We start from the raw sequence: 72,089 nt of genomic DNA on the forward strand, positions 1-72,089 counted from the left end.
GCGGTGGCTCGGGCACGGGGCAGAGAGAGCGGGAGGGGACAGAGAGGGGTGGGGCGCGGGCGTTGGCTTTTTAGTTAGGGCACGGTTCTTTGTCGTCTGCTAGCAGACGGCAAAGAGCCTAGCTAACGGACGTTGGTTTGGCCACTTTCTTTGCCGTCTACTAGCTGACAGCAAAGAAGCTTTGCCGTCCGCTAGCGGACGGCAAAGAAAGTGGTCGTTAGGTGGTTCTCGCTAGTGGGCCACCCTTCCTCTTTGCCGTCTGCTAGCGGACGACAAAGCTTCTATGCTGTCCGCTAGCTGACGGCAAAGAGCTGGCTGACGGCAAACATGATCTTTGCCGTCATCTTTCCTTTAGCTGATAGCAAAGAGCTGGCTGACGGCAAAGATCCTGATTCCAGTAGTGATAGAGAGAAAATGAAAGTCATTCCCTATGCCTCAGCCATAGGTTCTATCATGTATGCTATGTAGTGTACCAGACCTGATGTGTGCCTTGTTATAAGTTTGGCAGGGAGGTACCAAAGTAATCCAGGAGTGGATCACTAGACAGCGGTCAAGAACATCCTAAAGTACCTGAAAAGAACTAAGGATATGCTTCTCGTTTATGGAGGTGACAAAGAGCTCATCGTAAATGGTTACGACAATGCTAGCTTTGACACTGATTCGGATGACTCTAAGTCACAAACAGGATACATATTTATAGTGAATGGTGGAGTTGTCAGTTGATGCAGTTCCAAGCAGAGCGTCGTGGCGAAATCTACGTGTGAAGCGGGGTACATAACTGCTTCGGAATCAGCAAATGAAGGAGTCTGGATGAAGGAGTTCATATCCGATCTAGGTGTAATACTTAGTGCACCGAGTCCAATGAAAATCTTTTGTGACAACACTGGAGCAATTGCCTTGGCGAAGGAATCCAGGTTTCACAAGAGAACCAAACACATCGAGAGACGCTTCAACTCCATTCGTGAATAAGTCAAGGATGGAGACATGGAAATTTTCAAGATACATACGGATCTGAATGTAGCAGACCCGTTGACTAAGCCTCTTCCACGAGCAAAACATGATCAACACCAAGACTCCATGGGTGTAAGAATCATTACAATGTAATCTAGATTATTGACTCTAGTGCAAGTGGGAGACTGAATAAAATATGCCCTAGAGGCAATAATAAAGTTGTTATTTTATATTTCCTTATTCATGATAAATGTTTATTATTCATGCTAGAACTGTATTGATCAGAAACCTAAATACATGTGTGAATACATAGACAAACAATGTATGCCTAGTGAGCCTCTACTTGACTAGCTCGTTGATCAAAGATGGTTAAGGTTTCCTAGCCATGGACATGAGTTGTCATTTGATAATGGGATCACATCATTAGGAGAATGATGTGATGGAAAAGACCCATCCGTTAGCTCAACATTATGATCGTTCAGTTTTATTGCTATTGCTTTCTTCATGTCAAATACATATTCCGTCGACTATGAGACTATGCAACTCCCGGATACCGGAGGAATGCCCTGTGTGCTATCAAACGTCACAACGTAACTGAGTGATTATAAAGATGCTATACAGGTATATTCGAAGGTGTTTTTTGAGTTGGCATAGATCGAGATTATGATTTGTCACTCCGAGTATGTCATAATGTGTGTGGGGGGGAGGGTGTCGCCTAGAACACACAACATCAACTGTTAGCCGTGTGCGGCGCCCCCCTCCACAGTTTACATCCCCGGTCATATTCTCGCGGTGTTTTGGCGAAGCCCTGCGAGGATCACTTCATCATCACCGTCAGCACGCCGTCGTGCTGACGGAACTCTGTACTACCTCGACACCTTGCTGGATCAAGAAGACGAGGGACGTCACCGAGCTGAAGATGTGCAGAATTCGGAGGTGCCGTACGTTTGGTACTTAATTGGCGGAGCTAGAAGAAGTTCGACAACATCAACCGTGTTGTCAAACGTTTCCGCTTACTGTCTACAAGGGTACGTAGACACACTCTCCCCTCGTTGCTATGCATCTCCATGGATAGATCATTGCGTGTGCTTAAATTTTTTTTTGTTTTCCATGCAACAATTCCCAACACTTGAGTCCTTGTAGTCGTCGCTAGATGTCTATGAATCTAGATATAATTTTTATTATTTCTGGTGTTCGTTATACTACCACGATTGAAGACGAATAGACTCGAAGATTTATTGTAAAAAAAAATATACTCCATAACTTTCTTTTTTGACTTGCATTTCCATCATATAACCTTTTGGTATGTGAATGATATTTTGAGTCCCCCGTGGTGATGAGTGTGAAAAAGCGAAGCGCCGAACCGCAGCCCTCCTCGTTTGCTGGGAACCGTTCGCTGGTCGATCCTGTTAGGATTTAATCAATTACTTGATTAAAGATTAATCCCTGCATTAATCCCCACGTACGGTTGCTAGTTTGACAACCGACATGGCGGTTCCTCGCGTCTCTCCGAACAGACGCCTCCCACAACTCGTGTCTTTTCCCATTGTATAAATATGTACTCCATCATGACTAAAGAGTATACTTGAATCACTTTGCCTTGTCTCTCGTTCTACTCGAAACACGTTATCAGCACGCTCCCGGCCGAGCGACTCCGGCGGCGCGACAGTTCCATCGCTCGCCCGCGAGTTCGATGGCTACAACCAGGCGTGGTGGCGCCCGCTACCGCGGCGGCCCTTAGCCCGGCAGAAGCGCTTCCAAGCAGCAGCATCGCGCCGTGGATGGCCACGACCACAAATCTCTCGATCTCTAACTGCCTCTTCGATTCCTACTGGAATACAGGGGATAAACGAGAGAACCGGGCGAGTCTCCCGATCCCCTCTTCCAGTGGAATTCTTCACAGGTAATAGAAGAGACGATAAGGGAAGAACGAGCAAAGATAGAGAAGGAAATCTCCATCGATTTACAAAAGGACAAAGGTACCGTGAATTCTTCAATTCGCTACCCTTTGTCAACATCGCCAACGGCGCCAGCGTCCAAGCGCCGCGGATGCTCTTCCTAACGAGGTCCCGGCCGTCGGCTTGGTTCCCGAAAACGACGCCCCGGTTGCGCGACCCCGCGCGAACCCGCCGCGGCAAAAAAAAGCCACGCGCACGTCCGAGCCTGCCGCAGCCCCCGATGGCCCGATCCTGCATCAGCGGAAAGCGGCGGCACCGCAGCGCTCGTGACCATGCGGCGCGAGCACGACCTCCCTCTGGAGAGCGGCGCAGGCCACCTGCTGGCGCGTGGTCACGTAGCCACGACCTCCCTGCACGGAGGCGGCCTCCCGCTACAGTCCTGGCGTGGACGGTGGCGGCTACATGCGGGGCAGCGCCCTCCGGCGCAGCGCCGGTGATGCTCCTCGGCCCTCCAACGCGAGGCTGGTGGCGCTCCTTCCATGTAAGCGAAGACGGTGTCCTCGGCAAGATCTCGGCGGTTGCCAGCGTGGCTCTCAGCCCCGGCGGACAGGGGCGGCCAACAACTGGCGAGCCGCAAAGTCTTCCGGTGTGGCAGCACCAAAGACGACGGCTCTCGGCCGTTCATCAGCGGCGACGCTCTCCAGCGCGCGTGGGGCGCGCTTCTCTCCGCCCGACCTTCGCGTGGTGGCAGCCGTCGGAGACGGCAAGCAGAGCCCGCAGCCACGGTCCTAAAGCCGGGCTCGCCCGACGCGGCGTTCCCAGGCGTTCAAAGCGGCTGCCGGGGATGCGGCGCTACCAACTGCGGTGTCCGGCCTTGGCGCTCGGCCCGGAGGTGGCGCCCTCTGGCACTTGGAGCGGCGGTTCGCCCCGCACGACGACGTCGGCGTCCGGCCGCGGTCTCTCTCTCCCAAACGGCGGCGTGGCGGAGAATGACCCGTAGCCAAGCGACGAACCGCGACGCATCGGCCGGCTCGCGTGCACAGCGGTGGCGTCCTCCAGTGGCTTGTGGCTAGTTAGTGGCTACAACACACGAAATGGAGAAGATGAGACTGGGAAACCTTATCTCTTTTGGCATTTTGCATTAAGATGCTTGCCTTTGCAAGAATCCGCAAAACAGTCCGAAACAGTGGTCACGTCCGATTTTTGACAATCCAATTCCATTTCTGGAATTTTTGAGAATCGGTACGGATAACAGTACTATTTACTAGTATTTACCTGTTTTGGCCATGTTGTTTATAAATTATTATTTTTTCTGTTGAGTATTGTTCTCCAGAATAAAATTATGATATAAATAATTTTCATGCTCACATATGTTGAGATTATTTATATCTATTATTTGCAATTGATATTTTCAATCTCTTGCAAAGATAAATTCAGTACTTCTATAGTACTGTTTCTCTGTTGAGTACGAGGTATTCTGGAATATTTATATGATGTATCTATTTTCATGTTAACCACATGTCGAAATTAGTACGTCTATTTGCAATTGAGATTTCCAATTTCTTGCAAATACGGATGCAAAATTCAAGGTGATTTCTTCAAATTGATGATTGAGATCACAAGGTAGTCATATGGATCTACTGCCTACTCAGATTATCAATGACTGTTGATACAGCCTATATTTTGTCATTTTGACATTATAATTGCTTTACAAAGTGCTCATCCACACATTTTACTAAGTCATGACATAAGGCATTAGAAGTGAGTATCTACTGATTTCATTAGATTATACTCCCTAGTGCTGCGAGATCTACTCCCTATCTTCAAGATGTCATACTTAGCAATTTGAGATTCATACTAATGGTTTCAAGATAACTTCTTGAAATACCCATTGATTTTGCTAAGTTCATTACAACATCAACCATGATGGTTTTTAATTTACTAGATGTAAATTAATTATCTTTGGTTTACCCATAGAGGTAACATATGACTATAAAGTTTGAGGCATTCGTCCTCAATGGTTACCACTGTCCTATCTGGGCCATCGACATCATGATCGCTCTTGTGTCTCGTGGAATAATGTGTGCAATCCAAGACCGTAGGATTCACCTCTGGTCGGGATCACACCGCTAACAGAAAAATATGTTGCCTTATAAATCTTAAGGCATTATATCGAAGCAGATCTCAACATCTGGTTATTCTGTATCAGCTATTCCTGGGATGTAAAGAATCTCAAGGGCAAAGGTTTGAATCTCACTTCATCCCTCCAACATGACTATCAGCAGTCATGGGACTCTATGTGCACGGAGAACATGAAGGTTGAATATGCACCAACTAACATGTTTGAAGACTTCGTCTAGTCTCTCAATCTCCTGAGTGGTCAACGCAATTTATGTCCATTTACGATGTTCTAATAAGAACATAAGTATTGTTGTCATCATATATTGTATATCACAATATATTGTATCAACACTGTGGTACAAATACATTTGTATGTATTCTATATATCTGAGTGATTTTCATATTGAGAATCTTCATGTCTATATATAGATTTTTACGGGGGTCAATCTGATGAAAGATGATTTGTGCCTTGTGGACATATGCACCACGAACTCTATACTCAGGGAAGTAAAATGTTTCCACTCTCGTTGGGAGAAAAGGAGATATTTTAAAATCGCTAGATGCGATGAGGTATTTGTTGGCTCAACTCGAGTCATATTTACTATCCCTATGGGTACTCGAGTAACTTAAGGATGTTTTATTGCTTCCCGCTTAAACTCGTATCCTACTAAACTATGGAGGTATCCGTCAAAATAGTTTCCATAGCGAAACTTATGATGACAACAAAGAGAAATAACTTCTCTTTACCATATACAGCGGATATGGCAAGCATATTTTCTGTGTATCATCTAGATTGTACTACACATACGACACAACCCCGTAGCAATGTGGTGTACGAAATAGTTTTCCCGAGTGTCTTGTACATGACAACTTGGCATACTCGTCTTGGTCATCGAGACATTGGGTTGAAACAGAAACTATCAGCAATTCCAATAGTTTATGATTATTATGATGCTAAATTCTAACAACATTTGGATTTTATGTGCACTATAAGTGACACAGGGAAGCTAACTTTAAGGCTCGCACACCTTAAAGTCTACGCTGAACCACTCAGACTCCTTGAATGCATCAAGTTGAGTAAGTGGCTCTTCCCATCCATTGACTAGACTATTCAGGCATTCCATGGTTCTAAAAGATATATCTACATGATGGTCTTAATGTGTGTTTTATTCACACGAAACCATTGACTCATTATCCTGACATCGATTTCAAGCAATCGAATGGATAACATTGCCGAATTCTTCTTGAGTGCCTTCCTATGGCCCTCAGATTGAAGTTTAGCAATTTGTCCTAATGTCTACACTCAAAATGGTTTGGTAGAATCCTTTATCCAAAGAGTTAAGCTCATTGTATTATCTTTACTTTGAAATTGCAACTTACCAACTTTACGTTGGAGTCATGCAGTTTTACACGCTCATGACCAAGCTGCATAATATTATTTCCCTCTATCTTTGATACGTGGAAATCTACCAAGTATTTCCTATCTGCGATAATTCGGTTACACACCGATATCATCACGCCGACATACATCATTGACCCCTCAACATATAGTTGGGATCTATGTGAGGAATAACTGTATTATCGTCAATACCTCAAGCCCCTCACATGATGAGTTATTCAAGGCCAGTATGCTGTTTCAATGAGGAATATTTCCAGGCATTAGGGGGAGAATTCAAGTACCATAAAGAATGCCAGAAAATTAGTGGAATGTTCAACACATTTCTTCCTCATATCCACGTACTCAAAGAGCTGAACCATGCGTTCAGAAGATTTGCAACATATTGCAAATAACCTGCCAGATTCATTTACTGACTATAAAGGTGTCACACAATCCTACAATCCTGTAAAAGTACGCCTGAAAGAGTGGAGGTACCAACAAAATCCACTCCACTCCCCGTTCAAAGCAACAGGGGGAGATGTATGGCAGAAGTACATCAGGATTCAGCTTCTCGCAAGTAAGGATATCAAGGCCTGTGAATCAGTAAATGCAAGTCAACTTCACGTTGGCAGACACCTAATGGATAGTATACACCCAGTGGACGGGAAACCTCCACCAACCCAGGTCATAGTGCACATAATGACTGGGACATCGGAATACCGGACTCAATCACATTGGGAAATCGCGAGCAGTCACCATGGGTAACGATATTTCCATCAACTATATATTGATATATAGATTCTGGAGAATCATATAACCGGAAGTCTACAATTGTTAACATATATTTCTCAACTAGATTGCAAAAACCTTTCAAATGATTCAGATCCAAAGACCATGGCCATGGCAAAGTGTGAACAACACTCGGACTGAACTCAAGCAAAGGGTATAATCTAGGTAGAATTGATCTTGCTCAATAATGGGAAGGTATTCATAAGTAATACCTACACCAGTTTTTTTCTTCTGGAAACAGAATTGAGAACAACGAGGTGGTGAAACAAAGAGCAAGTATTGTAGCACAAGGGTTTACGCAGATACCCAACTATTCTCCAGAGGTGGAATCTCTTTCCGATAACTTATATCATTGTCAGTACAAATCATCTATCTCTGCAGTGGATAGATGTAGTGATCACATATCCATGTGGCTCGCTAGATTCAGACATATATGATTGATTTCCAATGGAATCTCAATTCTGAATCGAAATACAAAATGCAACATACATTGTGTAAAAATCAATAAGTCACCATATGACTTATTGTTGTCGGTACATTTGGTACAACCGACTTAGTGAGCTCCTTTCCACAAGGATTACTCCTACAATGATGGTTATCCATGTTTGTCTGTCATGCACAGTGATTACTCTTGCAATGACGATACATGTAATCATCTAAACGACGGAGTTTAAATGAAGGTTTTGGGTAAAACTAAGATACCGCTCGTTACTACTTGAGCACCTTCACTCATACATTATGGTATACTATGATGTCTATATCCATAATATATTGGAGAAATTTATTGTGGACAAATCTTATCCATCCATAACTCTCATGGTAGTTCATTCTCTAGACGTAGAGAATGATCTATTTAGACCAAGAGATGATCGAAATGAGATATTGGGACTCAATGTTCCATAATGCCATTGGATCCACCAAACAAAATTGGTTGGTACTCAAGAATATCTTTCGATATCTCCAAGGCATCAAACATCTTATCCTGATTTTTCAGTTTCACAGAAATGTGAACACCAATATCATTGGATACATCGATCAGATCCCCACTATGTCAGATCGTAGACAAGCTTAGTGTTCCTACTAGGCGTGATAGCCCTCTCGTGAAGAGTCTTCGAGACAGACCTCATGGCTACATCCACCAACCATTATCTCAACGATAATGTTTCTTCTGTTGCCCGGATGCAAACAGGTTACATAATAAGCAATATCACTATATTGCATATCTTGCAAGTCAAATCATGCAACTGATTTGTTCACAAAGTCTCTACCAACTTTTACATTCCAGGAATGTGTACATGGAATTGGTATATGACGACTTCGGAATATGCAAGAAACAGGGGGAGTATCTTCCTGAATTGTTCTTGTTCAAAGCATCATATTATACTCTTTTTTCCTTCATGAGTTTACTATACAGGTCTCATAAAGGTTTTTAATGAGGTAATATCAACATGAGATCATATGTCATACTTTCTGTTTTCCCCACCGGGTTTTTTGGGAAAGTATATATGACATATTTATTGTCCTCTAAACTCTATGAGTTTTCTCATATTGAGTTAAAAGAGACAATGACCATTATATGTTGTACCATTTTCTTCTTATTTTTTCCACTGGGTTTGAAGGAGTTTTAGCAACATATCAAACTCTATACTCCGGCTCTGTTCGGTATACAGGGATTTCGCAGGATTTTTTGGGGATGAGTTTCCTTAGGAATTTCTACCCACAGTGCGTTCGTTTCGGAGGAATACCGGTGGCCTGTTCCGTCGGAATACCAGGCGGACCTGTACTTTTCACAGGAAATAAAAAATCCACTGGAACTTCATGTTGTCGCGGAGGCCCGAGGCTAGCTCTTGCTCTAGTGCGGTCCAGCCGAATAAACAATGGCTGCATGGGGAGGTCATCACTTCTAAAGACAATAAAAAACTCTAATCAGCAGTAAGGACGCCCATCCCTCCATCGCACTCCAAGGATTCCTATTCCTGCAAATCGAACAGGCCAAAAGGCTCCACAGGTTCGCTCTTGACACTCAACTCTATTCCTTTGCAGTTATTTATTCCTTCGTTTTTTTCGCCTCCAAACCGAACGAAGCCTCCTTATATTTTTCCCACAGGATTTTTAGAGGAGACTTTATCAAGATGATGGATATACGGAAGGACAAGCAGTGATTAGAGGGAGTGTTAGGATTTAATCAATTACTTGATTAAAGATTAATCCGTGTATTAATCCCCACGTACGGTTGCTAGTTTGACAACCGACATGGCGGTTCCTCGCGTCTCTCCTAACAGACGCCTCCCACAACTCGTGTCTTTTCCCATTGTATAAATATGTACTCCATCATGACTAAAGAGTATACTTGAATCACTTTGCCTTGTCTCTCGTTCTACTCGAAACAGATCCAACGGTCCAAGCGAGCCCCCTCTTTCCCTTTGACGCCGGTTTCCCTGCTGCTGCATTTTAGATCTACCAGGCAAATCCCCCTTCTCCTTCCTCGCTCGATCCCCAAATCAAATCGCTGCCTGCCTGCTTCCTCCACCCTAACCCTAACCCTAGCCGCGCCGCGCCGCGCCGCCACCATCGATCCCCAAATCCCTTCTCCTCCCTCCACCAAACCCTAACCCCTAGCCGCCATTGCCCCCCCGATGGTTCTGCTCAAGCGCAATGTTGATTTTTCCCACGACGAGGCGGTATCCGCCGCAGTGCCAATCCCCTTCCCCTGCCCGTGGGGAGCAAGCAACAAAGCGAAGAGTGATGCAGTCATCGAGTACCTGCGCGCCCTCAAGGCCCGCGCAGTCGTCGCCTCTCCGCCGCAACTCTCCTCCCTCCGCATACTACCGCCGCCGAATTCCGCCCCGCTCCTAGGCCTGCGCTCGGGCCACATCTCCAGCGCGGACAAGAACCTGGTCGCCCTCTACGCCGGAGGGTACCGCCCTGGCGCCGATACGATTGCGGAGATGGGAGCCTATCTCATCTACGACGCCAGGGATGGCTCCCTCTCCGTCATCCCCCCTATCCCCTCCGACGACGAGTATCTGGCCATGGGGCACCAGTCGGCCGTCGTCATGTGCGACGCCACCGGGACCGGGGGTGGCTACCTTCTTGCCGAGCTCGTCTGGGTCATGCCAGGGTTCTCCCGAGCCGCCGTCTGGCTGTGGGAGTCGTCTGCCAAAGAATGGGTCTTGAAGCCCGGCTGCCTGCCCCTTCCACCCGACATCGCCATGGATTTCTCCATTCACTCGTGCTTCTCTTATCGGGGCTCTACCTTCTGCTGGGTAGATCTCCACCAAGGCATGGTGCTCTGTGATCTGCACCAAGGCTGCAAGTTCAGCTTCATTGAGTTGCCCCAAGGACGTCCAAACTATGATGCCTCCGAACATCCAGACGGCCTCTGCGCTGAGTAGTTCCGTTCCGTGGCCTGTGTTCGTGGCTCCATCAAGTTCCTTGCCTTCAATAAATTTGTTGAACGCAAGCCCGGCGAAGAATATGGACTGACCGTCTGGACTCTCTACCCTGACCACTCAGGGTGGAGCATAAGCTACCAGTGCAGCGTCCGAGACATCTGGGCAAACGCCAACTACCAGTCTGCTGGTTTGGGACAGCTTGGTCCGTCGTTCCCTGTCCTGAGCATCCATCAAGACAGCGTCGTCTACCTAGTCGTAAACGATACCCGTGTGGTGGGGAAGGACCGTCGACTAGTGCACAAGGCCCAGTATTTGCTTCGTGTCGACATGGGGAATAACAACGATGTCCAGATCTATCAACAGAAGACGACACATATTTATTCCCAGCTCTTTGCAAGTGAGTTCAGTGCGCACCAACGACAGGATCACCCGGTACTACTACCACCACCAAGCATGATTTCATTTGCATACTACTGTCATTTTATCTATGTATGTTCACTATCACTGAACATGCTTTCATTTGCAGGCGTGCTACTATAATTTTGCTTAGGTTTTATAAAATGATTAAAATTCCAATTCTTGCTTATCGCGTCCAGTTTGCTTCATACTCGCTAATAGAAATCAAGATATTTGGCCACCTCCTCATGTTGAACAGTAGATGTCTGATATAGATGCTCATCCGCAATCATGATTCTGTAATCAATTGTCACTGCCTGAACATGCTTTCATTTGCAGGCGTGCTATTGTAATTTTGCTAAGATTTTATAAAATGATTAAAATTCCAATGCTTGTTTATTGCATCCAGTTTGCTTCATACTTTTGAATAGAAATCAAGATATTTGGTCACCTCCCCTTGTTCAACAGTAGATGTCTGATATTGATGCTTATCGGCAATCATGATTCTGGAATCAATTTTTACTACCAAATTACTCTGCCCCCTTGTCATATCAGTACCAAACTTCTTGCACATCATGATGACACTCTTTTGCATGTTTTAAGGCTGTTTTTTCTTGTCATATCAGTACCGAACTTCTTGCACATTATCATGACACTCTTTTGCATGTTTTAAGGCTGTTTTTTCTTATCTTTTTTCTTGTCATATCAGTACCGAACTTCTTGCAAACCATAGTGTTGTCATTAGCTTCACCCCTACACTTTTAAGGCATTCAGTGAATATAGCAGCGTATGTGTAGTTCGTTTCTGAACTTGGAATTGGTATGAGCCAAGTCCATTCAAAGATGCACATAGCAGATGAAGCATAATTTCAAACTAGAGCTGAGCACTGACAGTGTCTGAATGAAAGATGTCAAAAGTAAATAAATGTACCCTTGACACAGATGGCTGTTTCAAACATTTTAATTCAGAGCATCCTAGACTGACCTTTAGACATTGTGTTGGGTGTTTCCCAAATAATTAATATCGATGCATGTTTACTATAGCTTGCAGTTTTTTCATTTTTAAAATTGTTTTTAGGTAATTATAACCTGTCATATGGTCACACTAAAGGTATTATGTTTCTTTTTGCCAGAGAGAGATAGAAGCAAGCGAGTTTGGTGCAAGTGGAAAGAAGACGAAGGCCTGAGATGTTGCAACACATCAAGTGGAAATTTGGACCGCATCATTATCACTTGATGTTGTGTGGGTCCACTGGAGGCATTTAATGTGGTCATTATCAACTGTTTTTATTTATTAAACTTGGATTTTGGGTAGAATGCATTATGTATGAGTCATGGCTCTATGTCATTATGTATGAGAACTACTTTGATGCCTCCCTCCGCTGTTTGCTTGCCCAAATTTGTTAACTATTGTATGCTGCTAGACATGAGGCTTTGGATCTTGTTCTGTAGCGTGAACTTGTGGTGTTTGAAAAAAAATATGAAAAAACCCATGTTTATAAAGTTTAAAAAGAATTTGAAAACAAATATGTCTAAAGTTGAATGTGTTTACCACATGAAATTTGGTTTGCACACATTTTTGGTGGCCTGTGGCGTACAATCGCTTGTTTTGACCCTCTGGACTAGTGGTCAAAGACTGGTTGCAGCACAAGGCGTACAATCGCTTGTTTTGAGTGTGCCTATTCTGAATTAATGAAACAAAAAATTCAAGCTGAAAAAAGTGAAAAGGTCCAGTTGGATGACAATCTCGTTGAAACAATATATTTTCAAGCTGAAAGAGCCTGGAATTGTGTACGTACACGAGGACTCAACCAAAGGTGCAACAAAACCAAGGAATGAACAAACACACACAACAAGCCACCACCCGAGTGTCCAGCACAAGAACAAACACCAAAGAGTAGCAGTGCATTTGGAAGCAGATCTCAGCCAAACCAACTCGGAAGCCACAAGCAGAAAAATTAAGTTAACCCCTACCAAGTGGAACAAGGTAATGGGTACGAAGTACAATGCAAACTTCAGTTTGTAATGTTGAACCAGGCTCAAAGGGTTACAACAATTACCACTTGCCACTAGTATTAGACATGCATTCAACTCTCACAAAAAGCGTAGCAGGCCATCTAGCTAAACAGTCAGTCACCCGCAGGCATTGCGCTTGAAATCAGTTATTTTGGACCATCTCACAATCAACTGTGTGATCACCAAGCCTGCAAATAAGCAAAAAACATATCAGATAAGTTGACATATTATGTATGATTACCAACTAGCAAGTGCATAGCTCACATTTGACTTCATCAACAAAAGTCTCAATCGATGCAGGGCATGGCTGCTGGCATTTGCTTTTGAATCTAACTAAAATTCTAAACAGTATAGAAGCTAGAAAATATTTGTCAGCCATCACCAATGAGAACGCTGCTTCAAGCTTATCTAATGGGAACCCCTGCATCAAAATAAGTTTTATCAGCTTGTCATACAAAAATAGCTTGTCAAACTTAAATACAAGAGAGAATATTTGAAAAAATATCTTACTAAGCGGTGTTTGAAGAAATTGTGAGAAAACCCAAGCAAACTGACTTCATTATTCTTGTACGGGTACCATATGCTCCCAAAATCATCTTCCCACCAAATATAAGTGTACGTTTGATTCATTGCTGGAATCTGCCTCAACTTGAGCTCCCAATTAAAATGCACGAGAACTTTTTTCAAGGCGGTTAGATCATCTTCACCAAGCCTTTTAATCAAAAGGTCCAGAAATGCACTGTGATTGATCCTTTCAGAATATGTCAAGAGAGAAATGTGATTTGTGACAAAAGCAATCACTCCCTTACTTTGACAGTCAACATTTGGACCTCTAGCTGACAAGAAATCAATCAGATGATAAAAATCCATTGGATATTTGTCAGCTGCGTCTCCTAAGGCCCGGTCAAAGATTACAGAAACAGCATTGTAGTCCAACAAGGCAGAAGGCCGACTATATTCTTCTGGGGCAGCATCGATACGGACATTTCCATCGCTGTCAAACATAATTTGCTGGGAACTGAAGTTACCTCCGAAGGAATGGCCACTAAAGTGCTTCCGGCACAGGTAGATTAGCACTTTTTTACATCGAACTTGGAGGAGACGTGCCAGATATTTCACTTCCATTTGTGGCTGTATGATGGCCTGTTCCGAGAGAAGTAGGTCCCCTGGCAAAGGCACACGCTGGTATGGATCCAGAGCACTGATTACATAATCCCAGTTGTGACCAGCATTGCAAAACAAACAAAATTAGTGTTTTCCAATGTTCAGGGACCCGAAGTATTGCAGGAAAAAAAGAAAGTATAGATAACCCCCACAAATATCCCGTTGGGCCACTGTACCCCCTCATGTCCAAAACAAGAATCTTAACCCCGCAGACAAGCGTTTATCATGGAAGGTGAATGGATAATTAGATTTTCACGTACCAACCACCTCGCAGACGAGCGTTGAGTTTAATTGTTGAATCTCTTGGGATTTGATAACATGAAAGCAGACGATTTGGCTCCAAAACTTTTCCAGCATATGTCGAATAAAAGTCGCGTGGCTTCATTCCCAATCTAACAAAAGCAATCTCGCTCAACAGATTTATGTCTAATTTACTCAGATTCTCTTGAAGTGAAATGGTTGATCCATAAATATCCATAAATATCTAAAAAGCAAAAGGTAAATCAGATGTTGAACATAATCGAGTTCTTCATAGAATATACAATTTCTCAATGTAAACCAATATATAAAGATCAAATCTAATTTTCAGTCACGTGTACAGAATAAGCTCAGGAGAGATTAGGTAAATTAATTGAGAATTCAGAATATTATGGTGCTATGGCTCCTTGAAATAAAGATAAATAGATCCTGAGGGTTCTTAGGGATTTCTTTTGGTTATGTGAGGGCAAACCAATCTGCCTTTACCTTTAGAGAAATAGAAAAAATCTATATGAGCCATCAGTTCCAGGATAGATGGACCAGATTATGGGGGATGGCTATGAGCGCACAGTTGCTAGCTCCTTTGCACAAAACTCCCTCACTTCTGTTAGAGTTATAATATAACTCATGTACCCCTTTGTATTTATCCCGTTGTATAAGGGGTTTCCTGCATATGTTCCACACCTGTACATGTATATATATATCGGCCTATGGCCTCATGGGAATACAAGTTGCCTATTCCTAACATGGTATTAGAGCTAGGTTAATTTTTTCGCACGCTGCAACTCGTGCGTTCGATCCCTCCTCTCCAGATCGATCTTCTCTCTCGATCTCTCACCTCTCCCGATCGGCGATCGAAGCAGCAGGCCGCAGGGGGCGATCTCTCTCCTCTCCCGATCGGTGATCAAGCTGCCGCTCCCGCTCGATCTCTGAATCACTCGAAGGACTCCATCGATCGCTCGAAGGCCGCCTCAGCATCGCTCGATCTCAGCATCGCAGGACTCATCGATCGCTCGAAGGCCGCCTCAGCATCGCTCGATCTCAGCATCGCTCGAAGGCCGCCTCTGCGTGATCGCTCCGCAGGCCCAGCAGGGGTTCGTCCCGCAGGAAGGATTCCCTCCCGCACTGCCACCTCCGCCTGATCGCTCGATCTCATCTCTCGCTCGCAGGCCCGACTTCCGATTCCTAAAAAAAATGTCTGCTGCATCGGGCTATGTTGTTGTCCCTCGCTGTCCGGTGATCATTGATGGTACTAACTACACCGAGTTTACTGGCTTCATGCGCATTCACATGCATGGCATCCGTCTTTGGGGTGTTCTTTCTGGCGAGGTCTGCTGTCCGCCACGTCCAGTTCCTCCGGTGGCCCCTACTCCGCCAACTCCATCGGTTCTTCCTACGGATGCTAATCAGGTCGCCAAGGATGCGGCTAAGCTTGCTGATGAGGCTGCTGATCGTGCTTATGATGAGAGGGTTTTGGCTTATGAGGAGGCTCTTCAGACGTATCATGGTGCTCTGTCTGTTTACACCCAGTGGCTTGATGATGATGCTCGTGCTGCAGCTGTTCTCACTGCTAGTGTTCTGCCTCAGTTTGCTTCTGAATTTCTGGGTCTTCCTACTGTCTTTGAGATGTGGACCCGTCTTCGTGAGCGCTATCAGCCCTCTGGTGATGCCTTATACCTCTCTGTGATCCGTCAGGAGCATGCTCTTCAGCAGGGTGACTCTACTGTTGATGACTTCTATGCACAGAGTTCTGCTATCTGGCGCCAGCTTGATTCTCTCCGTAGTGCTGGGTGTCGTACCTGCCCCTATTGCCAGGCTGTCCAGGCCAATTTGGAGTTTCATCGCGTCTATGAGTTCCTGTCTCGGCTCCGTAAGGAGTTTGAGCCCCGGCGTGCTCAGTTGTTTGCTCGTGGCCGTATTTCTCTCATGGAGGCGCTTTCTGAGATTCGTGCTGAGGAGACTCGCTTACATGGTGCTGGTTTGCTGGAGGTTCCCTCTGTGCTCGCTACTCGTGCTCCTATGCCACCTGCTGCACCGACCCCTTCTCGCTCGAGTACTCCGCCGCTCTTGCTCACTCCTTCTGGAGGCTCAGGTCGCCCCCGTCCACATTGCGACTATTGCAGCAATGATGGTCATCTTGAGTCTCAGTGCTACACGAAGAAGAAACACCTGCGCAAGGCTCGATCATCATCTTCAGGGACTTCGTCATCTACCTCGACAGCTTCAGCCATTGCTTTGACTGAGCAGGATATTCTGAGACTTAAGCGTCTGCTCGCGGCTTCAGGTTCTTCCTCGACGGGTACTGCTGGTTCTGTGACTGATGCTTCCCGCACTGAGCAATCACCCTCTACACAGTCAGGTACATCCCCATGGGTTCTGGACTCTGGAGCTTCTTTTCATATGTCTTCTCATTCTTCCACTTTGTCCTCTCTTCGATCACTGGATTCTCCTGTTCATGTCTTCACTGCTGATGGTACTCCACTTTCTGTTGCTAGTAGAGGCAATCTTACTACTCCTTATTCTGTTCCTGATGTTGCTCATGTTCCTCAACTTACGGATTCTGGTTGTCACGTCATCCTTGACGTTGACTCTTGTTTTGTCCAGGACCGTCGCACGCACACTCTGGTTGGGGCTGGCCCTCGCCGCCGTGATTCTCGGGGTCTTTGGGAGCTGGACTGGCTTCATGTTCCTTCCGCTGCCACCACCATCGCCAGTTCTTCCGCTTCTGTCACCTCCGTTACTGGTTCCTTCCAGCAGTGGCATCATCGACTTGGTCATCTGTGTGGTTCTCGGTTGTCTTCTTTAGTTCGTCGAGGTCTTCTGGGGTCTGTCTCAGGAGATGTCTCTTTAGAGTGTCAGGGTTGTCGTCTTGGCAAGCAGATTCAGTTACCATATTCACATAGTGAGTCAGTGTCCAAGCGTCCTTTCGATTTAGTCCATTTTGATGTATGGGGTCCGGCCCCTTTCGCTTCGAAAGGTGGTCATAAATACTATATTATTTTCATAGATGATTTCTCTCGTTACACATGGCTTTATTTCATGACTTCTCGTTCTGAGGTGTTGTCTATCTATAAGCGTTTTGCTGCCATGGTTCATACTCAGTTCTCTTCACCCATTCGTGTTTTTCGTGCTGACTCCGCTGGCGAGTATATCTCTAAGATGTTGCGTGGTGTTCTTGCTGAGCACGGGACTCTCTCTCAATTCTCTTGTCCTGGTGCTCATGCTCAGAATGGTGTGGCTGAGCGAAAGCATCAACATCTTCTTGAGACGGCTCGTGCATTGATGATTGCTGCCTCTCTCCTGCCTCATTTTTGGGCTGAGGCCGTCTCCACATCCACCTATCTTATCAATATACAGCCTTCCGCTGCTCTACAGGGTGGTTCCTTTCGAGCGACTTTTTGATCGTTTTCCCGATTATTCGATGCTTCGCTCGTTTGGTTGTGTTTGCTATGTTCTTCTTGCCCCTCGCGAACGCACCAAACTGACCGCTCAGTCTGTTGAGTGTGTCTTCTTAGGCTACAGTGATGAGCATAAGGGCTATCGTTGTTGGGATCCTATTGGTCGTCGGATGCGTATCTCTCGAGATGTGACTTTTGATGAGTCTCGTCCCTTCTACCCACGCCCATCTTCCTCGACTTTTTCAGTGCAGGATATCTCTTTCCTCACTTTTCCTGACTCACCTATCACCCCCGTCGGGACTGTACCTCTCCGTTCCACTTCCTCTCCTTCTCCACATCTAGTTGATTTGCAGCCTAGCATGTCACCGGGTTCTCCACCTTCATCTCCGGTGACTTCCTCCCCTGTCTCCTCTCCCAGCCTGTCAGCGGATTCTACACCTTCATCTCCAGTGACTTCTTCGTCGCCACCCCCCGATTCTACCTTGACGATTCCTCCTTCTATTATTCCATCTTTTCCTCAGCATTACACTCGTCGTCCACGACCAGTCGATGCCTCTGTGGATGAGTCATCTTCCTCTCAACCTACTTATGGCTTGCGTTCTCGTCCTCGTCCGCCTGTTGATCGCTTTGGATTTCCCACCGCTGGTGCTGCTGTTCTTGAGCCGACTTCTTACCGTCAGGCTGTTGTTCATCCTGAATGGCAGTTTGCGATGGCAGAGGAGATTGCTGCTCTTGAACGCACTGGTACCTGGGATCTTGTTTCTCTTCCTCCCGGAGTCCGTCCGATCACTTGTAAGTGGGTCTACAAGGTTAAGACTCGCTCCGATGGTTCTCTTGAGTGTCACAAAGCTCGTCTTGTGGCTCGTGGTTTTCAGCAGGAGCATGGTCGTGATTATGACGAGACTTTTGCTCCTGTGGCCCATATGACCACTGTTCGTACACTTCTTGCCGTTGCCTCTGCACGCCACTGGTCTATATCTCAGCTTGATGTTAAGAATGCCTTTCTTAATGGTGAGCTGCGTGAGGAGGTGTACATGCAGCCACCACCTGGGTATTCTGTTCCTGATGGCATGGTATGTCGTCTTCGTCGCTCTCTCTATGGCCTTAAGCAAGCCCCCCGCGCCTGGTTTGAGCGCTTTGCCTCTGTGATCACTGCTGCTGGTTTTTTAGCAAGTGCTCATGATCCAGCATTGTTTATTCACCTTTCTCCTCATGGTCGGACTCTTCTTCTTCTTTATGTTGATGACATGATCATCACGGGGGATGACCCCGAGTATATTGCCTTTGTAAAGGCCCGTCTTAGTGAGCAGTTTCTTATGTCTGATCTTGGACCTCTTCGCTACTTTCTTGGGATTGAAGTCTCTTCTACCTCTGATGGCTTTTTTATATCCCAGGAAAAGTATATCCAGGATCTTCTTGCTCGTGTTGCTCTTACGGACGAGCGCGTTGTTGAGACTCCTATGGAGCTCAATGTTCACCTCCGTGCTACTGATGGTGATCCTCTCCCTGACCCGACGTGTTATCGTCATCTTGTTGGCAGTCTTGTCTATCTAGCTGTCACTCGTCCGGACATCTCTTATCCGGTTCATATTCTGAGTCAGTTTGTCTCTGCTCCCACCTCGGTTCACTATAGTCATCTCCTTCGTGTTCTTCGATATCTTCGAGGCACGATCTCTCACCGTCTATTCTTTCCTCGCTCCAGTTCTTTACAGCTTCAGGCCTATTCAGATGCTACGTGGGCTAGTGATCCTTCCGATCACCGTTCACTTTCTGCTTACTGTGTTTGTCTTGGTGGTTCTCTCATTGCCTGGAAGACGAAGAAACAGCTTGCAGTTTCCCGTTCGAGTGCCGAGGCTGAGTTGCGAGCAATGGCTCTTTTGACGGCAGAGGTGACTTGGTTACGGTGGTTACTTCAGGATTTTGGTGTTTCTGTCACTACACCGACTCTGCTTTTATCTGACAGTACAGGTGCTATCAGCATTGCACGCGATCCTGTGAAGCATGAGCTCACCAAGCATATTGGTGTTGATGCTTTCTATGTGCGCGCCGGTGTGCAGGATCAGGTTATTGCTCTTCAGTATGTGCCTTCCGAGTTACAGTTGGCGGATTTCCTGACGAAGGCTCAGACTAGAGCACAACATGGCTTTTATCTCTCCAAACTCAGTGTTGTTCATCCACCATGAGTTTGAGGGGGGGTGTTAGAGTTATAATATAACTCATGTACCCCTTTGTATTTATCCCATTGTATAAGGGGTTTCATGCATATGCTCCACACCTGTACATGTATATATATATCGGCCTATGGCCTCGTGGGAATACAAGTTGCCTATTCCTAACAACTTCTACTTGTTAGCTTTCAGAACTACCTTCTCGCTCGTACGATAGTAGCAGGCCAACAGCTCACACCCAAATTCCCCAACCCTAGCTTGTGTACCAGCCGCCTCCTGGACCAATCCTCTCGTCCATCTTCCTCCAGCTTGCCGATGGTGGCGACGATCCGGTGCCTACCAGGGCGAGTATGCCTAGCGGAGGTGCCATTCAAGCTCCTATTCGTCTTGTCGCTGGCGGTCTGGCTGCCCAAGCGGACCTCGCCCTGTCCTAAGCGAACAAGAACTGGATGGTACTCTGCTCCGGCTACCAGAGGTCGACCTCGCCCCATCCTTTTTTCTACCCCAAGCCGCCATTCTCCACATGTCGCCACCCACCCCACCGAAGCCGGAGAAGAAAACTCCAATCTGAAGGTATGCTTATCTGTTAGTCTGCTACCAATTTCAGAGTTAATTTTGTAGCCTTTTATTTAGAAAGTATTTTAGTTCAGATTTTACTACAACTGTCCATATCATGTGAATAATATTTTGGTCAAACATAGTTACCTGAGTTCCTCCAATCGAGAGGAGATTTAGAAAAATTTAGAAATTCTGAATGTTTGGAAGTGATATGAATGGCTACATTTTTTAAATTTAAACATATGCACATACATTGTAGATGATATAATTTGTTCGTCACTAGCAATAGCTTGGAAGCTTAGAACGGTTTTTGAGCAAATGCTATATTCACGTAGATATGCACGAGCAGTACAGTAGCTGATCCACTAGCAGGACACTGTGTTATATATACAGAGAGCTAAAGGAAATTGCTTAGGACAGAAAATCCATCAATCCAATGGAATAACCATACTGCCAGCATATATGCTTATTCACATCTTTTCGATCAAGCTAAAAATCACCTGTGATACATGTCAACTATAGTGCAAATCCTAGTTGGTATGTACTCACACTTTTCGGAGCCAAATTCAGTTAATTTGGAGAGACCTTTATTAGTGTTCATTTGCCATAACAAAAACAGAAATTCTGCAAACTTACCGGATACTGTACATGAGAAGCAACTAATCTCATCTACCTGTTAAAGTACCTGAACGTGAAGTTCACGCGGGCACAAGACTGAAATTTATTACACACATGCAAATATGTGGAACTTCACTGATTTATGGGAATCCACTATCTTTTTGGACTTTTTTTGTAGTACACAATTCCTGCTCTAAGTATGATGGATAGATCGGGCTTGTCGACTAGTACTAAGCTCGGCAACTTCCGTTCAGCTACTGCACCTCGATCCGAAATGGAGGGAATAGCGTGACATTACCTTTATAATCTGCATTTGTAGGACTGTGATAAAACTCCCTTTAAATTGCTCGATGTCCTTTTTTTGTCCTTGCCATTTATGTTTTTACCTATTCTTTCAATCTATAATTTATTGATAGGAAGTCTATGCATGGCTGTGCAAGCTTTCACACCCTTTGGATCTGGAGCCTATGTTCATATTTTCTCAAGGTATCCAGATAGATTTTTGCATGCCCGGTTTGTTTGTATCAAATTTTGCAAGGTATTTTACATATGCCATGGCCTACTGGAGTATCCGAACAATAACTATTGAGCTCTTTCTTAGGTCAGTTGCGGCAAATGGCTAAAAGTGCTATCTGGTCCTTCTATATGTTTGAGGAATTTCATCCTAAGTTTGACATCTAGGTTATGTATCCTGGGTTGGAGCGGCGAACGAAGCTGGACATAATGACCGCCTCTCTTCTCAAAATGTGTTGTTTGCAATTCGTACATGTTTCTAACGTACTTGCATTTATCTTCTCTGCTTAACTAGGTGGATTGAGCCGATGAAGGGTATATAGAGTTCATGGAGGTTGCCATATATTCCAACAGATGAAGCTCGAGTAGCAACAATCACTAAAATAGGAGGCAAAATGATAGATCTTGTTTGGCATGTACCATCAGGTCCTACTCGGTCTTCATGCAAATGTACTAAAAATTATCAATGTATGCCTCTTTTGTGTTGTGTTCTCATGGACTCAAATACTCGAATGCTTGTTGAGCACCGATAACTTCGGTCCTTTATTTTCTCATGCACTCAGACGCTTCCAATTTGACATGCAAGATGTACAAAGTTCTGCCTGATCTGGGATGGCTTAATTTCCTCATGTGCTCAAATATTTGTGATATATATTAGGGGTTTTTGTGGTCAACATGTTCAACTCTCTTGAATAATTAGGACTTTATATTATAAACTAAGAGGAGAGGGACGTCAACGCTGTGCATATAGAAATGGTCTTAGTTTATAAAGACTCGAGATTCTACAGCCAGAGAGGAGACATCAACGCTGTCAGGTTTGAAAAATAGTCTTGTTACCAAGGACAAAACGAGATTGGACATGAGAAAGTTGAGGTGGTTACTGCAAAAGTGAAGTTGTATATCTAAGTAGTATCAGGGGGGGTTTCATTAAATGTACCTGGGCTGCGTCCACTAAAATCTGCACCATCTATGCTTTATCTGACAGCCCAGATTCATTTTTCTATTCTTCAACCATATGCCCAGATTCTATACTAGTTGCTCCCTTCTGAATGTCATAGGACAGCATGCTGCTTAGTGTTACCTTAAATCATGTGTTACATTTCTCCTTGCATTCTGAGCAAGTGGTTCGTACCATAATGAAATCTGCTAGCTACAGCAGATTAAAAAAATGTCGTGCGGAAGAAGCAGTCTTACAGCTTATGTTCTAGGGCCGAGTACACGTTCCCGTATCAGAAAAATCAACCGATAAACCTCACGGGACACTGGAAATTGGGTCACAACCAGTAATGTGGGGACTCAATGTCTAAATTTAGAAAGACAAATGCGCACAGCTTTCATTCTTGCTCAATGCAAATCAAGATAAAGGAAACACCAAATTTTGTTAAGATGCCAACTATGAATCTTTGAATGCATCTCCAATCAATTAATATAATCATACAATTACAGTGTTAAATGCCAACTCTGAATCTTTGAATTTGTTTCCAATCAAGTAGTATATGATCATAGAATTACAGAGATAAATTTGAGTAAGATGCCAACTCTGAATCTTGGAACATATCTTCAATCAAGTAATGCAATCATAGAACCACAGTGATAAGATACCTGAGTTACTATATCAACATCAGAACTTTTAATGCTCGCACAAGTTGATAGAAAACTAGGAATTTCTGCTGCAAACATAGAAAAGGAGTTCAGAGAAAGAAACAACAACTTTGGTTGCTAAAGCAACGACCACATACACATCACAAAATATTATCAAGTTGTGAAAAGGAAAATAAGACATGGCACCTAAATCGCAGCATATTTCCTTCAACACTTCGTATCGAGAATGGATGTGTCTTGTTTCTCTATCAGAAATTGGCTTCATGTCACTAACACAATCAGCCCTTAAATAAAAATTCATCTTCGAGATATAGTTCAATTTGCCCTTCTTAGAGCCAAAACAACCTCCTCTATCACTACAAACGGAATCTGATGGTTCAAATGCTTCCTTCTCCCATGATATTTCATTCTCGCCATTGATTTCCATTTTATCTGATAGAACATGCTGTAGAACGTACACGACCAATCAGGTGCTAGGTGAGTACCCATAATAAGAAAAATAAAACAAGACGAACAAGGTAAAGTATTTCTCTCTCTCTCTCTATATATATATATATACATATATATATATATATATAGCCTACCAAAGAATGTCACCTAGGCCTAAAGAATAAGGCATTGATATGAAAAACTAAAATATGATGATATATTACTCACTCTGCCAATAACTCTGAAAAACTAAGTTAGACTCTCAGCTGAACCACAATTTACAACATTAATATGATGATATTTAGTAAGCTCAACAACTACAATATGCCTGTCTTTGAAATAAGAAAAAAAATATACATTCTTTGGACAGTAAATATATACCTCTTCAACTTTAATCTCCTTTGCACCATCACCCTGAACAACCTTAGCAAGATAGCCCTCTTCCATGCCCTCCACCTCTTCTACCATATGCCCAGATTCTACAGTAGTTGCACCAAGTCCCTTCTTGTCTGCATCCTGCAACACAAACAAAGAGTTAGAAAAGAGAGAAAAAATGCACAATAACTCTGAAAAACTACATCACTACAATTCCGTTCTTAATTATTGGACACGCACATGATTAGGATTGTAGCATAAATACTTACTAACAACTACATCACTACTACAAGCAATTCTTTTTGAGTGTTTATGCAACCAGTGTAGGTATTTCACTTGCAAGGATGGAGTGCTGTGGTCAATGTTTCATGCTAGTCACCTAAATCTAGTATTCTAGTTCTTAAAGTACAGAACATATGCTTGTTAGAGCTTCCTATTTTTCTATGCCGTACAACCATTTAGAAGTTATTTTATAATATGGGAGAAATCAAATCTCAGCTTCTCTGGAAGAACAATGGAACCTTTTTGGTCAATATGGTCAACCACGTACTTGCTATACTTGCAATAGCGAAGCCATCATGAGTACAGAAAAGCACTCCCCGTAAAATCTGAGAGGCTTGAAAACATACCCTTAGAGCAAAGTTCGGCATATGGGTACATGTGTGGTTTGGAGCAGTGAGAGTACGCCGTGTGTAATCAACCTGCCAAGAGTAATAGAAGCATCTCAATGTAATTTAGCATATTTAACAGGTTAACTGATGATCTGTATAAAGAAATTAATCAGTAAAGAATGTTACTTTGCATTTCACTTCATCGCCAACAGACAATGCCTTGGAGTCAGGCCCTTCCAGAAATGAACAGATGTGCAGGACATAGCCACCAAACACTTGGACATTGTTCACAGTAAAAGATCCAGATGGTCCCTCTATACTCCCAGTGTCATAGATCTAATCCAGAAAATATGGCATGTCAAAAGAGATTCATACAATGCATGACGCAACTCTCGAACATGCATGAGAGCTCCGTATCGTTCATTAAAAAGAGAAAAATTCATATATACAACCCCAAACCCCACACAAGATAGCGGCTACATACACGCATTTGAAGTAGAACAAGAAACGACCATAGCAGCACGGTGACTTCAACTAAACGAGAAAACATCCATGGTTGTTGAATGCAAATTGTAATGTTTGTTGTGCAATGTAACGGTATGAACTTGTCAAATTTGGACTGAAATTTTGAAGCCAATGTATTTTATGGACAACTTCAAAGCCCTCAACACTACTTTCCTCAGAGTGAGATTGGATACAACCGTAATGTGGTGTTCAAAATGGTGTAATGACAAAAAATATTACTTCAACCGTTTATTTATGAGTGTTGTAGATTATTAGGATGACATACAATAAACAACAAAGAATACCAATCAGGTTTCAACCAACCGGAGGGTAATCACTCCAGGGTGCACTAATCATTTTTTGTTCTGGTTACAATCAAAGAATAATTTTCAAACAGAAATTGTGCATCTATTTTACTAATGAGTCAACCAACATGATTATGTTATAATTAACAAATTTACTGCCATGTGGGGCCATTGCAACAGGAGGACACCCCATCAGACATCAGCTGAGCTACTATAAAAAATATCTACTCCTCCATTCCATAATATAAGATCGTTTTTCAAACTGTGTTAGCTTGAAAAACGGTCTTATATTGTGGGATGGAGGGAGTAACTCGCAAACTGAGGTAACTATCAAGCTGATGTCAGCTGCAGTTTCTTCTTTAGTAATGGCCCCACATGACAATTACATAAAAAAAATAGAATGTCATGCTTATTTAGTAGGTAAGCTGATATTTAATTGCATGGTTGCAACTCCAGAGGTGATTGCACTTGACATTTTCATTCAACTACACCAACATGACACCGTGGAAAGTGAAATTGTACCTGACCACCCTGTTCCGCATAGAAACTTGTGCTTTCCAAAACAAGACCAAAATCTTCATCACCAGATGCAGTGGCTACGAACTCTGAGCCAGTATAGATAGCTTTTACCACAGTGCTATGTACCTGCAAAATGTTTTTAGGTATATCGGCCATAATCAATATATAAGTGTTTAACCACAGTGCGAAATATGAACAGTGCAAGAACAAGCAAAGGCAGGTACCTAGGTAAATTCACTACTTGAATGAAATTCTACAAAATCCCAAACAGGCACTGAATATTGAAGGAACTGTACCTAATAGCCAAACCACAACTAAATAATCTAACCTCGTGTTGGAATTTCAGGCTATCATTTATGCTGGCAAGGCCCTTATTGCGCAGGTGCGATGTAGCATTAGCATCCAGGACAATGGACTTGCCACCAGCCTGCAAGAAAAACATATATAACAAAATCAGAAGAAGTATGATATATAAACTATAATAGACAAAAGTTGCCCAACCAATTGAGCATCAGTGGCCTATAAGAGATGCTAAGTTTAGTTAATTAGAACATTATTAAACCGCAAATAGCAGGAATAATACTTGGATAGCATAAACGGCCACAAGTGAGGAATTAAGTTTTATATTTAATAAGAAAGAAATAAAACCTTGTAGCGAGCATTCCTAGCCTTTTGCCTTGCTTCTTCCATAGAAACATTAAAACCCTCCATGTCAACAGATGGCCACAAGTCAACTGCCATGACCTATGAGATAGGAAACAACAACGATACCAAGAAAAACAGACAATAAAAGCTTTAACAACAGCATAAACATGAAAAATATAGCACTGTCAAATTAATTTGATCAGATTTACTGATGAAAACATGAAGAACAAACCTCAGTCAAATCAATTGGATAGCCATAGGTGTCCGACAGAACAAATGCATCCTACCAAGAGTAATAGAAGAACCGCAGTTTAATTTGGCAAATTTCACAGGTTAACTCATTCAGTACAAAGAATTAGTCAGTAAAGAATGTTACCTTGCATTTCACTTCATCGCCAAGTCAGGCCCTTCCAGAAATGAACCGGTATGCGGGACATCGCCAGCAAACTTCACTTGGACATTGTTCACAGTGAAAGATCCAGATGGCCCCTTGATACTCCCAGTTTCGTACATCTGATCCAGAAATAACATATGGCATGTCAAAAGAATTCATGCAATGCATGGCCCAAATCTCAAACATGCAGAAGAAAGGTGCATTCGAAATAGAACAAGGAAAAGTTTATATATACAACCTGGAACCACACACAAGATCTAGAAGTGTTGTTACAGCAACAAATATGAACAAGGGAATGCACTATCCTGGCAGTGTGGTTACAGCAACAAGATATGAACAAGGGAATGTGCGTCCCTCATATATATAGCGCGCGCTCACATAAACAAACAACCGCGTCCACACCTACGGGCTACAGCGGGCACACACATGACATGAGACAGCAGCGATGAAGATGCATATTGTAACTCCAGCAGAATTTCAAGCGCGGGCGTGCACACGAGAACAAGGGAGAAGGCCATACCTCTGCGCGCAGATCCGCACTGGGGGCGTGGAGCTCCGCAGCCCGTGGCCTCGAGGTGCCGTAGTAGTCGTTGTGGGTGTCCTTGTGGCCGCGACCCCCTCCAACTGCCACCGGAATGCAGGCCCCCATCTGCGCGCACCGCGTCGAGTCCCTCCGTGGCGGCGTGGGGCACCGCCGCACCAGGCTCGGGTTTCGGAAGCCGCACCGCGCGACCGACTCTTCGAAGCCGTCCGAGGGCACTCCGCCGCGGCTCACCTCCACGCGCATCTCGTCGCGCTTGTTCTTCAGGCCCCGCCCTCCGCAGCCGCCCTTGATGCCGAGAGCCGTCGACGCGCTGACCGGTGTAGGGCGTCGGGGCGGGGTGTCGGTGTAGCTCCCGCACGGGCACGTCCGCACGGCCTCCTCGGCGCCGGCCGCGGACGTGCCCTCGCCGTCGCCGTCGCCGACCCGTACAGGGCGTCGTCGTCGCGGAACCGCGTCGTGGTGGCGGTAGCGCTCGATGTGGCACCCGCACGTCGGCAACGCCTCCTGGACGACATCGGCGACCGCGCCCTTGCCGCGCATCTCCCCCGGCACCACGCGCCACTTAAGCGTCCGGCTCCCGCCCTCGCCCGCCGCCCTCGCCGCAGGTGTACGAGCGGCTGACCTGGCCTCGTCGTTCGGGTGGCGCCGGGTCGGGCAGATGCCGCCGGATCTGGCGCGGCGGCTGACGCTGGCCAAATCCTCGTCCTCCCCCTCGGCCGGGTCGCCGCCCCGCCCCTCCCCCTTGGACGGTGCCATGCCGCCGAGACCTCCCTCAGCCACCGCTAAACCCTACCCAGCAGCGGAAAGCGCTAAACCCTACCCAGCAGCGGAAAGGGAGGGGAGAAGGGGAGAGACAGGAAGGCGAGGAGACCGCGGGAAAGCGCTGGAGTGTTTGGGTTTTTCTTCCGTTGGCTGGGTCTCGGGTTTGGGGATGCGGGTGGGGCCGGGGTGTCAGTCTTACCCTGTGGCACTTTCAGTCAACACCCTTGTTCATTCAGAGAAGGGGTGTAGCTGATCCGGCAATACCGATTCAGAGGAACGGACAGCTATTATGGCTCCTTGCTCGGACGACGAGTCGCCACCGTAGGATTTGCTTTACCGTTGTCGCGACGGCATTTCTACCGTTCATTGTCTTATGCTCGCTGTTGTTTTCCAGACTATAACTAACCGGAATGTGGCTGGAGAGGTTCATTGTTGAATCCCCGATTGCTGCCGACCATGGCTAGCACGTGAACCCTACATTCTTCGCCCTATAGAAATAATAGTTCAGACCCAGTCGATAGTTCCCACATGCTTCGTCGATTTACAATTCATCTCCTCAAATACTGTTCGGGTCCTAACAAATTGGTATCATGAGTCATCGATCCTTGGCGGGGGCATTTCCTTTATGAGTCAAGACTTCTTTGGTGACACCCTTTGGGCAGTCTACTGCACCGAGCACATTTCAAGCATTGATGAACAACGTTTTTGGCCCTTATTTGAGACAGTTTGTGTAAGTATTCTTTGATGATATACTCATTTACAATAAAGCTTTGAAAGATGACATGAAACACATAGAGACTATCCTGGGAGTTGTAAAGGAAATTCAGTTATGTGCAAAGTTATCTAAGTGTGTTTTTGCATTAGAAAAAAGTACAATATCTGGGTCATATGATCTATGTGGAATGAGTAACCACTAATCCACGAAAACTCAAAGCTGTTGTAGACTGGCCAACACCTGATAGTGTTACAAAATTAAAATGCTCCCTTGGGTTAGCAGGTTATTGTAGAAAATTCATTAAAGGGTGTGGAGTTATCTGCAGACCCTTACATGATCTGTTAAGAAAGGACAATTTTCCTGGAAGAGTGAACATGGCAAAGCTTTTGCTCACCTCCAAAATGCTCTCATTACAACCCCAGTTCTAGCCCTACCAAATATCTCTCAGCCTTTTATCTTGGAGACTGATGCTTCTGGTAAAGGAATTTGGCGCAATGTTGATGCAGCAAGGGAGACCTCCAACATACTATCTAATTGTGGCTATTCTAGAAGCACTTAAAAGATGGAGACTATCTAATTGGAAATGAACCAATCATCGAAACAAATCAACGGTCTCTTAAATTCATTACTGATCGGAAAATAACAGAGGGTGTTCAACACAAATTGATGGTGAAACTACTGGAGTTCAACTTTAAAATATAGTACAAAAAGGGGTGGACAACAAAGTTGCAGATGCTCTATCAAGATTATTGCCATCCTGTATGACAATTTATGTTGCTACTCCAGTTTGGGCTTCAGAACTAGTAGGCAATTATCATAATGACCCGGTGACCAAACAAGTTTTGGAACAGTTGATGCTGCAACAGGACAACACTATGTTTGATTACAACCTTACAGTTGGCATAATTAGATATAAAGGGAAAATTCTGGTGGATGGTTTATTTGATTTAAAAACAAGAATGATAACTGCACAACTCCCCCATTGGAGGTCATTCTGGCACAAGAGCTACTTATCGGAGAGTGAAAAGGTATTTTCTATTGGTTAGGTCTTAAATCAGATGTGCAGTCTTTCATTGCAGCTTGTCTCATCTGCCAGAGATCTAAGCATGAAAATTGTGCGCAACCTGGCCTGTTAGATCCACTCCCAATAGTTGACATGGCATGACAACATATTTCTATGGATTTCATAGAGGGACTTCCACAATCTCAAGGCAATGAAGCAATATTGGTGGTAGTGGACAGATTTACTAGGCATGCTCATTTTATACCACTAGCACATCTATACACTATCCTTGGTGTAGTACGGGCCTTTGTGGACAACATTATCAGATTGCATGGCCCTCCTAAGCTCGTTATTTCAGACATAGACGGTGTTGGGGAACGTAGTAATTTCAAAAAAAATCCTACGCGCACGCAAGATCATGGTGATGCATAGCAACGAGAGGGGAGAGTATGATCTATGTACCCTTGTAGATCGCAACAGAAGCGTTGACACAACGTAGAGGAAGTAGTCGTACGTCTTCTTCCCGATCCGACCGATCCAAGCACCGTTACTCCGGCACCTCCGAGTTCTTAGCACACGTACAACTCGATGACTCTCCCCGGGCTCCGATCCAGCAAAGCTTCGGGGATGAGTTCCGTCAGCACAACGACGTGGTAACGATGATGATGTTCTACCGACGCAGGGCTTCGCCTAAGCACTACAACGATATGACCGAGGTGGAATATGGTGGCAGGGGGCACCGCACACGGCTAAGGAACGATCACGAGGATCAATTGTCTGTTCTAGGGTGCCCCCCTGCCCCCGTATATAAAGGATCAAGGGGGAGGCCGGCCGGCCCTTGTTTGGCGCGCCAGGAGGAGTCCTCCTCCTAGTAGGAGTAGGACTCCTACTAGGAGGGGGAAAGAGGTGGAGAGGGAGAAGGAAAAGGGGGCGCCGCCCCCCTCCCCTAGTCCAATTCGGACCAGGGAGGAGGAGGCGCGCGGCCCACCTCTGGCAGCCCCTCTCTCTCCCCACTAAGGCCCATATGGCCCATTACTTCTCCCGGGGGGGTTCCGGTAACCCTCCGGCTCTCCGATTTTCTCCGAAATCACCCGGAACACTTCTAGTGTCCGAATATAGCCTTCCAATATATCAATCTTTATGTCTCGACCATTTTGAGACTCCTCGTCATGTCCGTGATCACATCCGGGACTCCGAACTAACTTCGGTACATCAAAATGCATAAACTCATAATAATTGTCATCGTAACGTTAAGCGTGCGGACCCTACGGTTCGAGAACAATGTAGACATGACCGAGACACGTCTCCGGTCAATAACCAATGGCGGGACCTGGATGCCCATATTGGCTCCTACATATTCTACGAAGATCTTTATCGGTCAGACCGCATAACAACATACGTTGTTCCCTTTGTCATCGGTATGTTACTTGCCCGAGATTCGATCGTCGGTATCCAATACCTAGTTCATTCTTGTTACCGGCAAGTCTCTTTACTCGTTCCGTAATACATCATCTCGTAACTAACTCATTAGTTGCAATGCTTGCAAGGCTTATGTGATGTGCATTACCGAGAGGGCCCAGAGATACCTCTCCGACAATCAGAGTGACAAATCCTAATCTCGAAATACGCCAACCCAACATCTACCTTTGGAGACACATGTAATGCTCCTTTATAATCACCCAGTTACGTTGTGACGTTTGGTAGCACCCAATGTGTTCCTCCGGTAAATGGGAGTTGCATAATCTCATAGTCATAGGAACATGTATAAGTCATGAAGAAAGCAATAGCAACATACTAAACGAACGGGTGCTAAGCTAATGGAATGGGTCACGTCAATCAGATCATTCAGCTAATGATGTGATCCCGTTAATCAAATAACAACTCTTTGTTCATGGTTAGGAAACATAACCATCTTTGATTAACGAGCTAGTCAAGTAGAGGCATACTAGTGACACTCTGTTTGTCTATGTATTCACACATGTATTATGTTTCCGGTTAATACAATTCTAGCATGAATAATAAACATTTATCATGATATAAGGAAATAAATAATAACTTTATTATTGCCTCTAGGGCATATTTCCTTCAGTCTCCCACTTGCACTAGAGTCAATAATCTAGATTACACAGTAATGATTCTAACATCCATGGAGCCTTGGTGTTGATCATGTTTTGCTCGTGGAAGAGGCTTAGTCAACGGGTCTGCAACATTCAGATCCGTGTGTATCTTGCAAATCTCTATGTCTCCCACCTGGACTAGATCCCGAATGGAATTGAAGCGTCTCTTGATGTGCTTGGTTCTCTTGTGAAATCTGGATTCCTTTGCCAAGGCAATTGCACCAGTATTGTCACAAAAGATTTTCATTGGACCCGATGCACTAGGTATGACACCTAGATCGGATATGAACTCCTTCATCCAGACTCCTTCATTTGCTGCTTCCGAAGTAGCTATGTACTCCGCTTCACATGTAGATCCCGCTACGACGCTTTGTTTAGAACTGCGCCAACTGACAGCTCCACCGTTTAATGTAAACACGTATCCGGTTTGCGATTTAGAATCGTCCAGATCAGTGTCAAAGCTTGCATCAACGTAACCGTTTACGATGAGCTCTTTGTCACCTTCATATACGAGAAACATATCCTTAGTCCTTTTTAGGTATTTCAGGATGTTCTTGACCGCTGTCCAGTGATCCACTCCTGGATTACTTTGGTACCTCCCTGCTAAGCTTATAGCAAGGCACACATCAGGTCTGGTACACAACATTGCATACATGATAGAGCCTATGGCTGAAGCATAGGGAACATCTTTCATTTTCTCTCTATCTTTTGCAGTGGTCGAGCTTTGAGTCTTACTCAATTTCACACCTTGTAACACAGGCAAGAACTCTTTCTTTGCTTGATCCATTTTGAACTTTTTCAAAACTTTGTCAAGGTATGTGCTTTGTGAAAGTCCAATTAGGCATCTTGATCTATCTCTATAGATCTTAATGCCTAATATGTAAGCAGCTTCACCGAGGTCTTTCATTGAAAAACTCTTATTCAAGTATCCCTTTATGCTATCCAGAAATTCTATATCATTTCCAATCAGTAATATGTCATCTACATATAATATCAGAAATGCTACAGAGCTCCCACTCACTTTCTTGTAAATACATGCTTCTCCAAAAGTCTGTATAAAACCAAATGCTTTGATCACACTATCAAAGCGTTTATTCCAACTCCGAGAGGCTTGCACCAGTCCATAAATGGATCGCTGGAGCTTGCACACTTTGTTAGCTCCCTTTGGATCGACAGAACCTTCCGGTTGCATCATATACAACTCTTCTTCCAGAAATCCATTCAGGAATGCAGTTTTGACATCCATTTGCCAAATTTCATAATCATAAAATGCGGCAATTGCTAACATGATTCGGACAGACTTAAGCATCGCTACGGGTGAGAAGGTCTCATCGTAGTCAACCCCTTGAACTTGTCGAAAACCTTTTGCAACAAGTCGAGCTTTGTAGACAGTAATATTACCATCAACGTGAGTCTTCTTCTTGAAGATCCATTTATTCTCAATTGCTTGCCGATCAGCGGGCAAGTCAACCAAAGTCCATACTTTGTTCTCATACATGGATCCCATCTCAGATTTCATGGCTTCAAGCCATTTTGCGGAATCTGGGCTCACCATCGCTTCTTCATAGTTCGTAGGTTCATCATGATCTAGTAGCATGACTTCCAGAACAGGATTACCGTACCACTCTGGTGCGGATCTCACTCTGGTTGATCTACGAGGTTCAGTAGTATCTTGATCTAAAGTTTCATGATCATCATCATTAGCTTCCTCACTAATTGGTGTAGGTGTCACTGAAACAGTTTTCTGTGATGTACTATTTTCCAATAAGGGAGTAGGTACAGTTACCTCGTCAAGTTCTACTTTCCTCCCACTCACTTCTTTCGAGAGAAACTCCTTCTCTAGAAAGGATCCATTCTTAGCAACGAATGTCTTGCCTTCGGATCTGTGATAGAAGGTGTACCCAACAGTCTCTTTTGGGTATCCTATGAAGACACATTTCTCCGATTTGGGTTCGAGCTTATCAGGTTGAAGTTTTTTCACATAAGCATCGCAGCCCCAAACTTTAAGGAATGACAACTTTGGTTTCTTGCTAAACCATAGTTCATAAGGCGTCGTCTCAACGGACTTTGATGGTGCCCTATTTAACGTGAATGCGGCCGTCTCTAGAGCATAACCCCAAAACGATAGCGGTAAATCTGTAAGAGACATCATAGATCGTACCATATCTAATAAAGTACGATTACGATGTTCGGACACACCATTACGCTGTGGTGTTCCGGGTGACGTGAGTTGCGAAACTATTCCACATTGTTTCAAATGTACACCAAACTCGTAACTCAAATATTCTCCTCCACGATCAGATCGTAGAAACTTTATTTTCTTGTTACGATGATTTTCCACTTCACTATGAAATTCTTTGAACTTTTCAAATGTTTCAGACTTATGTTTCATTAAGTAGATATACACGTATCTGCTTAAATCATCTATGAAGGTGAGAAAATAACGATATATGCCACGAGCCTCAATATTCATCGGACCACATACATCTGTATGTATGATTTCCAACAAATTTGTTGCTCTCTCCATAGTACCGGAGAACGGTGTTTTAGTCATCTTGCCCATGAGGCACGGTTCGCAAGTACCAAGTGATTCATAATCAAGTGGTTCCAAAAGCCCATCAGTATGGAGTTTCTTCATGCGCTTTACACCGATATGACCTAAACGGCAGTGCCACAAATAAGTTGCACTATCATTATCGACTCTGCATCTTTTGGCTTCAACATTATGAATATGTGTATCACTACTATCGAGATTCATTAAAAATAGACCACTCTTCAAAGGTGCATGACCATAAAAGATATTACTCATATAAATAGAACAACCATTATTCTCTGATTTAAATGAATAACCGTCTCACATTAAACAAGATCCAGATATAATGTTCATGCTCAACGCTGGCACCAAATAACAATTATTTAGGTCTAATACTAATCCCGAAGGTAGATGTAGAGGTAGCGTGCCGACCGCAATCACATCGACTTTGGAACCATTTCCCATGCGCATCGTCACCTCGTCCTTTGCCAGTGTTCGCTTAATCCGTAGTCCCTGTTTTGAGTTGCAAATATTAGCAATAGAACCAGTATCAAATACCCAGGTGCTACTGCGAGTTCTAGTAAGGTACACATCAATAACATGTATATCACATATACCTTTGTTCACCTTGCCATCCTTCTTATCCGCCAAATACTTGGGGCAGTTCCGCTTCCAGTGACCAGTCTGCTTGCAGTAGAAGCACTCATTTCAGGCTTAGGTCCAGACTTGGGTTTCTTCTTTTGAGCAGCTACTCGCTTGCTGTTCTTCTTGAAGTTCCCCTGCTTCTTCCCTTTGCCCTTCTTGAAACTAGTGGTCTTGTTGACCATCAACACTTGATGCTCCTTCTTGATTTCTACCTCCGCAGCTTTTAGCATTGCGAAGAGCTCGGGAATAGTCTTGTTCATCCCTTGCATATTATAGTTCATCACAAAGCTCTTGTAGCTTGGTGGCAGTGATTGGAGAATTCTGTCAATGACGCAATCATCTGGAAGATTAACTCCCAATTGAATCAAGTGATTATTATACCCAGACATTTTGAGTATATGCTCACTGACAGAACTGTTCTCCTCCTTCTTGCAGCTATAGAACTTATTGGAGACTTCATATCTCTCAATCCGGGCATTTGCTTGAAATATTAATTTCAACTCCTGGAACATCTCATATGCTCCATGACATTCAAAACGTCGTTGAAGGCCCGATTCTAAGCCGTAAAGCATGGCACACTGAACTATCGAGTAGTCATCAGCTTTGCTCTGCCAGACGTTCATAATATCTGGTGTTGCTCCAGCAGCAGGCCTGGCACCCAGCGGTGCTTCCAGGACGTAATTCTTCTGTGCTGCAATGAGGATAATCCTCAAGTTACGGACCCAGTCCGTGTAATTGCTACCATCATCTTTCAACTTTGCTTTCTCAAGGAACGCATTAAAATTCAACGGAACAACAGCACGAGCCATCTATCTACAATCAACATAAACAAGCAAGAAACTATCAGGGACTAAGTTCATGATAAATTTTAAGTTCAATTAATCATATTACTTAAGAACTCCCACTTAGATAGACATCCCTCTAATCTTCTAAGTGATCACGTGATCCAAATCAACTAAACCATAACCGATCATCACGTGAAATGGATTAGTCTTCAATGGTGAACATCATTATGTTGATCATATCTACTATATGATTCACGCTCGACCTTTCGGTCTCCGTGTTCCGAGGCCATATCTGCATATGCTAGGCTCGTCAAGTATAACCTGAGTATTCTGCGTGTGCAAAACTGGCTTGCACCCGTTGTAGATGGACGTAGAGCTTATCACACCCGATCATCACGTGGTGTCTAGACACGACGAACTTTGGCAACGGTGCATACTCAGGGAGAACACTTCTTGATAATTTAGTGAGAGATCATCTTATAATGCTACCGTCAATCAAAGCAAGATAAGATGCATAAAAGATAAACATCACATGCAATCAATATAAGTGATATGATATGGCCATCATCATCTTGTGCCTGTGATCTCCATCTCCGAAGCACCATCATGATCACCATCGTCACCGGCGCGACACCTTGATCTCCATCGTAGCATCGTTGTCATCTCGCCAATCTTATGCTTCCACGACTATCGCTACCGCTTAGTGGTAAAGTAAAGCATTACATCGCGATTGCATTGCATACAATAAAGCGACAACCATATGGCTCCTGCCAGTTGACGATAACTCGGTTACAAAACATGATCATCTCATACAATAAAATTTAGCATCATGTCTAGACCATATCACATCACAACATGCCCCGCAAAAACAAGTTAGACGTCCTCTACTTTGTTGTTGCAAGTTTTACGTGGCTGCTATGGGCTTTAAGTAAGAACCAATCTCACCTACGCATCAAAACCACAACGATAGTTTGTCAATTTGACTCCGTTTTAACCTTCGCAAGGACCGGGCGTAGCCACACTTGGTTCAACTAAAGTTGGAAAGACTGTCGCCCGCAAGCCACCTATGTGCAAAGCACGTCGAGGGAACCGGTCTCGCGTAAGCGTATGCGTAATGTTGGTCCGGGTCGTCTCGTCCAACAATACCGCTGAACCAAAGTATGACATGCTGGTAGGCAGTATGACTTATATCGCCCACAACTCACTTGTGTTCTACTCATGCAAATAACATCAAACCATAAAACCTAGGCTCTGATACCACTGTTGGGGAACGTAGTAATTTCAAAAAAATTTCTACGCACACGCAAGATCATGGTGATGCATAACGACGAGAGGGGAGAGTATGATCTACGTACCCTTGTAGATCGCAATGGAAGCATTAACACAACGTAGAGGAAGTAGTCGTACGTCTTCTTCCCGATCCGACCGATCCAAGCAACATTACTCCGGCACCTCCGAGTTCTTAGCACACGTACAGCTCGATGACGCTCCCCGGGCTCCGATCCAGCAAAGCTTCGGGGATGAGTTTCGTTAGCACAACGGCGTGGTGACGATGATGATGTTCTACCGACGCAGGGCTTCGCCTAAGCACTACAATGATATGACCGAGGTGGAATATGGTGGCAGGGGGCACCGCACACGGCTAAGGAACGATCACGAGGATCAATTGTCTGTTCTAGGGTGCCCCCTGCCCCCGTATATAAAGGAGCAAGGGGGAGGCCGGCCGACCCTTGTTTGGCGCGCCAGGAGGAGTCCTCCTCCTAGTAGGAGTAGGACTCCTACTAGGAGGGGGAAAGAGGTGGAGAGGGAGAAGGAAAAGGGGGGGCGCCGCCCCCCTCCCCTAGTCCAATTCGGACCAGGGAGGAGGAGGCGCGCGGCCCACCTCTGGCAGCCCCTCTCTCCCCCACTAAGGCCCATATGGCCCATTACTTCTCCGGGGGGGGGGGGGTTCCGGTAACCCTCCGACTCTCCGGTTTTCTCCGAAATCACCCGGAACACTTCCGGTGTCCGAATATAGCCATCCAATATATCAATATTTATGTCTCGACCATTTCGAGACTCCTCGTCATGTCCGTGATCACATCCGGGACTCCGAACTAACTTCGGTACATCAAAATGCATAAACTCATAATAACTGTCATCGTAACGTTAAGCGTGCGGACCCTACGGTTCGAGAACAATGTAGACATGACCGAGACACGTCTCCGGTCAATAACCAATAGAGGGACCTGGATGCCCATATTGGCTCCTACATATTCTATGAAGATCTTTATCGGTCAGACCGCATAACAACATACGTTGTTCCCTTTGTCATCGGTATGTTACTTGCCCGAGATTCGATCGTCGGTATCCAATACCTAGTTCATTCTCGTTACCGGCAAGTCTCTTTACTCATTCCGTAATACATCATCTCGCAACTAACTCATTAGTTGCAATGCTTACAAGGCTTATGTGATGTGCATTACCGAGAGGGCCCAGAGATACCTCTCCGACAATCGGAGTGACAAATTCTAATCTCGAAATACGCCAACCCAACATCTACCTTTGGAGACACCTGTAATGCTCCTTTATAATCACCCAGTTACGTTGTGACGTTTGGTAGCACCCAAAGTGTTCCTCCGGTAAACGGGAGTTGCATAATCTCATAGTCATAGGAACATGTATAAGTCATGAAGAAAGCAATAGCAACATACTAAACGATCGGGTGCTAAGCTAATGGAATGGGTCATGTCAATCAGATCATTCAACTAATCATGTGATCCCGTTAGTCAAATAACAACTCTTTGTTCATGGTTAGGAAACATAACCATCTTTGATTAACGAGCTAGTCAAGTAGAGGCATACTAGTGACACTCTGTTTGTCTATGTATTCACACATGTATTATGTTTCCGGTTAATACAATTCTAGCATGAACAATAAACATTTATCATGATATAAGGAAATAAATAATAACTTTATTATTGCCTCTAGGGCATATTTCCTTCAGACGGAATTTTCACTAGTAAATTGTGGAAGGATATTTTTCCTGCTTTGAAAAGTGAACTGGGGTACATTATTCCTGCCATCCTCAAACTGATGATCAAACTGAGAGGGTAAACCAATGTGTGGATTATCTTAGGCGCATGACAACCAATGAACCCAAGAAATGGTGTTCTCGGATTTCTTTGGTAGAGTTTTGGTATAATACTACATATCATACTACCCTGAAAATGTCTCCCTTTCAAGCTATTTATGGTTTTCCTCCACCCTTGATCTTTAAGCTAGCTATTCCGGAACCTGAGGATGAAGAAGCTCACACCTTCTTGTCTGTTAAACTACACATGTTGGAACAACTAAAAGACAACTTACAACAAGCCTAGAACAGAATGAAAAGATATGTAGATCTCAAGAGAAGTGAAAGAGTGTTTGAGGTTGGAGACATGGTGTATCCTAAAATGGAACCATATAGGCTAGCAGCTTTCGGATTCAGAGGATCTCTGAAATTTACAAAACAAATATTATGGACCATTCTTGATCATCCAAAAGATTGGCAAGATGGCTCATACATTTCAATTTCGTGACCATGTGAAAATCTACCATGTTTTTCATGTGAGTCAACTAAAGAAGCACATTGGCAGCAAATACATACCTAGCCCAAATTTACCCATGGTCACTTCTGATCGAACTATCAAAACAGGTCCTGCTTCCGTCTTACAAGTGAGGCAAGTTCCTAGAAATAATGTAGTGGTACATCCAGTGGGAGGATTTGTCACCTGGAGAGGCAACATGGGAAGACGCAGAATTTATCAAGTACATATTTCCAAAGTTCTTCAAGACAACAGCTCAAATCTGGCATGCAAATCAACAAGCGCCATGAGGACACGTCGTTTCTCAAGGGAGGGGCAATGTCAGGCTTAGACTGTCGCATGTTCAGTTAACACTGTTGTTCATTCAAAGAAGGGGTGTAGCAGATCTGGCAATACCGATTTAGAGGAATGGACGGCTGCGATGGCTCCTTACTCGGACGACTAGTTGCCATCACATGATTTACTCTACCGTTGTCGTTGTAGCATTTCTACCTTTCACTGTTTTACGCTCGCTATTGTTTTCCAGCCTATAACCAGCCGAGATGTGGCTCGAGAGGTTCATTGTTGAATTCCCCAATTGGTACCTGCCATGGCTAACACATGAACCCTGCACTCTTCGCCTTATAGAAATAATATTTCAGATCCAATCAATAGTTGCCAAATTATTCATAAATTTATAATTCATCTCCTCAAATATTGTTTGGGTCCTGAAAAATTGGTATCATGAGCCATCAATCCTTGGCAGAGGCGTTTCTTGGTGAGAAAAATTGTCAAATCGGTGATTCACACCCCTTTTCCCACCCTTCTTCATGAGCGGCGGCGAAGGTGGTATATCGGGCGACGTCGACGGAGGGGTTGAGGTTCGGGGTGGCGTTGTGGAGGCGCTCGAGTCGGTGAGAGTTCGGGCATGGATCAGTAGAGCAGAGGTGGTTGTTCGAGTACTCTGCTCGAGCGGTAAAATCCCACGTTCAGGCATTGATCTGTGTGCCAGGGAGGCGTGGATCTCGGTGGCGGCGGGATCAGAGGTTTAGGGATGGTTGCTAGGTGATTCCTAGTGGTAAAATTCCCAACCTACACCTCAGAGCAAGGAGATGGGACGCGCAAAAGCAATCGACGAGGCGGATCTTCAAGAGGTTCTATCCTTGCGCGATGATTTTGGTGTTCTGCTAAAAGATAGTGCACAAATGCAAACTCAGGTGTCTAAATTACAAGAGGAAGCACAGTGGATAAGTTCCAAGCATGGAGGAATTTCATTACAAGTTGGGTATGTAGAGAAAGTACTTTTGGACTTCAGTAAGCAACTTTCAGCTATCAGTTCTGTTCTTCACACATTGGTGAAACCAATGTAGAACATGCCTCGAAGTGATAACCCTTCCAGTTCGACTCAAGTTCTCAGATCTCCTACCTTGCATCATGAGCAAACACATGAAAAAGTTGAAAGAGTGAATCAGTTGAGGGAGCAATTAGCAGCAGAGAACGAAATGTCCAAGCAATTGGAGAACTTAGAAATGCAGAATTTGCCACCTATTAGAACTAACAGGGCAACAATGCCTCCTGGGTTTCCCATCCAAGTGAGATAGGACACTAATAGTATGGCAGGAAACCCAGTTACTGCAAGAAACAATGTACACACTCCTGCATTCAATCAGTTTTATCAAGAGAACAAAGACATGCAACTATGGCAAGGTTACTGTAGAACATATGTACGGGAGGTGCAAGCACAGTTCATGAAATCCTTAACTAAAAGTCCCAAACTATATTTTCCGGAGAATATCCAGTAGGCTAGATAAGGCAATGTAATAAATATTTTTAGATGTTTGTTGCACCTGAGGAGTTAAAAGTATCTCTTGCTCAAATGTATGTCACCGATGAAGCTGATATATGGTTGAGAAGACACGGGAAATCGAAGAAACAACTCTCCTTGAAATAGTTTGGAGTTGAGATGGTGAGGATATTTTCAGAACAAGGCTCTTATGACTTAACTGAAACCTTTGAAGGGCTAATGGAAAATGTGCTGGAAGAAAATGCTGAGCTGGGAGAATTGTGGTTTGTCAGATGTTATGTGAATGATTTAAGGGAGGGAATTAAATTATAGGTTAGACCATTAAGGCACAATCACTCACTGGTGCTTATTGTCTAGCCAAGGAAGTGGAACCTAACTATCCTATAGTTAGTGCAATCCCTAAGAAGCAAATCAGTCCTTATGTCAATTATTATCATAAGAACAATGGAAGTTTCTAGAACAAAAATAGTAACACAACAACACGTATACAATAGAGTATACATGTCAAACAAATCGAAAGCACTACTGGCACATTTCAGAAACTCACGAAAGTAGGAGAATGTTTGAGGTATGGAGACAAGTGGATGCATGGTCATACATGCAAGCTCATTCCTAATGTTCACTTAATGCAACACTAATTGGGAGAGCAAACTTCTAATGCAGAAGAAACTATTCCACAAATACAAGAGGAAATTCCCGAAGAAGGGGAACAAGCTATGTTCATTACTTAAGGACGATGTTATCAACCGCTCCTCGGTGACCTCCCCAGGAGGGGAAACGAAGACCCTCTTGCATGGGAGCACAGAGCATCTTATCGAGCATGTCCTCCTCTCCATCAACGACGCTGCTCACCTAGCGACTCACATTGTGGCGTACCACTCGACGCGATAGACTTATATGTACACGCAGCAAAACTTATGTAGCGTTTGAGTTTGTTGGTTTGTTGCACCTTGGATGTTTTTTTCTTTCTTTCGTTCGGTTACCTTTCTGGTAGTGGGATACGATCCATTTTTTGATCGAATGAAAAAAAATCACGCCCACTAACAAGTGTATTTGCACATGTATTGTGGAAAGGACCTCCGTTCAGAAATACTTATTCGAGAAATGGATGTATTTAGACATATTTTAGTTATAGACACATCCATTTCATGAGTAATTCCGTACGGAGGGAGTAGAAAATAATCCATCTCTATATACGGCACACCATTTAGCCTTCCTTCTACTCCCTCCGTTTTCGGACGGAGGGAGTACTTATCACCTCCGTCTTCTCACCGAGGAAGCCGCCGACTTGCTCTCACGGTGCAAAAGCCGGTGCCCTGCATTGTATCGAATGCCTCGTTCTTTGTTGCATGCGTCGTCTACTACATTTCGTCCTTAGTTGTCTCTGCCATCTGGGACGTTTTGTCCATGTCCTCGCCATTTGTAAGTTTATTGGCGTGGCAGTGACGACAGCTCCCCTTTACAACTTGGTCATACAGACTCCTCTTCGTCATGTTGGTGCGGGCTCCGGTATCATCATGAGGCGTGTGAACTTATTTTGAAGATTTTGATCTTGGATGTGTGGATCTTCCGGCGGCGATTACTTCGACCTTTTTTTCTCTTGAAAGCATTGGTTCCGCGGGCATGTGTCCTTGATGGCTTGCCGCGCGCAATCTACAATGACGAGCTGGCTCTGCCGATGGAGAGGCATCAGAGGTGGCACGCCATCAGCCTGTTCTCGAGGAAGAAGAGAATCAGACCCTAGGGACATTGGTGTATTTCTTGGTTTATTTTAGAGGGGTGTGATGCCTCTTTCGCAAAAGAAAGTAAAGAAAAACAAAAATACAAACCTGGGTCCCTCTTCGCTGATTTTGTCACAAAGAAATATATTTTTCACATTGTACATCTTTTCAACAAAGAAAAACTGGTGTAATGCAAAAGGAATAACATAGACTTTCAAAAAACATACTCCCTCCTTCCATCTATATAGGGCCTAATGCATTTTTCTGAGGTCAACTTTGACCAAATTTTAGAGCAATATTATATGACATGCAACTTACACAAAGTATACCGTTAAATTCGTATGTGAAGGGAAGTTTCAATGATATAATTTTCACATTATACATCTCGTGTACTATTAATCTTGTCAATAGTCAAAGGCTGTCTTAAAAAATGCATTAGTCCCTATGTAGATGGAAGGAGGGAGTAGTAAGTACTCCATATTAACCGTGTTAATTCGAAGCCTTTAACGGAAAACAAAATAATGTAGGCTAGTGTTTAAAATACATACTTTAAATATATTTGAATAATCTTCGGCTTTCCTTTCTTCTTTGCATAAGAAAACGATGTAATGTAATGCAAAAAAAAGAACAATGTAAACTTTCTAAAACTATAGCAAGCACTCCAGAATAGTCAACTTTGAAGGCTTGATGAAAGAGCAAAATAACTTTGGTTAGTTTTCAAGATACGTACTTTTATTTCTTTTTTATCTAATACATAATCTCGGGCATTTAGTAAATCTTACTTTTTTCAGAGTTCTTCAACTCCAATTTCCTCATTTGCTCAAAGGAGAAAATGGATAAGCAAACAAACACTTATCCATATGTGCACCCATGATACTACACACACACAAAAAAAAAAAAGTGCGCCCGTGATACACAGAGAGGTCACGCACACAGACGTACACGGTCATCCAGTCAAAAGTGGGAACGAGTAGTATAGATGGTATTTTCCTCGAATCTCGGCCTGCTTTTTCCTCTCCCCCAGCCAGCCTCTCTCTCCGTCTCCAAATCCTATGACCGCCGTTGTGTTCTCTTGATTGATTGGTTGCCTTGCCTGATACTCAACATTATCAATCAAGAGAAGATGAACTTTATAGAGGAAAAAGTACACGGCACATAGCTGGAGCCCACGCGACGTACGTACGTACATACGGCTCGGCTCGGACGCAGCGATGCAAGCAGCACCGCACCGCGGCGGCCGATGAACGTCGCCGTACGTAGGTAGGCGAGGCACCGGCCGGTTCCACTCGCGGCGGGGGCGTCGATCGCCGTGAGCGCCTCGTCGGCGCTCGGCATTGGCGGGGCCGGAAGGAGGAAGCCCGGCCGGCGTGTCCGTCCGTGCGTGCGTGCGTGCTCGTGGACGCGACGGCAAGGGAGGGAGCGGGGGCGGGGCGGCGTGCGTGCGTGCATGCATGCATGCAAGGACGGACCGGGCGGCGGCGGCCGAGGCGCAGCGCGATCGCAACGCACAGGAGCTCCCAGGCTTTGGCGCGCAGTCTGCGTGCGTGACAGCCTGCTGCCCGGCCGGCCGGCCATCGCAGGTGTTCAGACCTGGCCCCGTCGCGATATGCAGCGCAGTGCACCTGACAAGGCCGCCCCGTGAGGGAGGGAGCCAGCAACGCGTGCCCGGGCTTCCCGGAGCTCCGGCTGAACGCTTTGCATGTTGCAACAAGGTGTACCCTGCCCGGCTCTTTCGTGCGTGCCTCTTCGGTACGTACATGCCCCTGCCTCCATCCATGGAAAGGCTACACACTCAACAATGCCCTCCAAATGAAAGATGACGACTTGCTTAATGCAAGTTTTAAAATAAAAAGGAGGCATCCTCTACTTGGAAATGCATCGTGGCATAATCGGAAAAGAATAAAAAACATTATAGCGGCAACTAATAAGAAGATGAACTTCTGTTTCGATGCTTTCACCACAAAGGCGACAACAGTTAGATTTCGGCTAAACTTGACTAGAACAACATGATGAAACAACCTAGAGTTGGATTTTGATAATGCCAAGGTGGTTTCGGCCTTTCAAGCTGTGATGGGACCTATCTTTTTTTCGAAACGGAGGCAAATTTTTTACCTCATCTATTAATTAAGCAGAAGAGAGTTGCCTGGTTAATTAATGGGAAACCGGGCTAAAACCGTCACAACCGCTGAGCGGCACAAACAAGATACAACACACAGATCAATCCAAAGAGTGCCTCGTCGAGACAACACACGTGCATCATTCCTCCCCTAGAGGCGTCATCGCCAAGCCTAAACTCTGAGCAAACGAATCCAATTTGTTGTAGGCGATCATTGACTCAACCCACACTGTAGAGGCCGAGTGAAGTTGTATGAAGATCCACGCCAAACTCAGCCACCTACGATCAGACAACACAACTCCGACTCTGATGCAGAACAACGAATGGCAAAACAAGGCACGGCTGGCGCCACGGAAGATCACCGAACGGTCCATCTGCACCATTTATCATATACCACAAGGCCCCACCGCCGCAGTTTCGACTTCACAACAACAAAACAAACCGAGGAAATCTCGTGGACACGCCAAAGAAGAGTCAACTGCCTCAACCATTGCCGCATCGCGCGATGTCGTTCCCATCATCATCGTTGCCACAGAAATCTGAACCCCAAGACCACCGCCATCCACTGGCCCCACTCACCGATGCCGAGCTCCAAAGACGAAGCTCCCAAGAGGGAATACGACACCAAGGCGCCGCCGTCGTCCAATCACACAAGATCAAGGGATTCGAACACTGAAATTCCGTTTTGGTACCAACACATCCCTCTAAAAAAGGTTTGCATATTTCGATGCAGATTAAAGGTGAAGATTATAAGTTACCCCTTCAATAAAAACAAATAGAATGTTTTGATCTCTTATTTGGTCCATTGGGAGAACGAGGATCAACGAGAAGGGGGTGTTGGTGCTATAATCTGTGATCATAGCGGGGAGTTTATAGCACCGACCATTGAGAAGATGAGCTTCTGTTTCGATGCTTTTACCCCAAAGGCGACAACGGTTAGATTTCGGCTAAACTTGTCTAGAACGGTCTGATATGACAAGGTAGAGCTGGAATCTGATAACGCCGAGGTGGTTTCGGTCTTGCTAGAGGGAAGATTGAGTTCAGTGACGCGACCTATCTTCGATGATTGCTACTACATAACTCAGGACTTTAAGCATGTTTTGTTCACTCGTCGTAACAGGGAAAGCAATCAAGTTGCCCATGAAATGGCGAAGTTAGGTGGATTTTCTACCCCCGGTACCTGGATGGAGTCACCTCTAGTTGAGGTGGTCTCGTTTATTGTATCTGATACGCTGATTCTCACAAATAATTAAATAAAATATCGTTTGTCAATAAAAAGAATTATCTCTACTCCTAATGTCTCAGTATGTAAGTCGTTCGTTCGTTTCCTTCATTCCCACCCTCCATCGATCTCCACCCCACCAGGCGATCTCCCTCCTATCGATTTTTTTCCTCCCTTCGAAAACCAAGACCGGTTTTAATTCATGCATCACTAGAACCAAACCAACCCATCCATCCTTCCATCGATCCCACCCTTCCATATAAAACACCAATCCTTCCATCCTTGCCTTCCATATACGACGCCAATCAAATAAGTTCAGGATTGTTGAGTGGATTAGCGGCTGGCGCAACAATCTCTACTCCTAATGTCTCAGTATGTAAGTCGTTCGTTCGTTTCCTTCGTTCCCACCCTCCATCGATCTCCACCCCACCAGGCGATCTCCCTCCTATCGATTTTTTTCTTCCCTTCGAAAACCAAGACCGGTTTTAATTCATGCATCACCAGAACCAAACCAACCCATCCATCCTTCCATCGATCCCACCCTTCCATATAAAACACCAACCCTTCCATCCTTGCCTTCCATATACGACGCCAATCAAATAAGTTCAGGATTGTTGAGTGGATTAGCGGCTGGCCCAACAATAAGGAAATGCCAGGAGAGGTGGCTGGTTTTTCGGGTTTCCATGTGCGTGCGTTTGCATGATTTGTTTCTTTTTTTACCGTGGAGAAAAGGGTGAAGGGGAGGGGCGATCGATGGAAGGGGTAGCGACCAACGCACGACGTACAAACGAACCACGTAGAGATCTTGCCATCCCACCTCTCAATTGTACGAGAGGTGGGGTAACGCCGTTCGTTCGTCCTCCCATCCCACCTCTCGATCAATAAGCCTCGTTTATCCCACCTCGTTACCCCTTCCACCGATTTTCTTTTGAACCAAACCCCACCAATCTTTTTTGGTTTTTTCTCCATCATGTATCCCATGTCTCAGCCCTCCTGGTACGCTCACCCTGATCGATCATTGACCGACGAGGTATACTTTTCCTTCCCACAAATCTCAATAGAATCAAACCTTTCCCAAATCACAACAGAATCAAAGATTTTAATGCCACGGATTCCCTCATGTTCCTTCCCGAACATATCTCAAACGAATAAAATTATCTCAATCAATAGAGTAAATCAGGAGTACATCGCGTATGTATGCCCATAAAAAAATTCGGGACGTGATCCCCTGAATCTTTCTGTACATACTCCTTCCAGATCGCTGCTGGTAGTCTTGGTCTCTTGGAACATGATGGGCACCAGCTTGTGAGCCAAGATCTTTTTGATCTCATGCTGCTCCAACGGTAGATTATCTTAGTATATTGTTCTAAGTTCTAACCCTCCGTGTTATCTATGGATTTCTCAAGCATGAGTCGTGCCGCTGATGATGCATCGCAAACATGCAATGGTAAGATACCTCTGATCACTGTTTTCCCCGTAAATCCCTCTCCTCTCTCTCTCTATGGTTCGGGTCTCTCATCTCGGCATGATGCACCCGGGCCTGCCATTGCAGACATAGCAGACATGAGGGCCGCCATCAATCCCGCCGCCGAAACCACCCACCCGATGTGGCCAAGCCATCTGGTCCCCGCCAACGAGTACCGCTCCTCCGGAGCTTGCAAGCTTTTCTCCTCCACACGAGTTGAGGAAGTCATCTTCGATCTCGCCGCTCGGGGTCGTGTGTCTTGGATCTCGTGAGCGGCAGCAGTTCGATCGACGCAGGAGGTGGCCGTGGGCGAGGTGTTTATTGTGTTAACTGATGTCACCCACCCGAGGCGGACGACCCTTGCCGCCACCAAGCTCCTCCCGCAGGTGACCCGGTGCGGGGGAGTGGTGTTGCCTGCAGTCGGTGGCTTCTCCAAGGGTGAGCGTAAGCGTGGCGAGCCAGCGGCGCCGTGGGCTACACTCAGCGCCATGGTGTGGCTGCAGGGGTGGACATCGTGTGGCATGGCCACGAGGCCAAAGCAAGATCATTAGATCAGGCTGGTCTGCTACTGGTTGCCGTTCCTCGTTGCCCGAAGGTGAAAATGTCATGTTGCCATGTGCTTGTCTTCTCATGTATGAATCCTTTGCAGATGGAGGTAATGTGCACATATCTCTATGCTTGTATTTGGCAATTTATGCAGGTGATGATCCAGCGCCATGATGCAAAATTCAGTTTATGTGTTACGTGTCTTCAAAGGATTTGGCAGTTTTGGCACCAGGATTTTTTGGCCAAATGCGTCATTTCAACCATAAGTAGAATACGAACTTGTGAGACAGAGCTGATTTTTACGTTTGTGGACCTTTAAAAAATGTAGAACTGAGTAGTTTTCTTCAGTAGTTATACCAATTAGCTACCTGCTTACATTTAAGTTCTTTGTGAACTACTGTAATTGTTAGATACAGCTGACTTTGAATAATTATTAGTAGCACGTACACGTCTATCATTACTAATAATGCTAAGTAGGTCCATAGTTTAATGAAAGCTATACAATTTTGGTATTGTAATAGGTTATTTGTTGACTGATGCTTATCTTGTTCCCTAGTTGATCTCAACATCAAACGTTCTACGCTTCCTTTTTGATAGCCAAGAGGTGTACTATGAAAGGAAGACTTGCTCCAAAGGTTGTAATGCCATTTACTATGCAGATGATTCCGGCAACTTCTCAAACAAGTCAACATTATCATTCACCCTGTAGATGGCTGGAGAATGCACAGAGTGCCAATGATAGCCTCAAACTAATGTAGCACAGCAAGGTGATGAACTCACCCATGTTTTGTAATCTGAATCTTCACTAGAATCTCTCGATTGTAGCTTGTTGTTATAGTACAATTATTCCTAATCTGGATCTTTGCTCGAATAGCTTGATCGATCCAGTATGTTGTTATTGTGGTGCCGGTCCCTGGCCCCGACATACTAATCCTCGTAGCTTGTGCCTCCGACACGACCTCCCTCATCGACGCGACCAAGTTTGGGATGATGCATATGTTGGAAATATGCCCTAGAGGCAATAATAAAATGGTTATTATTATATTTCCTTGTTCATGATAATTGTCTATTGTTCATGCTATAATTGTGTTATCCGGAAATCGTAATACATGTGTGAATACATAGACCACAACATGTCCCTAGTGAGCCTCTAGTTGACTAGCTCGTTGATCAACAGATAGTCATGGTTTCCTGACTATGGACATTAGATGTCATTGATAATGGGATCACATCATTAGGAGAATGATATGATGGACAAGACCCAATCCTAAGCTTAGCACAAGATCGTGTAGTTCGTCTGCTAGAGCTTTTCCAATGTCAGGTATCATTTCCTTAGACCATGAGATTGTGCAACTCCCGGATACCGTAGGAGTGCTTTGGGTGTGCCAAACGTCACAACATAACTGGGTGGCTATAAAGGTGCACTACGGGTATCTCCGAAAGTGTCTGTTGGGTTGGCACGAATCGAGACTGGGATTTGTCACTCCGTATGACGGAGAGGTATCTTTGGACCCACTCGGTAATGCATCATCATAATGAGCTCAATGTGACCAAGTGGTTGATCACGGGATCATGCATTATGGTACGAGTAAAGAGACTTGCCGGTAACGAGATTGAACGAGGTATCGGGATACCGACGATCGAATCTCGGGCAAGTAACTACCGATTGACAAAGGGAATTGTATACGGGATTACTTGAATCCTCGACATCATGGTTCATCCGATGAGATCATCGAGGAGCATGTGGGAGCCAACATGGGTATCCATATCCCGCTATTGGTTATTGACCCGAGAGTCGTCTCGGTCATGTCTGCGTGTCTCCCGAACCCGTAAGGTCTACACACTTAAGGTTCGGTGACGCTAGGGTTGTAGAGATATTAGTATGCGGTAACCCAAAAGTTGTTCGGAGTCCCGGATGAGATTCCGGATGTCACGAGGAGTTTCGGAATGGTCCGGAGGTAAAGATTTATATATAGGAAGTCCAGTTTCGACCATCGGGAAAGTTTCGGGGGTAATCGGTATTGTACCGGGACCACCGGAAGGGTCCCGGGGGTCCATCGGGTGGGGCCACCTATCCCGGAGGGCCCCATGGGCTGAAGTGGGAGGGGAACCAGCCCCTGGTGGGCTGGTGCGCCCCCTTGGGCCTCCCCCTGCGCCTAGGGTTGGAAACCCTAGGGGTGGGGGCGCCCCACTTGGCTTGGGGGCAAGTTTTCCCCCTTGGCCGCCCCCCCCTTGGAGATGGATCTCCTAGGGCCGGCGCCCCCCTAGGGGCCCTATATATAGTGGGGGGGGAGGGAGGGCAGCCGCACCCTAGCCCCTGATGCTTCCCTCTCCCTCCCGTGACACCTCTCCTTCTCGCTGAGCTTGGCGAAGCCCTGCCGAGATCACCGCTGCTTCCACCGCCACGCCATCGTGCTGCTAGATCTCCATCAACCTCTTCTTCCCCCTTGCTGGATCAACAAGGAGGAGACGTCTTCCGCAACCGTATGTGTGTCGAACGCGGAGGTGCTGTTCGTTCGGCACTAGGATCTTCGGTGATTTGGATCACGACGAGTATGACTCCCTCAATCCCGCTCTCTTGAACGCTTCCGCTCGCGATCTACAAGGGTACGTATATGACTCCATAGATTGATCTTGGTGAAGCGTAGAATTTTTTTATTTTCTGCAACGTTCCCCAACAGTGGCATCATGAGCTAGTTCTATGCGTAGTTTCTATGCACGAGTAGAACACAAGATGTTGTGGGCGTCGATTTTGTCAATTTACTTGCCGTTACTAGTCTTATCTTGATTCGGCGGCATCATGGGATGAAACGGCCCGGACCGACCTTACACGTACGCTTACGTGAGACAAGTTCCACCGACTGAAATGCACTAGTTGCATAAGGTGGCTAGCGGGTGTCTGTCTCTCCCACTTTAGTCGGATCGGATTCGATGAAAAGGGTCCTTATGAAGGGTAAATATAATTTGGCATACCACGTTGTGGTTTTGGTGTAGGTAAGAAACGTTCTTGCTAAGAAACCTATAGCAGCCACGTAAAAATTTGCAACAACAATTAGAGGACGTCTAACTTGTTTTTGCAGCATATACCGTGTGATGTGATATGGCCAAAAGGATGTGATGAATGATATATGTGATGTATGAGATTAATCATGTTCTTGTAATAGGAATCACGACTTGCATGTCGATGAGTATGACAACCGGCAGGAGCCATAGGAGTTGTCTTAATTTATTTATGACATGCGTGTCAACATAAACGTCATGTAATTACTTTACTTTATTGCTAAACCGTTAGCCATAGTAGTAGAAGTAATAGATGACGAGGCAACTTCATGAAGACACGATGATGGAGATCATGATGATGGAGATCATGGTGTCATGCCGGTGACGACGATGATCATGGCGCCCCGAAGATGGAGATCAAAAGGAGCAAATGATATTGGTCATATCATGTCACTATTTGATTGCATGTGATGTTTATCATTTTTGCTTCTTATTTGCTTAGTACGACGGTAGTAAATAATATGATCCCTCATAATAATTTCAAGAAAGTGTTCTCCCTAACTGTGCGCCGTTGCGAAAGTTCGTTGTCTTGAAGCACCACGTGATGATCGGGTGTGATAGATTCTAATGTTCACATACAACGGGTGTAAGCCAGATTTACACATGCAAAACACTTAGGTTGACTTGACGAGCCTAGCATATACAGACATGGCCTCGGAACACAAGAGACCGAAAGGTCGAACATGAGTCGTATGGAAGATACGATCAACATGGAGATGTTCACCGATGATGACTAGTCCGTCTCACGTGATGATCGGACACGGTCTAGTTGAGTTGGATCATGTATCACTTAGATGACTAGAGGGATGTCTAATCTGAGTGGGAGTTCATTAAATAATTTGATTAGATGAACTTAATTATCATGAACTTAGTCTAAAATCTTTACAATATGTCTTGTAGATCAAATGGCCCACGCTAATGTCAACCTCAACTTCAACGCGTTTCTAGAGAAAACCAAGCTGAAAGACAATGGTAGCAACTATACGGACTGGGTCCGAAACTTGAGGATCATCCTCATATCTTCCAAGAAACAATATGTCCTTGAAGCACCGCTAGGTTATGCACCCATCCCAGAGAACCAAGACGTTATGAACGCTTGGCAGCAGTGTGCTGATGATTACTCCCTCGTTCAGTGCGGCATGCTTTACAGCTTAGAACCGGGGCTCCAAAAGCGTTTTGAGCAACCCGGAGCATATGAGATGTTCGAAGATCTGAAAATGATTTTCCAAGCTCATGCCCGGGTCGAGAGATATGAAGTCTCCGACAAGTTCTATAGTTGTAAGATGGAGGAGAATAGTTCCGTCAGCTAACACATACTCAAAATGTCTGGGTTGCACAACTGATTGACTCAGCTGGGAGTTAATCTCCCGGATGACGCGGTCGTTGACAGAATCCTTCAGTCGCTCCCACCGAGCTACAAGAGCTTTGTGATGAACTTCAATATGCAGGCGATGGAAAAGACCATTCCTGAGGTATATTCAATGCTGAAATTAGTGGAGGTAGAAATCAAAAAGGAACATCAAGTGTTGATGGTCAATAAAACCACTAGTTTCAAGAAAGGCAAGGGTAAGAAGAACTTCAAGAAGGACGGCAAGAGAGTTGCCGCGCCCGGTAAACCAGTTGCCGGGAAGAAGCCAAATAATGGACCCAAACCTGAGACTGAGTGCTTTTATTGCAAGGGAAAGGGACACTGGAAGCGGAACTTCCCCAAATACTTAGCGGACAAGAAGGTCGGCAACACTAAAGGTATATGTGATATACATGTAATTGATGTGTACCTTACCAGTACTCGTAGTAGCTCTTGGGTATTTGATACCGGTGCGGTTGCTCATATTTGTAACTCAAATCAGGAGCTGCGGAATAAGCGGAGACTGGCGAAGGACGAGGTGACGATGCGCGTTAGGAATGGTTCCAAGGTCGATGTGATCGCCGTCGGCATGCTACCTCTACATTTACCTACGGGATTAGTTTTAAACCTCAATAATTGTTATTTAGTGCCAGCTTTGAGCATGAACATTGTATCAGGATCTCGTTTAATGCGAGATGGCTGCTCATTTAAATCCGAAAATAATGGTTGTTCTATTTATATGAGAGATATGTTTTATGGTCATGCCCCGCTGGTGAATGGTTTATTCTTAATGAATCTCGAACGTGATGTTACACATATTCATAGTGTGAATACCAAAAGATGTAAGGTTGATAATGATAGTCCCACATACTTGTGGCACTGCCGCCTTGGTCACATAGATGTCAAACGCATGAAGAAGCTCCATGCAGATGGACTTTTAGAGTCTCTTTATTATGAATCTTTTGACACGTGCGAACCATGCCTCATGGGAAAAATGACCAAGACTCCATTCTTCGAAACAATGGAGCGAGCAACCAACTTATTAGAAATTATACATACTGATGTGTGCGGTCCAATGAGCGTTGAGGCTCGCGGTGGCTATCGTTATGTTCTCACTCTCACTGATGACTTAAGTAGATATGGGTATGTCTATTTGATAAAACACAAGTCTGAGACCTTTAAAAAGTTCAAGGAATTTCAGAATGAGGTAGAGAATCAATGTGACCGAAAGATAAAATTCTTACGATCAGATCATGGGGGAGAATATTTAAGTCACGAATTTGGTATGCACTTAAGGAAATGTGGAATCGTTTCACAACTCACGCCGCCTGGAACACCTTAGCGTAACGGTGTGTCCGAACATTGTAATCGCACTCTATTGGATATGGTGCGATCTATGATGTCACTCACTGATTTACCGCTATCATTTTGGGGATACGCTCTAGAGACAACTACATTCACTTTAAATAGGGCACCGTGTAAGTCCGTTGAGACGACACTGTATGAATTATGGCTTGGGAAGAAACCTAAGCTGTCGTTTCTAAAAGTTTGGGGATGCGATGCTTATGTCAAGAAACTTCAACCTGAAAAGCTCGAACCCAAGTCGGAAAAATGCGTATTCATAGGATACCCTAAGGAAACCATTGGGTATACCTTCTACCTCAGATCCGAAGGCAAGATCTTTGTTGCCAAGAACGAATCCTTTCTGGAGAAAGAGTTTCTCTCGAAAGAAGTAAGTGGGAGGAAAGTAGAGCTTGATGAAGTACTGCCTCTTGAAACGGAAAGTAGCGCAGCTCAGGAAGATGTTCATGTGGTGCCTGCACCGACTAGAGAGGAAGTTAATGATGATGATCAAGGTACTTTGGATCAAGCTCCTACTGAACTTCGTCGGTCCACAAGGACACGTTTCGCACCAGAGTGGTACGGCAACCCTGTCCTAGAAATCATGTTGTTAGACAACGGTGAACCTTCGAACTATGAAGAAGCGATGGCGGGCCCAGATTCCAACAAATGGCTTGAAGCCATGCAATCCGAGATAGGATCCATGTATGAAAACAAAGTATGGACTTTGACAGACTTGCCCGATGATCGGCGAGCGATAGAGAATAAATGGATCTTTAAGAAGAAGACGGACGCGGATGATAATGTTACCATCTATAAGGCTCGACTTTTCGCTAAGGGTTATCGACAAGTTCAAGGGGTTGACTATGATGAGACCTTCTCACCCGTAGCGAAGCTGAAGTCCGTCCGAATCATGTTAGCAATTGCCGCATACTATGATTATGAGATATGGCAAATGGACGTCAAACCGACATTCCTTAACAGCTTTCTTAAGGAAGAATTGTATATGATGCAGCCGGAAGGTTTTGTCGATCCTAAGAATGCTAACAAGGTATGCAAGCTCCAGCGCTCCATCTATGGGCTGGTGCGAGCATCTCGGAGTTGGAACATTCGCTTTAATGAAATGATCAAAGCGTTTGGGTTTATGCAGACTTATGGAGAAGGCTGCGTTTACAAGAAAGTGAGTGGGAGCTCTGTAGCATTTCTCATATTATATGTGGATGACATACTTTTGACTAAACCTCTTCTGCGAGCAAAACATGATCAACACCAGAACTCTATGGGTGTTCGATTCATCACAATGTAACTAGATTATTGACTCTAGTGCAAGTGGGAGACTGTTGGAAATATGCCCTAGGGGCAATAATAAAATGGTTATTATTATATTTCCTTGTTCATGATAATTGTCTATTTTTCATGCTATAATTGTGTTATCTGGAAATCGTAATACATGTGTGAATACATAGACCACAACATGTCCCTAGTGAGCCTCTAGTTGACTAGCTCGTTGATCAACAGATAGTCATGGTTTCCTGACTATGGACATTATATGTCATTGATAACGGGATCACATCATTAGGAGAATGATGTGATGGACAAGACCCAATCCTAAGCTTAGCACAAGATAGTCCCGTTTGTCTGCTAGAGCTTTTCCAATGTCAAGTATCATTTCCTTAGACCATGAGATTGTGCAACTCTCGGATACCGTAGGAGTGCTTTGGGTGTGCCAAACGTCACAACATAACTAGGTGGCTATAAAGGTGCACTGCGGGTATCTCCGAAAGTGTCTGTTGGGTTGGCACGAATCGAGACTGGGATTTGTCACTCCGTATGACGGAGAGGTATCTTTGGACCCACTCGGTAATGCATCATCATAATGAGCTCAATGTGACCAAGTGGTTGATCACGGGATCATGCATTACGGTACGAGTAAAGTGACTTGCCGGTAACGAGATTGAACGAGGTATCAGGATACCGGCGATCGAATCTCGGGCAAGTAACGTACCGATTGACAAAGGGAATTGTATATGGGATTACTTGAATCCTCGACATCGTGGTTCATCCGATGATATCATCGAGGAGCATGTGGGAGCCAACATGGGTATCCAGATCCCGCTGTTGGTTATTGACCGGAGAGTCGTCTCGGTCATGTCTGCGTGTCTCCCAAACCCGTAGGGTCTACACACTTAAGGTTCCGTGACGCTAGGGTTGTAGAGATATTAGTATGCGGTAACCCGAAAGTTTTTCGGAGTCCCGGATGAGATCCCGGACGTCACGAGGAGTTCCGGAATGGTCCGGAGGTAAAGATTTATATATAGGAAGTCCAGTTTCGGCCATCGAGAAAGTTCCGGGGGTAATCGGTATTGTACCGGGACCACCGAAAGGGTCCCTGGGGTCCACCGGGCCACTTATCCCGGAGGGCCCCATGGGCTGAAGTGGGAGGGGAACCAGCCCCCGGTGGGCTGGTGCGCCTCCTTGGGCCTTCCCCTGCGCCTAGGGTTGGAAACCCTAGGGGTGGGGGTGCCCCACTTGGCTTGGGGGGCAAGTTTCCCCCCTTGGCCGCCGCCCCCCTTGGAGATGGATCTCCTAGGGCCGGTGCCCCCCTAGGGGCCCTATATATAGTGGGGGGAGGGAGGGCAGCTGCACCCTAGCCCCTGACGCCTCCCTCTCCCTCCCGTGACACCTCTCCCTCTCGCTGAGCTTGGCGAAGCCCTGCCGAGATCACCGCTGCTTCCACCGCCACGCCGTCGTGCTGCTGGATCTCCATCAACCTCTTCTCCCCCCTTGCTGGATCAAGAAGGAGGAGACGTCTTCCCCAACCGTACGTGTGTCAAACGCGGAGGTGCTGTTCGTTCGGCACCAGGATCTTCGGTGATTTGGATCACGACGAGTACGACTCCCTCAACCCCGTTCTCTTGAACGCTTCCGCTCGCGATCTACAAGGGTATGTAAATGCACTCATCTCTCTCGTTGCTAGATGACTCCATAGATTGATCTTGGTGAAGCGTAGAATTTTTTTATTTTCTGCAATGTTCCCCAACAGCATAAGCATGCAGCTTCCCTTTTGAAGGAGAAGCAGGAGCTGCTCCTTCACACCCTCCTCATATAGATGGGTTGACATTTATCTCACCTTGTTTCAAACATAAATTGATTGTCCATCAAGTAGGAAATTTTGGTTTTCTCTACATGGCATGATATTATTCCCTTTTCTAGGTCTAATTTATGAAGAAACCAGTACAGAGGATCTTCTAGAAAGAAACCTTTTTCTAGGTCTAATTGATGACGAGGCTTTGCTATGCCGTGTGTTTGAATGATTTCTTCAGAGTGTTGTCATTGTGAAACTGAATATGTGCGACAATTATTCAGTTGGCGGATGTGCCCGTGTTTTTCAGGTTTATCTTGAATAATGAACTTTAGCGACTGTTTTTGCACTGTGCGAATTGTTATAAACATGTTAATACCAAGTGTGTCTTGATCAGTAATAAAAAGAAAAACCATCCTTTGCATGAATGGTCGATCTGATATGGTGCTTCCAGTTTGATGCGTTGTTCCTGTGTTTTTGCTTTGGTCTGCTAGAGCAGGAGGAGTTCTATAAAAGTGTATTGATCTGTGTGTGTAATTCTGAAAACTGTATTGCCACCATGGTTTCTGTGTGTTGAATTTTAAATTAAACATATGTTGATTATCTTTTCTTGTTCGATGGGCCATGGAATTGAATGCTAGGGACATGGTAGTCAGAGGTACAGTTGTGACAAGTGCGTGCATGTGTGAGGTTGCCCACCCAAAGTTTGAATTTCAAATGACAAGAGCAGGAGAAACAGAGGTTGTTTTTACATAAACAGCAGCAGAGTCACTCCTCCGCCATTCTTGCCCCATTTGATCCATTCCATCGTCGAGTTTGAAGAGGACTGAAGAGTAGAGGTTAGCAGTTGTGTCGATGGCTCCTTCAGTGCTATCTCTGTCGGGGTCTGGCGCTACGAAGTCGGATATAACTTTGAAGCTGAATGTACTTTCTCTTGAGGTAATTCCAATTACTCTGTAAACGTTCAACTAGGTTGGATTTGCACGAACTTTCAATCAGCAAGTTTAGCTCGCGTGTAGGGTTCAACTGATATGAAAGTTCAGTTAACCAGACATCAGAGATGTGTGTCTGGTACTCTGGTGTCTTTGACAATGTAAGCATAATGCCCGTGTAGGCAACTGTGAATTAAGATTGTGTCCATAATCTGTAATTTGGTGGCCCACTACATCAAGCTTGGGCATTAAGATATCTATTGACCTATCCATGTGGAATTAAGACGTCTATTGACCTATCCATGTGTATTACTTCAGATTATCAATTTTGGCACTTCAATTTTGAAAGTTAAGCAGTTGGCAATTATATGTGAAGTTTCAAGCGGAAGTGAGATTAGTAATCAATTTTCTATGAAAGAGAAACACACATAAATAAATAATAGAAAAGCTTAAAAAATCCAAAATAAATGAAAACTTTGGTGTTCATAATTTTCTCTTTGTTCATCATATTTTCTTGATTGTTGTATCATGCAACATTAATCAAATATCTACATTTCAGCTACATTTTTTTATTTTATCTCAGAACTTTTAAAATCCAGAATACCTCGGAACATTTTGAATGTTATCTCTTTAGGTTATCATATTTAGCTCACGGCTCCAACTTCTCTTGAAGGGAAACTCATGGTTCCAACTTGATATGCCCTCTCTTTCATTTGGTTTATTAGAGCATATAATTTGTAAACTTGTTGACCTAAAAGCAATTTTAGGTATAGGAGACGGTAATCTTTTGTTTTTTCTCTTCTCTAATGAATACATAAATTTGTACCATGAGTCAGGCAGATGCATGAGGGAGGGAATAAGAGAGAAACATCGACATTTTTCATGCTTTGGACGATCATTTCTATTCATAGCTTTCTTTTTGCTTGGCAACACATGAGTGTGGCTCAGACGTGGTAGAACTCGGGATCATGAGTGGGTCCAATATAGAACCAGGAGGTATAATACTAAGATGGGAAGGCGGTTGCCGCCCTTGTTTCTTGTTGTTGTCCTGTCACGACAACATCTATCACTGGCTCACTTAGAACCTGGGTTAGTGGATTTTGTAATAAGAGTGAGGATTGAGAGTAAGTGGGATGGGGGTTGGGGTTGGTCTATTCAGTATGGTTGTTTGAGTGCAATAATTTCCCTACTTTAGAAAATGTGGCAAATTATATTTCACTGGAGATGGTTTCATAGCAAATTGAATGAGCGAATGGTTCATTTTTTCTATAAGTCGTAGAATATTTTTGTAGGATAGAAGGGTAAATGCATTGGTTGATTGCTTCAAGTGTTAATAACGGATAATATGTCATATCAGTTGCATGCCCAACAACGAGTATCATATTTATGTTTTGTGGACATGCACGACATTCCACTATATGTTACAACGTGGTAATATTTCAGAAGACATTCGATCTGCCCTTTAGGCTCAGAGGGGCGTTACAGGCGGCGCATGCCTCCTCCCCCTTGATGGCGGTGGTGGATCGGCACAAACACGTGGGAAGGAGGCAGAGAGCGAGGCGATTGGCGGGGGACTCCTCCTTGGCGGTCCGTGGGGAAGTATAGTGTCAATGAGAGAGGGTCCATGATGATGGTGAGGCGGGTGTCATCTTGTTTTAAAGAAGAGGGATCCAGTGAGAAATGTCCCGCTACGGCGGGAGACCGAGATGGAAGGGGGGTTCGAGCATGAAAAGGAAAGGGTGCTTCGTAGGGTGATTTTTTTGGTTGGGGCCGTGTGTTGGGGATCACATCGCGGATAGTCCGCACAACCATGTCCCCCCACCCCCACCCCCATACGGGCCCTCTGGGCGCCTGTTTGATACCCAAACACGTCCGAACGTATGCGAGAGAAATGAGTTTTGACCTTGAAGATTATCTTAATCATTTATTTGATTCATTTATATGTGTTATAGCCCGTAGCAACGCACGGACGTTCTACTAGTAATTAGTTGATTGTGAATAATGTCCAAGAATACCCCTTCGTGTAACTCTAAAGATTCGTGTAAACTTTTAAGGCGGTGTACTGAAGCAAATCGAGTGAAATAAAAGAAAGCACCACATTTGCATCATCGCTAGCAAAAAAGATGATTTTTAAGGGATTTTGTATAAAAACAATCGTGCGCAGACGCCGATCGCTCGTTTTTGGCTCCGTTAATCCCCTGAACTGACAGACCAGGCCCGCTAGTAGATGCTGACGTGGCAAAAAATAATATCAATTTTGCATATATACGGATCTAAGTTTCTTTTGCAGAAAGACTCCTTCTCAAAAGAAAAGAAAAGAAAAAGTGATCGGGTCCCTCCCTCCAACTCCAGCCCCATGCGCCTTCATCTTCTCCTCGTCCAGTGGTGGAGGCCGGCTGCCATACACGACACCGCAAGACACGTCCTCGTCGCTCTTGGTCACGTTCGGCTTGGCAGCGTGCCTGGCCGGCTCCGTCATGGGGAAGGAGCCCCGCGGTATTTTAATCAAGAAGGAGGGTGTGCGTGAGGCACTGAATGCTAGAGAAGCACACTTGTTTAACAATGACCACGCATGCATGCATGTAGTTCCATTATTATTTTATGTTTGCCATGCCATGACACACGATGCATGCATGTAGTACGTAGGAAATGGTTCCCTGTGCTGTGAGTCCGTGCATATAACTGGAACTTAAAATATTCAAGCGACCGGGAGGTTTGTGCCCATGCATGGGAGAAGAGACGAAGCAGGAGTAGGCGCACAAATCAACCGACGACGCAAGAGCCTCAGTCTGGTCACAATGGGGAGGAACTTATTTAATAAAAAAAAAGATGCTTGTGATAACTAGTTAAGTTATCGAAACATCACACACTTTAAAAAACAATGAGTCTATAAGCTAATAAATACATCGTTGCATGATACTATATATATGTTTCTACCCACTATGAAGGTAGCAATATAATTTAAGAAAATATGTAAGTTACTAGTTTATGTTCTTGCCCATTATGACCAGCCTCAACACTCCATCCATCCAACAGGCCAAGAGGATGTCAGAACACACACACTCCAGTGTTGGAGGAGCCGAGCCCCACATGGACATGGATGAGACGACCTGGGTCTTGCCATGCTGCATCCCCAACACATGGACATGGGTGGGTTGTGTACGCCTACGCCATCGCCACCTAGTAATAATAAATTAATAATATACTGTATGTAGGTTTAGACGCAGCAGTCAACCGCCCATCCCATCCCATCCCATCCCGAATGACCTGTCTCGTCCCCCGGCCCCTCGCTAGCTGCTGCCCGTGGCGTGGCGTGGCGTGCGACCCGGCCGGCCGGCCATACCGCATTTTACCGCTGACTGCTGCCGTGCTGCGGCCTGCGGGTGGTGGCAAAATTTCGTGTTTTGATCCTTTTGTTAAACAAAATCGAGATCTGACCCCAGTCTAAAAATATTTCGGGATTTGACCCTTTTGCCTACCGTTGAGAGGCCCGGCGGTAGGATCGTATAGCCTACCGCCGAGCCCTGCGGCGGTAGCAAACTTTTCCACGTCAGCAACGATAACTGCCGCCGTTCCCCCTCCGTCACACCCTACCGCCGCCCTGCCTGGCGGTAGGTTCTCCGGCGGTAGGGTGTGGGCATATATAAACCGCAGGCCGGCCGCCCCCATCCCCTTCTCCCCCATCCAACCGCCCCCACCACGAAGAACAGAGCAGTTTTGCTCATAGTCGCCTCTCTCATCCCCTCCACTCCCCCCTCCGATCTTCCTCGTTTCTTGACGGATTTTGCGGATCGAGATGGCCCCGAACAAAGAAAAGTAAGCTCTTTCAATCCCTCCAACTAGTTTTAATCAAACACCTTACGATTCGGCGCATTATTCGTTTGAAATCACTCCTATTTGAAAAAAAAATAACCTTAGGATTGATTTAGGTTGATTCTAGATGTTATATTGTGTTAGATTTGAACTATATGACGGATGATGCGTGTTCCTATGCTATGGTTGTGTTAAGATGAACCCTAGTTCATAATTGATTTGAATGATTTTTTTATATGATGGATGATGCATGTTCCTATGCTATGATGCAAGTATTGGATGCTATGATGCAAGTATTGGATGATGCAAATATTTGATATATTTATTATATGTAGTATATGAATCCTCAAGATGAACCCTAGTTCATTTTTTAACATGGTGATTGCAAGTATTTGTTATATGTAGTATATGAATCCTCAAGATGCAAGTATTTGTTATATGTAGTATATGTGTTATGATGCATTGAAACAATGGTGATTGCATCTTCATAAAAGTATTTTATTTAGTTTTTGATATATGTATTGTATTTAGTTCATAATAATCTTGATATATGATTATTCAAAGATTGAACTCATAAGTTCAATTTTTGTTATGCATCGATGTGTTTCGTAGTTAATGTTGAACTCTAGTTCATGTTGAAAAATCTTTTGATGTGCTTATGCAATTCTTTTAGGAGGCCACCTCTTGCGGACGACATCGGCACAAAGTACACAATGCTTGACCCTAGGTTCGACAAGCATCACCGTGCCCGTTTCATTGAGAATGGAGTGGTAATTAGCATTTTAAACCAAATCTTTCGAATTGATGAAAACAAGTTGCTAACTATTATGTCCATGCTAATTATGCTTTGGTTATTGATTTTCACAGATGCTGCCGCCACTGCGGATGAGGGCTCACAAGACGACGGTTAAGATGGAGTACGACGATCGGTACGCACCGTTCTTCAGGAGAGCCCGACTATTGGGTTTCGTCCTGCAGTTCAAGCGTAAGCCGCCGACGCTCGTTCACTCAGCTCTCACGGCTTTGATCGACTGGTGGTGGCCAGAGACGCACAACTTTCATCTTCCATGCGGGGAGATGACCGTGACCCTCGAGGATTGGGCGATGATTACGACAGTACCGCTGGAGGGTCGTCCTCTCACAGGAAGAGTGGAGAGGGCGAACTGGCCCGAGAGGGTTGTCAGCCTCATCGGCGACTGCCCCGCCGCTAAGAGCAACCAGACTTCCGGCATACCGCTGCCATGGCTCCTCGAGCACTGGAGGAAGTGCTCGGAAGATGCTGAGCCCCGGGTGGTGGAGCAGTACGCCAGGGCCTACCTGTGGTACATTCTCACGGAGGTAGTGTTTCCGGACTGCTCCGGGAACTCTGCCCTATGGATGTATCTCGACTTCCTGAAGGACTGGGATGCGGGGTACAGCTGGGGGGCCGCCGGACTTGCCTACCTATACCGTTCGGTAAGTGAATATCACTTTATTTCAAATATCAGACGTGTGTTGCTTTATATTTTGGCATCTTATCATCTATACTTGGTTGGTAGCTTGACGACGCGACCCAGAGAGCGGAAGTCTCGTCCGGTATGTGTGGATGTGTGGGGGGCCTCTCCATTTGGATGTGGGAGCGAATCCCGGTGGGCCGTCCGGAGAAGATGCGCTCGCGTGCATGGACGAACTATGGAGGAGATGACGAAGATGACCGGAACCCGACCGTCGCATATGCTTGGGACGTGGTGCGTGTCTACACGGGCGAATCGAAGGCCTTGTACAAGGTCTTCAGCAACGAGCTTGATGCTCTCACACCTTTCCAGGTATGAGAACTACATTTTCACTTGAGCTTACCATTGTTTCGAGACCACTTTCACTTGAGCTTACCATTGTTTGGTTATAGGTTACTTGGCGGCCGTATAGTGATGATCGACAGTGGGGGTTCGAGCTGAACAGCATGTGCAAGCAGGACCGGCTGCTCTTCCGGTGCATCGTGCCCATGATTTGTGTCTATGCCGTGGAGTACCACTTGCCACAGCGCGTTGCCGCACAATTTGGTAAGGCGCAACACACACCACTAGCCGGCAACGATACCGGTGGCTACGACCTACACAAGTGAGTACCACAAGCCGTCCTCATCGATTCTAAGTTCTTGTTTTAATGTTTTACATTCACCAAAGAAGGGTGTTTTACAATCTTTCTTACGCATTGCAGGATGAGTAGGAAGAACAATCAATCAATCACGGATTGGGAAGCCGAACATGCGAGATACGTGAAGGAATGGAACGAGTGGAAAGGACGCAAAGACACGGAGAGGAGAGTGATTGACTTGGACGAGTACGAGGATCACATGCTGTGGTACGATGATGGCATCAAGCATCGACTGCGTCTGAGGCCCCAGTGGACGACAGCAGATGCCGAAGACCTATTTGATGACGACTCGGAGAATGAAACGTACAACGAGAGCATAAGACAACTTCAAGGGGGGTTTAGGGAGTACGGACCCCTCATGAACAGAGTGGTACGTTGTTTTTACCTCTTTCGAACCGACGGTTGGATGAAATCAGCTTTTCGTGCTATTGACTCATTTTATTACTTTGCAGTCTTCGGAGCTGAACAAAAGCATTTTTCATGCCTCTGATGCGCTTAGTGCTGTCCCTGGGACTCGAGCTAGTGAGAACAAGTTGAGGGAAACAGTGAAGGTAATACGGAGTTCATTTTTGTTATCATTGGACATTCGAGAAGTTAACATATTCTTCTGTTATCATTGCAGAAATACGTTAACAAAGCACGCCGGCTTGTGGGCCTGCTTGGCTGCGCTACAAACACCGAGGATGTTTTTCCTCCTGCACCGACGCGTAGCCTCGCTTCATCGAGCCATGCACCCTCGTCGTCTAGGGCGGTTCAAGATGACGAGGAGGAGAGCGACGACGATGAGGAAGAGGAAGAAGAGGGCGCAGGAGAAGAACATGATGACGAAGAGGAAGAGCACAAAGAGGAAGAGCACAATGAGGATGAGGAGGAGGAGGAGGAGGAGTACGATGATGACGATGGACCTCCACCAACTCAGCCAACCCAGCGTGAGAAGAGGAATGTGCCGAAGAAGGACTGGAAGAGTCCATCCCCCTTTCAGAAAGCACGCCCTACAGCCCGCAAGAAGACGGCGGCCGAGAAGCGATCCAAGGATAACGAGGACCGAACGTCGAAGAGGGGAAGGAAGAACTGAAGTTGCTGCTGTGTCGTTGAACTAAAAACTTGCATATTTGCTTCGTGAACCATATGAATTTGCTCGTGAAACTGTTTCGTTAACTTGCTATGTATCGAACCTACCTTATTTTTAGATTTGTGGTGTATCGAACCTACCTTATTTATAGTTCTGTGGTGTGTGCATCATATATCATACATTGTGTGCTTTATATGTCATACATATGCTGTTTAAATGTTGTATGCCAAAAATTGAAGCCAAAAGAAGTTACTAGGTGCAAAAAATTGCACACAAAGGCACCCTACCGCCATAGTATGTGGCGGTAGCCGGCCATGACCTACCGCCATCCTGCCCGGCGGTAGGGTGCCTCCCCCCACGCCGATCTTCTGTGACCAAAAAATCGAGCAATGCAGCGGTAGGGTTGCGCAGCCTACCACCAGGGGGCTCGGCGGTAGCACCCTACCGCCCAGGGCCTTGGCGGTAGGCGGCGCAACCCTACCGCTGCGTTGCTCGATTTTTTGGTCACAGAAGATTGGCGTGGGGGGAGGCATCCTATCGCCGGGCCGTATGGCGGTAGGTCGTGGCCGGCTACCGCCGCATACTATGGCGGTAAGGTTTGGGCATTTATAAAGCCAGCCGCCCGCGCCCACCCCACCACAAACCCTAATCCCCACCCACCCAGCCGCCTTCTTCTTCCTCTCGCCCATTTTCTCATCTCCTCCACTTCCCCACTCCGATCTTCTTCGTTGATTCACGGATTTTGCGTATCGAGATGGCTACGGAAAAAGGAAGGTAAGCTCCTCCAATCTCCCTATTACCTTGAGTCAATCATTCCGCTTTCTTATAGCCATATGAGGACCCTATCTAGTTGTTATGATGAACCCTAAACCTAGATGATTGCAATGTGATAAACCTAGTTGATGAACCCTAGGTTTAGTCTTTCTTATAGCAATACGAGGAACTCTATCTAGTTGATATGATGAACCCTAGAACCTAGATGAACCCTAGAACCCTAGAACCTAGATGAACCCTACAACCTAGATGAACCCTAGAGCCTAGATGAATCCTAGAAACTAGATGAACCCTAGAACCAACCCTAGGTTTAGTCTTTCTTATAGCTACCACCACCACCATATGTGATGATTTATTATGTGAATATTGTAGATATTTGTTTTGCTTGCATTAGAACAAATATTCATGTTTAATTAACTTTATCCAATCAATGCTTATATAAGGAACATGGCGCCACCACCACCACTTGATGAGGACTATGAAGATGAAGACCCACTTGAGGAAGCCATCTGTGCTCAAAGAGTGAGGCTGAGCGAACAGGAGGTGTGCAACCTATGGGATAACTTTCTGCCACGTGCTGAGTTGATCGGGGCGCCATTCGTGACCCGTCTGACAACTACCATGATCAATCGACATGAGATGGTATGTTTTTAGTGTAGAATCCAAGTAATTGTTAATAGTTTAGATAATCCATACTTATTAATTGATATGTTTTTCTTATTCAGAAATTGCCAAAGAGCCTATCTGAGAGTTGTGGCATCGAGGCTGATGAAGAAGGCTATGCTGGAATACGCCTTACCGCAACGGGCCCCGTCACTACTTGTGCGTACGGCGTGGACACGGACGGCCGCACAAATTTAAGCACAGATGGGTGGAAGAGCTTCCTCGTTGACAAGAATCTTCATGTTGGACAGGCCATCCTTATTACTATCAGGAAGACCACCCGTCAACGCTTGAAGATGATGATCGTCATCGATATCATCTAAACTATATATGTGTGTGGCTGCTGATGATCATCATGTTTGATTTCTACCTATGGATGAAACCTTTTATGTGGTCGATGACCGTTGAACTTGTTAAACTTCTTATGTTGCCTTCGTACTATGTTATGTGATCAAACTATGTTATTTGGTACTTGTTTCTTAGTCCGTAATGGCAAAATTTTGTGGATGTGATCAAACTATGTTATGTCTATAAAATTGTGCTTATGTTATGTTTCTTATGTCTATGTTATGTTTCTTATGTTATGTCTTATGGTGAAAATAAATTGAAGACAAAATTAAAGTAGTTAAGTTTAGTGCCAACCTACCGCCAGGGAACTCGGCGATAGGTTTGTGTGGGCTACCGCCGTGGTCTTTGGCGGTAGGTACGTCAGCTGCCGTTAACGGATTGACGGCCATCAGGCACACCTACCGCCGGAACCTGCGGCGGTAGGCTGTGCAACCCTACCGCCTGAGGGTCTGGCGATAGCAAAAGGGTCAGATTTCGAAATATTTTCAGACTGGGGTCAGATCTTGATTTGGTTTCCCAAAAGGGTCAAAACACGAAATTTTGCCGCGGGTGGTGGTGCGCGCGACGCCGGCGCGGGCTCGGCTCGAGACGACACGCACCTCTCTCCATCTTGCTTGCCTGTGGACTCATACTGGATAGACACATGACATGAGTGACACACGAACACGAGACGCTCCCCCACGGCGCGACTCGATCCCCGCGCTCCACAAAGCCAAGGTGGTACCGCCAGCCGATCTTAGGCCAACTCCACCGCGCGACCCTATCATGTCCGGCCCCGTCCGTTTGGGATAAAACGGACAAAGGAGGCGGCCCAGCGCGCGACGGCCCGGACCCATCCTGTCCGTTTTGTGTCCGGGCCGACCCATTTCGAGCGCAAACTTGCGCCGGGTTTGGGTCGCGGCGGACACCAAACGGACGCGCGCTCGTCTGCGTCGGGGCCGCGTGGCAGGCGGCCACCCACCTCCCACCCACCCACATCAATGCGCACGAGCGGGCGGCCCCACCTGTCATCCGCACGTCGAGCGGTTGCCGTCCTTCTTTAAGTGGGAAGCATGGACGGGTCGTCGTCCACACTGCCCCATGCCACCCAGCGGCCTCCTCGAACCCCGACAGTGCAGAAACCCTAGCCCGACTCCTCCTCGAGCTCGCCGGCCGCCCACCCCGCCATGGGCTTCTGGAACGGCAAGGGCAAGCACGACCGCGAGGCCGGCTCCTCCTCGGGGCGCCGCCGCGGCTCCGTGAAGAAGGAGGAGCCCGCGTCTCCACCGCGCTCCTCCCGTCGGGCCCCCGCGCCACCGCCGCACTCCTCCCGTCGAGCCCCCGCGCCGGCCCCCTTCACCATTGCCCCTAGGCCCTCCGGCGAGCGCGACCGGCAGTACATCTGCGCGGACGTGTGCCGGAGGTACTGGGAGACGAGGCCGCCGGTCCCGTGGAGCGACGCCCACCTCCCCAACGGGTGGCACCTCTCCGCGGACCGGGTCCCCATCCCGCTAGTGCCGGCAACCGGCCGTGCACGGCGCGATGAGATCAACCGCCGCCGCCGCCTCCTCCCTGATGACCTGTACTACGACCACAGGTATGCCCCCGACTCGCCGCTCTGGGACACATGGCTCCAGGACGAGCACGACATGCGGCGCGCGTCCTACTTCGCCGGCACCGTGTCGGGCCCGCGGAGGCCACGTGCAGAGCCACGTGAGTGTACACGGGTGCGTGGCCTGACGCCCACGCCATCGCCTTCTCCGTCTCCGTCGCCCTCTCCCCCTCCTCGCATGACAGCGGAGGAGGAGGCCCGTCTCCTGCAGCGTGTCATGGACGACTCCATGAACGCGCACGACGAGCGGCAGTGGGACGACCTGGAGGAGGCCATGGCCCTCTCTGCCGCCGGGGACGTCGCCTTCCCGGAGCTACAGCTGGCGGCTATCACGGCGGCCGCCAAGGAGGAGCCGATGGAGGAGGACTCGCCCGCGTTCGAGAAGCTCCTGGGCCAGGGGTGGGGCTGGTCGTGCACTGCGCCGGAGATGGCCGCCGACCTGGGCGTGAACTGGTGCCCCACTCCGGAGCGGGAGGCGTCGCCGTGGGAGGAGGTGGTGCAGGCACCTCCGGCCGTCCAGCCCGCCCCCGTCCACCACGCACGGCCGGCCCACCTCTGGACGCCGCCGGAGTACGTCGACCTCGTCAGCGACGACGACGACACCGGCAGCCACGGCACCGACGGGCGCGGCAGGAGCGCGCGGGAGGAGTTTTTTTATTTTCTTATTATGCTAATTATGAATCTGGGCCTTTTAAGTGGCCGTTGAAACTGGGCCGTTTTGTGCCCAACCCATATATATGTTTTATGTTTTTTTAAAATGCGTTTATTTGCTTTTTTAGTTATTTATGTTTTATTTTTAATCCCGTCCACCCCGGAAACGATTTGGGATGCGGCCGCGCGGTGGGAGCACGCACGACCCAATGGACACAGCCGGACACGGGCGTACCCATCGGCGCCCCAAAGGGACAGAGTCGGGCCAATCCGGACGTCCGTTTGGGGTCGCGTGGTGGAGTTGGCCTAAATGAGGCTCGGGCCTATCGTGGCCCGTCCCTGCGCCCGGTGCATGCGCCGCCCCTCTCTGCAACTGGGCCACAACCCACCCACCCTAGGCCTGGCGCTGACGTCGTGCCTACATGCTGGCCTTGCATGCACGCACTCAAGTGCTCCTCACCCATCCACGCCTTGCCTTGTCACCTCCGCAGGCTAGCTACAGTCGCCCATCGCCGGCCGGCCGGCGAAAGCCTATCCACCTACCCTACCCCAGCAATCGCTTGGCCATGCCAAACACCATCTGCTGCCTCGTCTTGACGGAACGAGATCCTCTGACTTAGGAAGTTCTACTGCCGAGGGACATTCTTCGCGCTGCACCGTCCATCAGCCATCAAACAATAAGAGCAGAAACTAGCCTGCGCCAGCTTTCTCGCTCGGGTGGGCAGAAGTAAGCGGCCCATCGGCCCAGTCCGACGCTAGCGAGAGGGAGACGAGGGAAGCGAGGGAAAAAGGCGCGAGAGGCCACAGAAACGGCGCCAAAGTTGATCGGAAGGAGATCCCCGACGCTTGTCAGCACCCCCAAAAGTGCAAGACGATGAACACACACACACACACACGAGTGGAGCTCAAGGTAGACGAAGAACACAAAGGTTTTTGCACTGTAAAACTTCACAACTTTTCTATATCTATTCCTTGCCTTTCAGAGTACAGAAAGGAAACCGGGGATCGTGGCCCCAGACTACGCGCCCGAGTGATCCACTACGTTCGTGCCATCCCACGAACGGATTGACGAGGCGTGAGACTCGCTCCAGGCTGTTGAACCCGTGAGCTAAACTAGCTAACTGAAAAACTGAAGGAAAAACGGGAAACTAGCCTGACAGAAAAAACTAACTGAACTGTGACAGGGCTTGGGGCTTTATTTCAACAGCGCTCAGCGGGGTCAGTGCTCTGCTCCTCAATCTCATGTAAGTCTCCCTAGTCCTTTCTGATGGAAGAAGTAGCCTGCATGAATAAAACACTGAAATTGATTAAACTTCCATCATCAGATTGCTTTAGAACTTGATCAAATTTCCCTTTTTCTCATCGAAGAAGTAGCCTGCTGAACTCGGATCAGGCATCCCTTTTTCTGATGCAAGAAGCAGCCTACTGAACTCGGATCAGGCATCCCTTTTTCTGATGAAAGAAGCAGCTTGCTGAACTCTGATCAAGCATTCCTTCTTCTAATGGAAGAAGTAACAGAGAGGAAAGAGGTGATGGAGCACGGACTAGCGAGATGCTAATTCGCGCGCGTAGATGGCCCGATCTTTCACGGCGATGCTCTGTATTTCCGCCTTGTTCCTCGCAACCTCCAATAACAATCTCTACCCGTGCACGATCAGTACACAAACAAATATAATGATTCCCTTGAATCAGCACGTAGGTGTCGATCTAATGATCAACCCTCCATCACTAGTAAATTTTCTCGACGGAAAATCACAGAAAAATACTCATGATATGGCCGCCCCAAACTAGGCGTTTTCTGACTTTTTTTATAACTCGCAAAAATAAACTCAAAACTCCCCCTTTACATTGGCCGAAGCCAGCCTTTTATATGGCTTGACTCTCGTATACTTGAAGGTAGGAAGATCTGGACTCTAAACTGGAAAATCTAATTAACAACTAAATCCTAACCGAAGACCACCTCACATACGTACCAACTAGTGGACGAAACAACTTCAAAAGATAATATATCTTTTTTTTGTACGTGGACTACAAGAGATACCTAATTAAATTGCATCAAGCATTCTACCATGCAAACAAATATCGATCGAGCCGATTCGTATCCAATCAGGAGGCGTACGGAACGTTGGTTTTACCTCTTCTGGTTCTCATATAACTCTACGATCACACAATTTATGTTCACGTATTGCACTCAAGTGCATCTGATTAGGTTCCAAATTGCATGCTCGATCAACAACAGCCGCAAACTCTGGTCCGCATACCATCCGCATCTTTCCATCTTTGCCTCGCCGTAGTTTCAGCTGATGAACTCCTCTAGCTTTCTCGTCAACAATGTCAAGGATGCATGTTTTCTTTGGTACGTTGGATGTTAGCACGGCCGTATCATCCTCTCTTCCTTGAAACGAAACCGTCCTCAGTTTCGAGTTTAATTTCTGTACAACCTTCTTCTCCGGAATTGGCATCTCTATGGTGATTGCACTGTCTATCATCGGTTTCAGCACGCGCTTCTTTCCATCATGCATGAACGTGTATGTGTTGGATCTTCCGGCATGCAATGCATCATGATCGAATTGCCATGGTCTTCCCAATAGTAACTGACATGTGTCCATCGGCATGACGTCACAATCCACCTTGTCAACATAATCTCCAACAGCAAATGTCACACGTACCTTATGTGTAATTTTTAATTTCCCAGAGTTATATAGCCACTCCACGTGGTATGGTTGAGGGTGTCTCCACATAGACAAACCCAA

General features: G+C 45.7%; 4 protein-coding genes across 4 annotated transcripts; 2 read left to right on the top strand and 2 right to left on the bottom strand.

The window, feature by feature from the left end:
* The first annotated feature begins 9,505 nt into the window (after positions 1-9,505).
* Positions 9,506-12,352, top strand: LOC119330867. Its single transcript, XM_037603998.1, has 2 exons — positions 9,506-10,964; positions 12,061-12,352. The coding sequence occupies exon 1, from the start codon at positions 9,774-9,776 to the stop codon at positions 10,530-10,532; it is 759 nt and encodes a 252-aa protein (XP_037459895.1). The 5' UTR covers positions 9,506-9,773; the 3' UTR covers positions 10,533-10,964; positions 12,061-12,352.
* Positions 12,353-13,060: 708 nt separating this feature from the next.
* LOC119333553 lies at positions 13,061-14,168 on the bottom strand. Its single transcript, XM_037606411.1, has 3 exons — positions 13,454-14,168; positions 13,208-13,364; positions 13,061-13,131 (listed from the first exon to the last, which is right to left on the bottom strand). The coding sequence occupies exons 1-3, from the start codon at positions 14,066-14,068 to the stop codon at positions 13,061-13,063; spliced, it is 843 nt and encodes a 280-aa protein (XP_037462308.1). The 5' UTR covers positions 14,069-14,168.
* Positions 14,169-14,351: 183 nt separating this feature from the next.
* Positions 14,352-27,847, bottom strand: LOC119333554 (alanine--tRNA ligase, cytoplasmic-like). Its single transcript, XM_037606412.1, has 12 exons — positions 27,525-27,847; positions 26,987-27,123; positions 26,843-26,893; positions 26,614-26,709; positions 26,294-26,392; positions 25,969-26,091; positions 24,824-24,973; positions 24,656-24,727; positions 24,033-24,167; positions 23,409-23,667; positions 23,223-23,290; positions 14,352-14,591 (listed from the first exon to the last, which is right to left on the bottom strand). Exons 4-12 carry the CDS (start codon positions 26,704-26,706, stop codon positions 14,352-14,354), a joined length of 1,239 nt encoding a protein of 412 aa, XP_037462309.1. The 5' UTR covers positions 26,707-26,709; positions 26,843-26,893; positions 26,987-27,123; positions 27,525-27,847.
* On the top strand, positions 20,149-22,057 carry LOC119327657. The gene is made up of 3 exons (XM_037600763.1): positions 20,149-20,504; positions 21,524-21,593; positions 21,916-22,057. Exons 1-3 carry the CDS (start codon positions 20,247-20,249, stop codon positions 21,930-21,932), a joined length of 345 nt encoding a protein of 114 aa, XP_037456660.1. The 5' UTR covers positions 20,149-20,246; the 3' UTR covers positions 21,933-22,057.
* Positions 27,848-72,089: the final 44,242 nt, after the last annotated feature.

The sequence above is a fragment of the Triticum dicoccoides genome, chromosome 7A (genome assembly GCF_002162155.2).
Source record: "Triticum dicoccoides isolate Atlit2015 ecotype Zavitan chromosome 7A, WEW_v2.0, whole genome shotgun sequence".
NCBI lineage: Eukaryota > Viridiplantae > Streptophyta > Magnoliopsida > Poales > Poaceae > Triticum > Triticum dicoccoides.

Coding starts and splice junctions, on each gene's coding strand:
- LOC119333553 (XM_037606411.1), bottom strand. CDS start 14,068: ATGGAAGTGAAATATCTGGCACGTCTCCTCCAAGTTCGATGTAAAAAA. Junction 13,365..13,453: donor ATTTCTTCAAACACCGCTTA/GTAAGATATTTT, acceptor ATTTTGATGCAG/GGGTTCCCATTAGATAAGCT. Junction 13,132..13,207: donor TTTTGTTGATGAAGTCAAAT/GTGAGCTATGCA, acceptor GCTTATTTGCAG/GCTTGGTGATCACACAGTTG.
- LOC119327657 (XM_037600763.1), top strand. CDS start 20,247: ATGGTGGCGACGATCCGGTGCCTACCAGGGCGAGTATGCCTAGCGGAG. Junction 20,505..21,523: donor AAGAAAACTCCAATCTGAAG/GTATGCTTATCT, acceptor ATTTATTGATAG/GAAGTCTATGCATGGCTGTG.
- LOC119330867 (XM_037603998.1), top strand. CDS start 9,774: ATGGTTCTGCTCAAGCGCAATGTTGATTTTTCCCACGACGAGGCGGTA.
- LOC119333554 (XM_037606412.1), bottom strand. CDS start 26,706: ATGGCAGTTGACTTGTGGCCATCTGTTGACATGGAGGGTTTTAATGTT. Junction 26,393..26,613: donor CTAGGAATGCTCGCTACAAG/GTTTTATTTCTT, acceptor TTTTTCTTGCAG/GCTGGTGGCAAGTCCATTGT. Junction 24,728..24,823: donor GCGATGAAGTGAAATGCAAA/GTAACATTCTTT, acceptor TACTCTTGGCAG/GTTGATTACACACGGCGTAC.